Source organism: Prunus persica, chromosome G2, assembly GCF_000346465.2.
Source record: "Prunus persica cultivar Lovell chromosome G2, Prunus_persica_NCBIv2, whole genome shotgun sequence".
In the NCBI taxonomy this organism is placed as follows: domain Eukaryota; kingdom Viridiplantae; phylum Streptophyta; class Magnoliopsida; order Rosales; family Rosaceae; genus Prunus; species Prunus persica.
The window spans coordinates 15,293,373-15,365,461 of NC_034010.1; the positions used below are offsets into that span (position 1 = coordinate 15,293,373).

At 38.1% G+C, this 72,089-nt stretch overlaps 5 protein-coding genes across 12 annotated transcripts; 2 read left to right on the forward strand and 3 right to left on the reverse strand.

Annotated features, from left to right (window-relative positions):
* Window positions 30,646-31,977, forward strand: LOC109947365. Its single transcript, XM_020557313.1, has one exon. It carries the CDS (start codon window positions 30,646-30,648, stop codon window positions 31,975-31,977), a length of 1,332 nt encoding a protein of 443 aa, XP_020412902.1.
* Window positions 34,575-36,848, forward strand: LOC18785633 (BTB/POZ domain-containing protein At5g17580). Of its 3 annotated transcripts, none has more exons than XM_007220826.2 (3): window positions 34,575-34,791; window positions 34,896-34,965; window positions 35,061-36,848. In XM_007220826.2, exons 1-3 carry the CDS (start codon window positions 34,742-34,744, stop codon window positions 36,663-36,665), a joined length of 1,725 nt encoding a protein of 574 aa, XP_007220888.2. In that variant the 5' UTR covers window positions 34,575-34,741; the 3' UTR covers window positions 36,666-36,848. The 3 variants fall into 3 exon arrangements, with proteins under 3 accessions (XP_007220888.2, XP_020412133.1, XP_020412135.1); XM_020556544.1 differs by having other exon boundaries at window positions 34,922-34,965; XM_020556546.1 differs by lacking the exon at window positions 34,896-34,965.
* Window positions 37,461-37,982, reverse strand: LOC18787427. Its single transcript, XM_007220786.1, has one exon. It carries the CDS (start codon window positions 37,980-37,982, stop codon window positions 37,461-37,463), a length of 522 nt encoding a protein of 173 aa, XP_007220848.1.
* On the reverse strand, window positions 38,873-43,343 carry LOC18787387 (5-oxoprolinase). Its single transcript, XM_007218828.2, has 2 exons — window positions 43,254-43,343; window positions 38,873-43,041 (listed from the first exon to the last, which is right to left on the reverse strand). The coding sequence occupies exon 2, from the start codon at window positions 42,994-42,996 to the stop codon at window positions 39,196-39,198; it is 3,801 nt and encodes a 1,266-aa protein (XP_007218890.1). The 5' UTR covers window positions 42,997-43,041; window positions 43,254-43,343; the 3' UTR covers window positions 38,873-39,195.
* Window positions 43,665-54,679, reverse strand: LOC18785446 (putative acyl-activating enzyme 19). 6 transcript variants are annotated; one of them, XM_007220002.2, is made up of 15 exons: window positions 53,337-54,669; window positions 52,703-52,906; window positions 50,924-51,643; window positions 50,003-50,682; window positions 49,782-49,857; window positions 49,593-49,679; window positions 49,302-49,345; window positions 47,896-48,004; window positions 47,564-47,623; window positions 46,717-46,801; window positions 46,527-46,591; window positions 45,605-45,664; window positions 44,956-45,000; window positions 44,071-44,180; window positions 43,665-44,000 (listed from the first exon to the last, which is right to left on the reverse strand). In XM_007220002.2, exons 1-15 carry the CDS (start codon window positions 54,243-54,245, stop codon window positions 43,790-43,792), a joined length of 3,465 nt encoding a protein of 1,154 aa, XP_007220064.2. In that variant the 5' UTR covers window positions 54,246-54,669; the 3' UTR covers window positions 43,665-43,789. The 6 variants fall into 6 exon arrangements, 3 of the variants coding, with proteins under 3 accessions (XP_007220064.2, XP_020414293.1, XP_020414294.1); XM_020558704.1 differs by lacking the exon at window positions 47,564-47,623 and having other exon boundaries at window positions 53,337-54,670; XM_020558705.1 differs by lacking the exons at window positions 43,665-44,000; window positions 44,071-44,180; window positions 44,956-45,000; window positions 45,605-45,664 and having other exon boundaries at window positions 47,547-47,623; window positions 53,337-54,677.

Below are 72,089 nucleotides of genomic sequence, written 5' to 3' on the forward strand. Positions count from 1 at the left end.
GCGAGATTATCCATATTATCAATAATATCGCGATATATTGCCCAAATAATGCATGAAAAATGTTGAAATTATCGTCCACGATAATATCGACAAAAATATCGATATATTGATGATAATTAAGTGGATATGTACAAAATAATTTCATTTACGCCAAATAATTTAAGTCTAGATTATTTTTAACATCCCTCCTTAAGCTAGACTTCATTTACGCCAAATAATTTCCTCATCTTGATGAGCAAGTCCTTCTTCAATGGTTTGGTGAACCAATATGCCAGCTGGTCCCTCAACTTCTTTGTCTTTGATTAGCTCTCTAATAAAATGGAACTTGATCTTGATATGCTTACTCTTGCTGTGAAACATTGGATTTTTGGAAAGACATATAGCTGATTTGTTGTCGCAGAACAGTTTTGTAGGGCCTTCTTGAACTTGACCCATCTCTTCTAAAATACTTTTCAGCCACCTAGCTTGACAACCTGATGATGCAAGAGCAACATACTTAGACTCTGTTGTTGAAAGTGCCACTATAGGTTGCTTTGTGGAGGACCATGAAATTGCAATTGACCCGATGCTACAGACATAACAAGATGTGCTTTTGCAAGTATCAACATCTACACCCAAGTCACTATCACTGTAGCCAGTCAAATTTAGATTCTGGACAGTGTAATAATGCAAACCATAATTGACAGTTCCAACCACATATCTTAGGATTCTCTTTCCAAGCTCCCAATGAACATCTTTTGGTGATTCTATGAGGAAAAAGAAAACATACATTGCACTTACTGTAATGGGAATCGTCATATAGACACCACATGTTTTCCCAAGAATGGGTTTCCGGAGTGGTTCCTTGAACGCCAGAAGCAATGAAAAGTGACACCAAAAAAAAAAAATTGCCGATAGCAGTGTAGCTATTGTAGCTGTTGTAGCTGTTGACGACCAGTCTTCCGTCAGCCAGATGGCCGGCGATACCTCGGGTGTCTCAACCTCGCCCACATCAGTGTAGCTACTGTTTTCTCTCTGTTATCCATTCCAGAGCCTGTTGATTGCGAATGTAACCAAGGAAAAGCTTTGGTGCTTTTCGACTAAGGAGATACATGTTGGATTATCGATTCGAGTGTCACTCATCTTATGATGTATGATAAATCCTTTTTTCATTCTATGACTACTCCTACCAAAACAAGTGTGATTACTGCTAACAACGAATCTAACTCAGTCACTGGGGTTGGTTCCATCACTCTTATTCATACCCTCTCTTTACATAAAACTTCGCTTGTTCCTACTTTGTCCTATAATTTATTATCTGTTGGGCAAGTTACTGAATAGTTAGATTTCTGCGTGCTCATGTGCTCTTCCTTTTGTTTGCTTCAGGATGTTCAGACCAGGGAGATCATTGGACGTGGTATTAAGAGAGAGGGGGGGCCTTTACTATGACATTGCACTGGGTCGTGTTCATCAGGTTCGGGGCGTTGTCAGTGAGAAGCATAAGAAGATTTGGTTATGGCATCGGCTGTTGGGTCATGTTTCCTTTGGTTATTTGCAATATTTGATTCCATCTCTATTTAGTGGAGTAAAATTTTTCGATTTTCAGTGTGAGACTTATATTCTTTCAAAAAGTCACCGAACTTTTTATCCACCAAGTTGGAATAAAAGCACATCTCCTTTTGATTTAATCCATTCAAATGTTTGCGGTCAATCTCCGATTACTACTGTCTTTGGTGTTCGGTGGAATGTAATCTTCATTGATGATTGTACTCGATTAACTAGGCTTTATGTTATGAAGCATAAAAGTGAAGTTGGTTCTTTATTAAAAAAATTTTACCAGATGATTCAAACTTAATATTTTTGTTCGTTCAGATTTAACCACACACTCACAATCTTTTTCACTGAAAAAGGCCTTTTCCATGAAACTACGTGTTGCAGACTGCATAACAGAATGGTGTGGATAGCGCAAAAATCACCATATTCTTGAGACTACCCAAGCTTTCCTTATTGGGGGCGTGTTCCCCATATACCCTTTGACGACAACTATTCAGTATGCTATCTACCTTCTTAATCGCACGCCTTCATGGGTTTTGAGTTTTAAAACACCACTTCAGACATTAGCAGCTCATGTTCTTGTTTGTTCCCATCTTAATCTCACCCTGTGCAATTTTGTTGTGTGGTGTATATCCATCTCAATAAGTTTCACCGGACCAAGTTGGATCTGTCTGCCCCCCGTTGTGTCTTTGTGTGTTTTGCACCTCAATAAAAGGGTTACCGGTGTTATCATCCCTCCAGTCGCCGTTGTTATGTTACCATGAATGTTACATTTGTGGAGAATGAGATGTTTTTCTGTTCGACATACCTAATCATGTCAGAAGCACATAATTGGAATGAGATAGAAATACGGGGGAAAAAAGCACAAAATAGTGCGCTAGAACCTGAGCTGCTCAGCTCAACCGAGCTAAGCAGCTGTTGGAAGTAGGCTGTCGACCAGTCCACCCAAGCCGAACAGTCAAGCAGAGCTGAACAACCAAGCCAAACTAGATAGCAGGGACCCCCCACTCTTGAACATACCTGCTCATGCTTCACTAATCATCCCTAAGCTAAGTCTTTCAGATCCCAGTGCTTCTCAAAATATTGTTGAAATTGTGAAAAAAAATTACCTGCATAAACAAACAGGGGAATACCACCAGACATGTTCTCACTAGAGGCAAGGTGAAATATGCCATTGTTGATTATATCTCCACACATAGATTTTCTCCTCAAGCTAAAGCATTTATCAATTAGATGGAAGGAATTAAAATTCCTAATAGATTGGAAGAAGCTTTGTAAGACCCAAAATGGGTGGAAGCAATGAATGTGGAGATGGAGGCCTTACAGAATAATGGAACATGGAAGATAGTTTTACAACCTGAAGGAAAGAAACTTGTTGGATGTCGATGAGTGTACACAGTTAAGCACAAAGTTGATGGCACAATAGACAGATATAAAGCAATAGTTGTGGCCAAAGAGTATACGCAGACATATGGAGTTGATTATCAGGGTACATTTGCACTGGTGGCAAAAATGAATTTGGTGCAAGTTCTATTGTTCCTAACAGCTAATTTAGACCCTTGTCGTTCTGTTCTCGTGGTTTTGAACTGGTTCTTTAATATTTAGTCATGCCTCTGAACTCAACTTTGACACTAGATAAAGTTACTACATTCTATTTGTTGCTCCTCCATGTCACCAAATTACCTCCCACAAATGTGAAGTAACCCGATATGGATTTTCTATCTGTTACACTACCTACCTAATCTGCATCTAAATAATCGTAAATATTTAGATGACCATTCTTTGAGAACATAAGTCCTTTTCCAGGTGCAGACTTTAAATATCTAAGAATCCGAAGAACTGCATTCATGTGATATTCACTCGAAGAATGCATAAAGTGACTGATGATGCTCACTGCATAAGCAATGTTTGGCTGAGTATGAGACAAGTAGATCAATCTTCCCACTAACATTTGGTATGTTTCTTTGTTAGTTGGAACTTGATCCGTGTATTCTCCAAGCTGATGATTCTGAATAATAGGAGTGTCCACAGGTGAGCAATCTAGCATTCTTATGTGTGTCAACAAGTCAAAGACATATTTTCTTTGAGAGAGAAATATGCCTTGTTGTGATCGGGTCACCTCAATCCCCAAGAAATATTTGAGTCCACCTAGATTCTTCATCTCAAATTCAGTAGCCAAATAGTCTTGTAGCTGAGATATTTTATGTTTATCATTCCTAGTAATAATCATGTCGTCAACATAGATTATTAAAGCTGTTACCTTCCCTTTCTGATGTTTCAAGAACAGATTATGATATGAGTTACTCTGTCTAAAACCATTGTTCTTCATTGCCATGGTGAATTGCCCAAACCATGCAACCTATAAGATCCCACATCAACCAAACGGAGAGGGGGTGATGTGCCTTGTATGTGCACACCCGCATCCATCTAGCACGAGGCCTTTTGGGAGCTCACTGGCTTCGGAGTCGTAGGAACTCCGAAGTTAAGCGAGTTGGGGGCCAGAGCAATCCCAAGATGGGTGACCCACTGGGAAGTTGCTCGTGAGCTCCCAGAAACAAAACCGTGAGGGCCAGAGAGGAGGGGCCCAAAGCGGACAATATCGTGCTACGGCGGAGCCGATCCCGGGGTGTGACAATTTGGTATCAGAGCCACTCTGCCGTGTGGTGCGAGTGTGCCGACGAGGACGTCGGGCCCTTAAGGGGGGTGGATTGTAAGATCCCACATCAACCAAACGGAGAGGGGGTGATGTGCCTTGTATGTGCACACCCGCATCCATCTAGCACGAGGCCTTTTGGGAGCTCACTGGCTTCGGAGTCGTAGGAACTCCGAAGTTAAGCGAGTTGGGGGCCAGAGCAATCCCAAGATGGGTGACCCACTGGGAAGTTGCTCGTGAGCTCCCAGAAACAAAACCGTGAGGGCCAGAGAGGAGGGGCCCAAAGCGGACAATATCGTGCTACGGCGGAGCCGATCCCGGGGTGTGACACAACCGGTGACTATTTCAGTCAATACAACACCTTTCGTAATTTACATACTGTTCCAGTCTGAGTAGTATTATATCCAGGAGAAATGTCCATATACACATTTTCTGTGAGTTCTCTATGTTGGAAAGCATTCTTTACATCAATCTAATGTAGTGGCCAATCCAAATTAGCTACGAAGGACAGTAAGACTCTGACTGTGTTCAATTTTGCAACTGGTGTAAAGGTTGCTTCATAATCTACACCACAAGTCTGTGTATACCCTTTCGCCACAAGTCTTCCCTTGTATCGCTCTATAGGTCCATCAATGTTGTGTTTTATGGTAAACACCCATTTACATCCGACAGTCTTTTTTCCTTGTGGTAAAGTTTACAGTGTCCAAGTCTTATTCTTCTCAAGAGCTTTCATATCTTCTTTTATAGCTTAAACCCACTTAGGATCTTTAAATGTTTCAGCAAAATTGGTTGGGATATGAATAGCAGACATCTAAGGCACAAAGGCCTTGAGTGGTTGATACAGCTTCTCAGTGGACACATGAGTCGCAATTGGATACTTTGATGTCTTGCCAATATTAGGTGAATAATGGTTTGGTGTCTTTCCACGATTCTGCCTAAAAGGTATTTGGTATCCAATAGATCTATCCTCTAAATTCATAAGTGTAATATGAGTAGTTACCTCAAGGATATTCTAAGGAGATTGGTCTGGTGGTACCGTTGAGTTAGAAGAGGGGTCTTCATCTCGTTGTTCTGGATTATCTGTGGGTGTAGGACTCAGATCAAAAACATCTTCGCAAGGGTCGAGTGGGTCTAGCGATTGATCGCTTTTCGACAGAGAGCAATCTAGTGCTCTAGACTCGGGACGATCAATCGTTTCTATACATAGGCGAATTTCTTCGTTTTCCATGTTGCTCCAATTTTGCTCTTCACTTCGTATCTCCCCTTGAAGTGTAGAATTGGATGATAGGTTATGGAAGAACATCTCAAATTCTAGAAAGTCACATCCAAAGTGACATAGGTACGTCGAGTAGGAGGGTTATAACAACAATAGCCTTTCTGATGAGTAGCATAACCCACAAAAACACAACGAATCCCACATGGATCAAGTTTGCTACATTGATTTTTGTGGAAATGAACGAAGGCCACACATCAAAAGATTCGAGGTATGAGTACCAAAACATAGGGTAGGGGCCCTTGTTGCGCAAGCACTTGTAAGGGAGTTTTAAAGGTCAATATACTAGAAGGCATGCAGTTGATCAAGTGAACTGCGATGAATAGCATCATCCTAAACATGGCGAGAAATATGAGTGTCAATCAGAAGTGCTTGGGCGGTTTCAAGAAAATGTTGATTCTTTTGATCAACAACACCATTTTGTTGTGGTGTCTGAAGACAAGTCGTCTCAAGGATAATTCTATGTTGTTGGAAGTAACCCTGAAAGTCATGATTGGCAAATTCTCCACCATTATCTAAGCGAAGGATATGTATAAGAGCATTGAACTAGGTTTTCATCTGTTCACAGAAGAATTGAAAAAGGGAAAACACTTCGTTTTTATTCTTTAGCAAATAAAGCCATGTCATCCGTGTACAATTATCTATAAATGTAACAAACCACCGAACGCTAGAATGAGCAGTGATAGGTGAAGGCCCCCAGACATCAGAGTGAATTACTGTAAACAGAGTGGTACACTTGTTTGTACTCAACAAATAGGGCACATGGTGACTCTTGGCTAAAATACAAGTATCACATGTGAAGTCGGAGTCCTTGAAACCTAAGAATAAATCTGGTGTAAGATGTTTCATATGACTAAAAGACGGATATCCCAATCAACGGTGCCACAACCATATTTGCTTTTGACTCTTGCCACAACCATAAATCATTTAATTTATTTAATTATGAAATTACAATTTTACCCTCAGGTGGAGGGTTATATTTAGGGGTGGGCATGATTCGGTTTGGACCGGTTTTATTTATCCGGTACTATTTATCCAGTTCGGTTTTAACAACAAAATTTATAAAACCGTCCAGTTTCGGTTGAACCGGATTCGGTCCGGTTCAATTTTGAACCAGGTTATTATTATCATCTTTTCAAATTAATTTTTTTATATACAAATTTCAACTTAAAATTATTATTTTTTTGGCTTGAAAATTAACAAATTATTCAATTTCATACAAAAAGAAATATTAAGGCTAGAAAAGAGAGATGTTTTGAAATTGAACTTGGGTTGCCCACCAATAGTTATTTTGGTTAATTTTTAGCCCGGTAGAATTTTGGGGAACTAGAGGGCCCCATGACGTAGATTGCGTCAATACGAGCTTGTAAGACACGTAGTGGGCTTAAATCGGAGTTGTAATGAAAAAGTTACGATCAACGGAAGCCTAGTGAAATAATCGTAAATATTTCAAAGTTTGTTTTTAAAAATCAGATTTCTCTCCTTCTCTCTCCCTCTCTCCTGAAACAACCCTCTTCCTCTCTCTTGGTAGCGCCTATTTTTGGCCAATTTTCAGCCCCATCCGGCAGTGGTTGATGGCGCATTCTTCACGGAAGTTGTTCTCCTCCTCCTCCTCTACAAAACCCATTTGATAACCACCCCTGAAAACTCAGATTTCTCTAGATTTTGGATTCAAAAATCCATAAACAACTGTCAATTTCGTCGGATTTTACGTAAACTTTCCGTCGTCGATTCCAATGATTCTGGCTACCAAATTTATCGATTCAGGTATGCTTTCTCATCTTTCCAACGTGATCTACCTCATGGTTGGGTTGGTCAGGATTGATTTTGAAGTTTTGAAACTCGTTTTGCAACTCAAAGTTTTGGCCGGTTTTCAACTCGAGTGTCTGGCAAGTTTGGGTCACTTTTTGGCAATGGTCGAAGGACAAAGTTGCTCCACTCATTGTCCTGATCACATGGGTATAGGTATTGTTAGGTGATTTGAGAAATTTCCGATTGCCGAAATTTTCTCAAGCCACCCACACGATGTCGGCGTGTGTGCAGGGGCATGGGCCACATGTGGGTGACCCATTTGGTCCTAAAATGATCCACATGTCATCCCGCGCATGACGGTATGCTCGGATTTGAATTTGGTTATTATTTGGTGGTTGATCAGATTTACGCATATTAGGTGTTATCCAGGTTTGATATGACCGGACCATTGGATCGACTCCATTTTCAAATATGTTGATCTAGGTATCTCTAGGATTATGTGGAATTCACGGATCGTGAATCGGAGTCTCGGATACCCCGATTCAATGACTTAGAGTTTGCGTTAAACGGTAACCTCCGATTGTGCGATCGTGAGCTAACCGGCCGTTCGATTCGGACCAAACTTGCATGACATGTATAATAAACCTTTTTGAACCCATAGGAACTTTTGGATCGAAAATCAGAGGTTGTGAGCCTCGTGGGCCCAGTTGACTAAATTTGAAAAGTTTGACTACTCGATTGACCCAGTGTCTCCCGAGGCTATTCTACCATTTGAAACACTTAGTTGGACCTTAAGAACTTCTCGTTCGTCGTACACACACTTGAATCCCGGGAAAGTACTAAGATAGTTGGCTCAACTCAATCAAACTAATTTGCAACTTATCGTTGAAAAGCAAATTACTTTAATGTTGTTAAATGTGGTCATTGCATGCTTGCCCCAAGTACAATATATATATATATATATATATATATATATACAGAGAGCTTCCATTGAGGGATCCCTCAAATAAGCTTATTTGAGGGACACCACTTGTAGGCCCCACTCCGGATTGTATTTCACTAATCCAAACCGTCTATTTTGTAGATACTCATTCAAAGATCATCTCTACAAAAAATCACTTGAATCCGATATCATGTGACCACTCAATTGAGTTATTGAAATTTTAGTACTTTTCTTAAAGCACTATGTTCATTGATTTTGTAAGACACAATTGGACGTCGAAACGGTTTCCGATTTGTCTAATTTTTTGTAAGGATGATCTATGAATGAATACCTAAAAAATAGATGGTTTGGATTATTGGGAAAAGAATTGTAGGGTACCCTAAAGGGCGCCCCTCAAATAAAATTATTTGAGGGATCCCTCAATAGAAGGGGACTGTATATATATATATATATATATAGATCACATGCCTTCGACTAATGATAGGAGGCTTTGCGGAGCCTGCATCAATAAATTTATGATTATATTTTTTTATTTATGGAGTTTGGGCTAAGTTAAACATGTATTTTCTGTATCATTATTTTTGAGTGGGCCGGGACTAATTAATATGCATCATCTACAAGTTACTCATCTTTTGTTTTGCCATCATAGATCGATACAAAGATGATTGAATGAGATCTACATGTCGATGGTTAGTTTAGGCATGAACGGTTGTGGTTTAGAGTTTTTAATATACAATATAACAAGTTGTTTTACAGTCGGTTGTTGTTCATACATGTATGAGTGGTTTATGACAGTTGACGCATATGAAATCTAATTTCGCCAACAATAATCATGTGAGTAAGATGTGATAAGACGCAACATGATATTAGTGATAGTTTTAAATTAATATGAAACCCAAGATATGTTGATGTTGTCAAATGCATATGAGATTTCTAGGGATTTCTTTTGTTATTATTATTATCATTGTTGTTATCATTAATATTATTGTTATCGCTTTATTTTTATGATTGTTATTATAATTCATTCATGGCTTGATAGAGGGGTTTGGTGTCAGTAAGGATCTAATGAAATGTTGATTACATATTTACACCCAAATATATGTCTATGTGTTTAGGTTGTGGGTACGTTGGATATCGATGCAGGGGTTAATAAGAGTGTCTTGGAAAGTGAATAATAAGGGTTATGAATTCTAGTTTGCTAATTGGTATGTTATTTGTACGTGGAAATTGAGTTGAGAACGGATGTTGAAAGTTATGGGTGATCTAATTCAAACTAGTGAATTTTTAGGATGGAATACGTGGTTATGGAAATTTCGGGAATACTTATTACTATTACTATTATTAGTGGTGCTGTCAATATTATTTATAAGGGGTTATGGTGATTTTGGTTATGTTATGGATTTTGGTTTTGGTACATTAGTTTATGTGGTTATCGGACTTTGAATTGCAATATCTTTGAGAATGTCGGAGTTAGTATGTATGTATGGATGGGCTATGGTTTTGGGAAACTGAATATGGTGTTTTGGATTTTATTATCTTGTCTTGTGGGATTTTCAGAGGTTGTATATTTCCTAAGTATATGAAGAGTAATTTGAATACTAATTAAATCGAATGGGTATAGTTAGTCTTGATGTTTTTCTTAAATATGGTTTTCAAAAAGGAAGCGTGGATATTATTTTAATATATATATTTTTGTTATATGGAAACGATTTGTTTTGGAATTTGGATTTTTAGAGTATTATCTTTATTATATATATTAGTTTAAGAAAGTGGATTTTGGATCTTGACGATGGCACACCATCTCATGTACCCCTCCCCATTGGATACTGATTCTGGAATTGATGGATACTGGACACATGGAAACTGTGATTATGGGTTGGATACGTCGAAACCCGGACACCCTTGACGAGGTGTTATCGTAGATCCTTAGTGGGGTAGTCTGTGCGCGTAGGATTTGTCATAGGCGCACGAGTATTAAGGATTCTGTTGTGCGTGCTGGTGAGCTCAGTCCCCGGTTGGATGGCTTGTTCCAGGTCACATGGCTGTTGAAAATTCCTCCATGTGGTTCAGCCAAACGATCCCTGGTTGTTGAAAATTCCTCCATATTAAATATATATATATGTGTGTGTGTGTGGATTCGTTTTCAGGTCGAGCTTCTTGAACTTGTACTTCGTGAGTACTGTACACAGGTATGAACGTCTGAATTATAGTTTAGAAAATGTTGTTCAGCAACATACGCCTTGGATAGGGTATGGTTGTGGGGAAAGAATTGATCAAAGGAAAGGAACTTATGAAGTGTTTAGTGGTTGTTTTGTCCAACTTGATGTTGAAAATTGAATCATTGGCATTACTTTAAATAATCGTATATTATCTTAATCTTAGTTATTGATTTAAGAACTACATGTGGCTTGATCCCTCACAAAGTGGTACATAGGTAGTCTAGGGTTTAACCTAGGTGCAGCCACAAAATAAACAGTTTGAGCTGTGCTTGTATTGTACTAAGTGGGGAAGTGAATTTTGGAAGAAGAAAGGTCTTCTCTAATTCTGTTACGTTTAGTATTTTCAGATGTATGGATTTACAAATGAGTTCAAAAACTAGAACGTTTTAGAAAATGTTTGGTTATGAGGCTGGAGGCCTGTTTGTTTATTGTGTGTGTGTATAACATACTTTGTGCACGCCAAAGTTTGGAGATTATTAAACTACATTTTTGACAAGTTGAAAAATTTGGTAACGTTCGTATTTCAAGGGAGATTTCGTCGAAATTTCGGAAGAAAGTCTCATCCCTCTGTAGTAAGTGGGCCCGACATCGGTTTGATTCAGAAAAACCATAGGATCAGTCTCAGATTCCGAGGAATTCAGGGCGGGTCCTGTCAACAACGAAACCTGAATGGGCAAGTAAATAACCAATTCCTATTTCTATTTACAGTAGAATATCAAGAATTAAAGTAATTCTTAATGTGTGAGAAAATTAAGTCAATGATCCACAAGTCACACTAACACACATCTTCCTTTACGTAGCTCAAGTATTTGGTGTTGTACCTTGATTTCAACACCATATACCTTGGCAATGTGTCCACCATTTTCTCTTAATTAATTCTAGCTAGAAAGAAATTAATGTCAAATCTCACTCTATACACACTCTGTAGCTATGTAGTATGTATAGCTACTCTCGGTCAGTCCCCACTCTAAGTGAAATGAACATGCCAGCTATATTTATAGTGGATAAGGGTGGGAGATGATCATCTTCATGAAAGAATTTGAAAAGGAATGGAAAGGTTGTGTAGAGAATGGTTTTTGTTTTTTTTTTCACAAATTTTTTATAAGGAGAAATGAAATGATATGTTATTTAAAAACTTGAGAAACAAGCAAATCCTGAAGCATATCATGAGAGTCCACAACCCAAACAACATCATGAGAAGATCCCAGGCCTAAAGAATATATATAGTACAGGTTGAATGCTTTAAAGGAAAGGACCACTAGACAAAAGCCTAGAGACGTGGAACTGGATAAGGATTAAGGATTGGGAATAATCTTTGTCTTATGCTGATGTTTTACTTTGTACCGTTGAAATGTCCGTTTTTATAAAAAATTTCAAATATAGCAGAAAACTCAAGTAAATAGACACAAATGCCCTCAAATTTAAAACCCACATAAACCTAAAAAGGAAAACCCTATTAGATTGGGAATCTTTGTACGTAGAGTTTGTTAGTAGACGTATTGCTGCCATAGTCAAACGGTATGTGCAGTTCTTCCTTGGTTCTTCGTTCAATTTATTCTTCGTTTCTTCGTTTATTCTTCATACTATATTTATAAAATTTCAATTCTGGTTTTGCTGACTTAATGTCCATGGGTGCGACATTTCTGATGATGGAGATTGTAATTCTCCTGAGCCCCATCCAAAGTGCTATCATTTAATATCGTCAATTCACTTTGAGCCTAATGACACCTTCTTCCCCTCAAGAACTGTGTTGGAGGGTGAGTTCTAGGATTCAATTTTACATGAGTTCTTGTGTAATTTATCTATGCCAAAAGATAAGATTTATAGAAGGAAACAACACCGATGCCCTTTCTTGGGTAAGGTAGGAAGCTGCCAAAGAGGAAGCCAAATAGGGCCTACTTGTGGCCTTCCTAACACCAATCACCTTGTTCACGGTGTGTGATGTGAGACATGTCATTTGGCAACTTGGCTTAATAATTTTCTGACTAGATAGGCTATGTTGTGCATATCATTTGCGAGAAAAGTACTGGTATTTTCTTTGTTTGCTTATTAGTGGCACCTGCTGCTTGTTTAAGTAATGTCTTCTTTTCTTCCTTGTTGTTCTCTCTAACTTCCTCCTATAATCTGCCAGGTTAGGCCTGCATGTAGAGGTTGCAGCGCTGCTAGTCATAGGAAATAGATCTGCAGACTGTGATGTAGAGACAAACCCTTGTTGTCACTATAGGTTGCATCGCTGTCAGATTTGTTGTGAGAGAAATCAGCTGTGAGATAAAGCAGTTTGGCGTTTGGTAAACTTTTTGTTAAAAGTGTTGTTGGTACTGATTCCCGCACAATGAGAAAATGATTCCCGCATAATCATTAAACCCAACGCTCCTTCGAAACTGATTCTTGCATAATAAGAAAATGATAGCACCTCATTAGCTATTTTTCCTTATAGCTTTCTCTATCATAGCAATTTTAACAATAAGTGATGTTCTCATAGTTTAGCAAACGGGTAGGGCTTCCCAAAATTTTATAAAAATCACTTATCACCCCAAATAAGCAATGCCAAATAGGGCACTTAGATTTAAACTAAGCTTCACCAAAAGCCATTCCGACCACTCTTAGATACTCAAGCCGACTCATAAACTCAGTTGGGATACCTTTGTAAACACTAAAATCTTGCGATAAATGAGACAAGAGCACGTGTACAAAAATAATATTCGTATTGATTTATCAAGTTTGTAGGTTACAATCTCTGTGGGTATAATTTTACAAAAATAAAATAATTTCCTCTGATTTGAACTCCAAAAGTGTGTGTGGTTCAAGGGTGCCAAGCACTTGATCTTGAATCGGAATTTGAGACTTCGTTAAGGGCCGTTACAGCTTGATCTCGAACATGTCATGACCATGAGTAATGTCACATGGTGGATAGTCTTCGACTTTGGCAGTGAAGGAATTAGCACGTGTTTGTTAGGCTTGGTGATTCTCCACGAGCTTGATGAAGAAATTGAGAGTCTAGATGTTGCTTTGGGTAGAGAGCTTTTTGGTTTTCCAAAGAGTGTGTGCCTCCACTACTACAAAAAAGCAAAAAGACGACGGTAAATCACCGTCGTGTATTCGGTTTTTCAATGGTCGTGGAATCCACCGTCATCTTTTCCCTCATAAACCACGACGCTAAATCACCGTCGTTGTTAAAGTATACAACGTCATTAACAAATACAAAACGACGTCTTTGTACGCAAAAAGATCTAAAAAAGCAGTCGAGGATGAGAATAGACGACCAACTCTCTAAAAAAACCGTCGTTAAAAAGGAAAAATATGACACATATTAACAGAACAAGGCCGCAAGATAGACATACAACGACGAAAATTAAAATAAGACGCAGTTAAATATCATTTTCACGACAATAAAAAATATGACGTCTTTAAATACATTAGAAGACGACGTTATTGATACCTACTACGTCGCCTATATAAAAACAGCCGTCGTAAAATAAATTTTCCACTTCGATTTTTCTATAAAAGATGACGTGGAAATAGTTGTCAGTGTCATTATTTACGACGTATGTATTTATAGAGTAGACGTTGAACAACGAAACAACGTCGGTTACAAATATATGAGAGTCGTATTACAAAATTTATACGTCCTATTTTCAGAAACAAACAACGACGATAAATATTAGACGTTGTTAAATAAAACAACGTCGAAAACAAATAAAAACAGACGTGTTTAGTCTGCTAAAGTTCTAAAAAATAGTCGATGATGAGAATAGACGACCAACCCAAACAAATCACCGTCGTTAAAAAGGAAAAATATGACACATATTAAAAGAACAAGGCCGCAAGATAGATATACAACGACGACAACTAAAACACTACACCGTTAAATATAATTTTTACGACAAGAAAAAATATGACGTCTTTAAATACATGAGAAGACGACGTTATTGAAATCTACTACGTCTCTTATTTACAAACAACCGTCGTGAAATAAATTTTTCACTTCGATTTTTCTAAAAAAGATGACGTGGAAATAGTTGTCAGTTTCATTATTTACGACGTATGTATTTATATAGTTGACGTTGAAATGCGAAACAAAGTCGGTGGCATTTATATAGTCGACGTTGTATTTATATGTATTCATTACTCACGACGCACTTATTAATATAGACGACGTTGAACTTCTAAACAACGTCGGTTCCAAATAAATGAAGGCCGTATTACAGAACATATAGACGGCGTTGATTATGATGAGAGCCGTATTACAAATAACGCCGTTTAATTGATATTAGACAGCGGTTATAATGAATTACCGTCGGAATTCATTTCGTTCCTCTTCGTTTATAAAAGAACTTGCGACGTGGAAAATGTATGATGACGTCGTATTTTTTAACGTTCAGATTATATATCTCGTTTTTTAGACGTCGGTATTATGGGATTGAAGTCGTGTTATTTTGAATTACATGGCGATTCTTAATCCTTCCCCGACGTGATATCCTGAATAATTGCTTCACAATAGCGTCGTGGTTCTTCATTGTTACGTTGCTTTAAGACGTCGGTAAATATGCTGAATAACTGGTTCACAATAACGTCGTGTTTTATTTGAACGTAGAAAGTGAAGAAATCACATTACAATATATTACAAAATTAATGTCATACACTGCCAATTACATAAGCATCATTCAATCCGTATATCTTCACACCCATCTCGAATATTTTGACCACCTAACTCACCCACCAGTTCATCAAATGTGTCAACATTTGGCATCCCTCTAGTAAATGGCTCACACTCAATTATCACATCACCTAAGACTTCATCACCAATAACATCATTATATTCTCTATTAGGCATTGATAACACTACCGACCAACCACGATGCATCCGGTCGTCAATAAAAAATATTTGTTTGACTTGAGAAGCCAAAACAAATTGGTCATTCCTATGTCCAATTTTACTCAAATCTACAAGGGTAAATCCAAGTTCGTCGACTACAAGACCAGAACTATCTATCCAATCACACCTAAAGACTGGTATTGTAAACTTTTGGTAGTCAAGGTCCCAAATTTCTTGAATGACACCATAGAAACCCATATTTGAGAGAATTGGGTTTTTATCCTTGGCACTAGCAACTTGCATGGTATGTGCAAGTAAATAAACTCCACTATTTTGAGTTGTCCGCACATCATCTTGTGCCTTGATATTGAATTTAATACCTTTAATAAGATAGCTCCTATATAATGGCACTGCCATGTTTGGACCAGCTGCTAGCCACCTTAAATTTTCTGATACGCCATGATTGTCTTCCTCAAGTTCACTTTGAACCTGCAAATTAATCATATCTTAATTCAATCTAACATAGAAATAAGAAAAAAATTAAAAGAGAAATATGTTATTCAACAACATATACCTTGAAGCGTAGCCATTGAATGAAAATGCTATTGTGCTTATCCTGCAGCCACTTTGTTCTCTTTCTAAATTGTGGATAAGCAGTCTTGATGTGGATCATATGTTGCCTACATGACACGAAAAATTCAAGCATTACGGTCCCAAATATATAAGATAAACATAAGAAATAATTTAAAATGGAAACTTAAAGAATAAAACTCATACATACTCGATATAAGGTAGGACTTCCTCCGTATTCTCCAAGACATATAGATGTGCTTGATTCAACAGGTCCTGTTCAATCGTCGTCGTATGCCTAAAAAGGCGTTGTGTCTCAGTTTATTTTCAAGAACCCAAAACCCATAAAGAACACAACATATATATGAAACCAAGCAAGAAACCAACATATACATGAAACCAAGCATGAAAACAATAAATCCATTCCCAATTCAACATAACATAGGGTGATTAAAAGATCCGACAAAATTAAATCCATTCCCAATTCAACATAACAGATAATGTAATCCATGAACCCATTAAACAGAAAATCCATGAACCCATATCTATAAGCACATTATTAACAGATCGCAAAGCATATACCTAAAACCCTTTAACAAAACAACCTAATATCATTCAATGAATTTACAAGGGGAAGATAGGGTTTGTACTTACAGGTTGGACGAGCTCACAGATTCGACGGAGCCTGGAGAGTGCAACTTTTAATTAGAGCAGAAGTGAGAGAGCGAAATGTTATGTTGCGCGAAATCTGAAAATTTTAGGGTTCAGGGTTAGAAGTATAAGAATAAGAGCCAAATCTAAAAAATTTAGGTCGCGCGAAAATTTTTAGAGAGCGCGCTCTTTAAAACGTCGAAAGAAAAATCATGGCGAAAGTTCTACAAGAACCGACGTAAATGTAATATTCCACGACGGAAACACTGAACGTAACGCCGTTTATTTTGACGCTTCATTTTTCGGATTAATTTTAAATTTATTTTGAATATTTTGATATAAAGACGGCTGAAAAACCACGTCGGGGTTAAGAAATTGAAGACGTTGTAAATTATAATAGACGACTTACATATTAAAATGACGTCGTTTAAAGTATAAACCATGTCGGATATTTTACTGCACGACGTAACATATGTATTCCACGACTCAACCACCGTCGTTAAAAATTAATACCCTAAACCCTTAAAACTAAATTATATAATTTAAAAATTTAAGTTTATAAAAGGGTTTATGGTTTTACAGCCTAATATATACCCTAGACTACCCAAAAATTATACTTTAAAAATAAACCCCAATAAATAACAACCCTAATCTCTAAACCCTAGACTCTAAATCCTAAACCATAAAACTAGAAGTGATTTTATGACTCATCAAAACAATTTTGTTTTGGATGGTCATTTTAAATTTTTGAAATGAATTTTTTCAAGGTTTAGGGGGAAGAAAATATATCAATGACTTCATAGGAGTTGACTTTGCATTTTTCTGATTTATTTTAAATTTATTTTGAATATTTTGATATAAAAATAATAAAATATTCTTATCACAATAACAAACCACGTCGGGGTTAATAAATTGAAGACGTTGTAAATTATAATAGACGACTTACATATTAAAATGACGTCGTTTAAAGTAGAAACCATGTCGGATATTTTACTGCACGACGTAACATATGTATTCCACGACTCAACCACCGTCGTTAAAAATTAATACCCTAAACCCTTAAAACTAAATTATATAATTTAAAATTTTAAGTTTATAAAAGGGTTTATGGTTTTACAGCCTAATATATACCCTATACTACCCAAAAATTATACTTTAAAAATAAACCCCAATAAATAACAACCCTAATCTCTAAACCCTAGACTCTAAACCCTAAACCATAAAACTAGAAGTGATTTTATGACTCATCAAAACAATTTTATTTTGGATGGTCATTTTAAATTTTTGTTATTCAAAATGAATTTTTTCAAGGTTTAGGGGGAAGAAAATATATCAGTGACTTCATAGGAGTTGACTTTGCATTTTTCTGATTTATTTTGAATTTATTTTGAATATTTTGATATAAAAATAATAAAATATTCTTATCACAACAACAAACCACGTCGGTGTTAATAAATTGTAGACGTTGTAAATTGTAATAGACGACTAAGTTGTTAAAATGACGTCGTTTAAATGAGAAACCATAGCGGATATTTAACTATCCGACGTAAAATATATATTCCACGACTTAACCGCTGTCGTTACAAAGTACTACCCTGAACCCTTAAGAAATTGAAGACGTTGTAAACCATAAACGACTCAATTGTTCAAAGAACGTCGTCTAAATATCCTTTTACGTCGGATTTGTTTAAAACGAAACAACAAAAAACGACGGTTTTTGACTTTATTAGGTCGTTGGAAAAGTATTACACGTCGATTACGCAATTTGTATGTTTGTTTTTTTTTTAATTTAAGAAAACCTCAACAAATTTTTACATTATATATTATAGACAAAATTTGTACATTATACATAAATATCAAGTGTTCAATAATTCCCCTATTCCAGGTGAAGGCAAACAAACTCTGCCCATTCATTCCGGACTTCATCAATTGCTTCTTGGGGGTATGGCGCTTCCTGTTTTCCCTTGGCATACTGCATAAACAATGACTATTAGGGTTTATAAATAAAAAGAAATTCAATCACAGACGACGATATTTTTCATAACCGATGTAGTATATCTATTCAACGACGGTAATTTTACATGACCGTCGTTGATAATACAAAAAACGACGTAAAATGTATGAATGTAATTTCTTCTTACTTTCTTCTCAAACGCCAAGGAAGGATCCATGATGATGTCCCTCATGAAGCGCATCACATAATACCCGCATTCGACACTGCTGGGTTGCTTTGGTGTGCCTGACAGAGTTTTCCAGATTACTGCTTTACGGCCTGATCTGGCTATGTGAGAATTATATATTTTTATAGCACTGATCACGATGTTTTTGGCCTCTTCATCGACCACACGATTTCCGGACAGAGGATCCAGAAAATAGACGGTTTCCCTCTTTGCTCTCACAATCAGTAAGATCCAATGAAGGCTGCCCAAAATTAATATAAAAACGACGGTTATTTACAAAAACGACGTATTATAATATTTCACACGACGAAATAAAGTAGCAATCAACGACATTATATATTTATCACGACGATAAATGACTACCGACGTGGTTAGTAGTTTCAAACGACTCAATAAAATAAAACACCGACGTGGTTAGTTTATACGCTGTCATTTATTGAAAATCATAAAAACAAAATCCTGTTAAGGAGACTAACCCTGGATTGTAAGGCATCATGAAAATCTGTTCACCATCAGTCTTCTGAAGTCGAGCTGCTACCAATCGTGATCTGTCAGCTATTGTGCCAGAGTTGGCACTAACTGTAGCAGGGTCGATAAAGCCAACCATGCTGCACATATTTGCTTGTTTCAAAAGATCATGTAAGTACCTAAATATATAAAATAATATAAACAAGTCAGCACAAAAAAACACACGACGGTTATGTATAACAAAACGACGTGGTTAGTTAGTTAAGACGACGCAATAAATAAACCAACGACGTATTATTTTAGAATGACAAACCTCATATATACAGCAACCACAGTAGCTCCTATTTCTTCCATGCCTGCAAATTGTGTAATATCTTCAGGCAGGACGAAGGTATCGCGTTCTAGACCAAGCACCTCCTTATCAATTGTAAAGTGCAGGGTTTTATCCTGAGGCACGAGTGTCGTTTCCGCATAACGACAAAGGGATTTTAAAGAAGATGGCGCCTCCATATTTGAATAATCAACAACTTTAATAACCTGTTTAAAGAAATAAAAAAAATGACGTGATAATTCAATAAAAACGACGGTTTAAGGAATAAAACGTCGTCTGAAAAGAATTTAAACGACGGTGAAAAAACCGTCGTGGTGAACAATTTATTACGTCTTAAAAAAAAATTCCGCCGTCTAAGTTTTAAACAAACGACGGTTTAAAGAAAAATATCGACGTCTGGAATTTTAAAAAACAAATAAAAAAGGCAAAGTTATGTGAACATACCTGGTCGTCATGCTTTTCTTCATCTTCTTTCTTCTTTTCATCTTGTTTTTCTTCTTTCTTCTCTTCATCTTTTTTTTCTTCTTCCTTCTCTTCATCTTTTTTTTCTTCATTCTTCTCTTCATCTTGATTTCCTTCATTTTTCTGTTTTAAGTAATAAAGAATGTAGAGAAAGTAAAAAAATTAAATTCAAACGTCGTGGTAAGACAAAACACAAGATAGTATGTAAGAATTGTGGACGTCTTAAATTATTAAACGATGGTAAATAGTAAACGTCGTGGGATTTATATATTACGTCGGGAATGACTAACACCGTCGTCTAAAAACCACAAAGTTTTAAAAATAACGACGTTTAATGGCGTGTAAAACAAGTAAACTAAATACGACGTGGTATTGAAATACAAACGACGGTTTATTTTTAAAATCGTCGTGGTATGTATTTCAAATGACGGTTTTATTAATAATAACGACGTCTAATAGTTTTTAAAAAAAATAGAGAATTCAAAGTTCAGATATGTTACCTTTTCTTCCTGATGTTTCCCATTTTTGGCAGTATCATCCTCAAAATGTAGGGATCTCACATCACCTCCAGAGCAGCTTGCTTTGTCAGACATTGGATTTTTGGGACTTTGGCTAATTCTTGGTTTAAGCATGCTTGGATCAAAATTGGGAATTAATTGGGAAAGCTGACTCAGGAAATGCTCCCTCTCAGCCTCTACCAATTGTTTGGTTCTAGCCTCCATCCTTAAAGCCTCTTCCCTTGCCTTAGCTTCCATCTTTTTATTCTCTTCTTGAAGGAGAACTCTTAAACTGTCCTTTAAACGGTCGTCAAAGCTCATCCTCTGTGGTTTGGGTAAATTGAAATATTGCCTTGGGGAAATCCCAGCACCTACACCTCTCACTCTGCCTGGATGCTCGGGGCCCAAAGCCATGGTCAGCACATCATTGCTGCCAGATACACTGACTTTGCCTTCTGAGACTTGTTTTTGCAATTCATCCTAAAACAAAGATATATAAAAAAGTAAGAACAAAAAACACACGACGGTTATTTATACACAAACGACGTATTATATAATTTCAGACGACGCAATAACATATAAATCGACGTTATTATAATTTATCACGACGGTAGTTATACCGACGTGGTTAGTTTTTTAAAACGACGAAATGAATAAACCACCGACGTCTTATGCTTTATTTACAGATAACAGAGGGATGATTCAATATTCACACCTTTAACGACCTTGTTTAAAACATTTCGACGTAGTAATTTAATACAAACGACGCGAAAATGAACCACTGACATCTTATGCTATAATTACAGAAAACAGAGTAGTGATTCCTGATTTAGACCTTTAACGACGTTTTTTAAAAAATTTCGACGTGGTAATATCATTCACATGACGCAAAATATAACATAAGACGTAATAAGAATTATTCACAGTTTAATAAAAATTTAAAACAGAGTGAGTAGGCTTACAATTAATTTTGCTTTCTCTGCCACCTTTGGATCCGGGATGTTACCATGTTTGTCCTGTCTAGCTCTCTTCCATAAGGTAGATCGATCAATTTCTACCCCAGGCATGGTTTCCTCCAATTGATCCTCCAAACCAGCATATCCTTTTCGAGACAATCGATGATTGTACTCAAGTTTCTCCCTAATCTGTGCATGTTAAGAATGCACAGACTCAAAATCTTTGGATAACCTTGAAGCTACAAAGGCATCCCATTGTGCTTTCTCTATGAATTTATATGTTTCAGGGGGTTGGCTTAATCTCTCCCTGTCATTGGTGTATGGAAGGATATAATGCCTCGTTAGTGTAGACTTGAAATCCTTCCATTTCTTGGCAGCAGAAGCTAACACAGACTTCTTGCCCCCTTGACCTACCACAAAAGCAATGTCAACTGCTTCCCAAATCTGCTCCTTTATACCCTTGGGGATTTGAGCCCATTTCATGTTCACAAGTGGAACTCTGGAGCGTGCCAACACACCAATGTAGGACTGCATCTCACTATGTGCTTGGCCAATTCCTTTCCCCCTTTTATTGTACTCAACAATTGGACTGAGTTTCTGAAGTTCTCTTCACAACACGAGGCATTGTGCTCATACCTCGACCAGACTTTGAATCATCAGAGATTGTTGTCGTGCTGGTTGGTTCTGTCTCAGCAGATGATGAAGCAAACTTCATCTTCTTCGAAGACTTCATCTTCTTCGAAGACTTCTCTTGAGGAGTTACCATTCCAAGCTCCTTACCTACATTTTTCTTGGAGCCAGAGTCCTTACTTTGGTCTTGATAAACCATTTTTACAGACAAAACTGCAAGTGAAAATATTTCAGGGAAAGATTAAGAACACAAACGACGGTTATTAATAAAATACGACGTATGATATGATTTTAAACGACGCAATGAAATAATCTCAGACATAATAAATGTTTAAAACCAAGGTAATTAAACAACGACGAAATAATATAAAATAAGACGTAATAATAACTTATTACGTCGATATTTACCGGACGACGTGATAATTAACTATAAACGACGAAATATTTATATAACGTCGTGGTATTGATGTTCACACGACGTCAATAGTAATATACCGTCGTCTCTATAAGGATCCAAAACCCTTCTCTCTTTCTCTGTGAATGTTTGATTGCAGATTTGATTTTTCTGAACCACGGTTTTTGTTTTCTAATTTGATAAAATACAAGGCCAAGAAAGAAAGTTTTGGAATCTTATATAGACGACGGTATTTTAATATGACGTCGTGGTATTAACATTCACACGACGTAAAACAATAAGATACTGTCGTCTATATTAGATACCAACCCTACTTTCTTTTTCTTTATATTTTATCAAATTAGGGAAAAACAAAAACCATTGTTCAGAGAAATCAAACCTGCAATTAAACAAGCACATAAAAAAAAGACTATAATTTTAAAAATAACTTTGTCAATTTTCAGACGACGCTAGAACGACTGATGAACTGTCGTGGTCTACATATTTAACCACGTAAATAAGAAGCTACCGTCGTCTTATTTAGTTGAGGTAGTTGTCTTCAAAGTTGGAAACTTTCCCTCTTTGTCTGTATATTTTATCAAGGTAAAAAGATTTTTCAAACAAAAAACGTATGAGCATGCAAAACAGCAACCAAAATAGTGAAAATGAAAGCTTACCTTTTGCGTGCAATGAAAGCAAGAGGAAGACGATGTTTAAGTTCAGAGACGACGAAGAAGACGAGAGGAAGACGATGAGATACTCTGACAGTGCTCTGACAAGGAAAAAAGACAAAGTTTTCTCTGGGAGATTGAAATTTTTAATCGGGTTTGGAAACAGTGCATGTGTAAGTCAGGTAGACGAAAAGTTGCTTACATATAAAACCATTTCAAAAAAATAATACGGCGATTACATATAACTACGACGTATAAATTACAAAATACGACGGTACATTTAACTTCGGACGTGGTAAATAAATACGACAGTAGAGTTGTAGGTACCGTCGTAGTAAACTCAAAAATTAAAGTACATAAGTAATAACTCGCGTCATGGTAGATTATTTAACACGTCGTTTTTATTAATGTACCGACGTGGATTTCTGTAATATACGTCGGTCATACCGACGTTGATTTTACAATTTAAACGAAAGTTTTTTTTCTAAGGACCGCCGTTGGTTTTAAAAATTTATTCTATAAATTTGTCGCTTTCATTCATTTTCGGTTTACATTTAGGATTCCAAGTTCTTCCTCTCTCAGAGACACTGTCTCTCACATCTCAAAGACAATAATTTGGATGTCTTTCTCAAAGAGAAATTGAGCTTACTCGTATCAAATCTATGTCCACAAGAAGAAGCTTGTCAACTAGCCTTCTCACTTCCTTGATCAAGCCTGATAGGACACTTAGTGCTTCTGAATACTCCTTGCTTTCCATCAAAAGAGATGCAAGCCTGGCCTCCACTCGCTGTCGAAGGAAAGTTCGCTTCTCAGGGAAATTTGAAGATCAGATGTGCTTGATCCTCTGCTTGATTTTCTTGGCTAAGAAGATCCGTCAGATTTGTCATAGCCTCTTCCTTTATCCGTAGAGCTTCATAAGAAGAAGATGGGTTTCAAGAATGCGATAAAGAATAGAAATGGCTTCAGATGGCCTCTAAAGCATGAGCAATGGAATCAGTAGTTGCTGGGAGATATGATGAAGACATTGTCAATGCTTTGAACTATACAAGTCCTGCAGAAAGATAAATTTAAAGGACCAAACTATTAAAGAAACTGAAACAATGGCGGTTTTCTATTCTACCGTCGTCTTTTCTCGTCATCTATATTAAGGTAAGATGGCGGTAGATTTATAATTACCGACGTAGATTATTTTGTTAAACGTCGTTAAGTGTAATACAACCGACGTGGATTTTATTTTTAAATTATAAATAGAGTTTATTTTTCCGAATTTTTTCAGTTTTAGTTTTCAATTACAAAGCGTGATAAAAGATTTTTCTTTCCCGAGAAAATTTAAAATGAGGGAAATTAATGTTCTAGAATTTGTAAACTAACACGACGCAATATTACTAACCCGAGGAAATTATAAATAGATTTTGCTTTCCCGAAGAAATTTTAAATTAATTCAGTTTGAAACAACGACGGTTTTTTGTTATGCCGTCGTTTTTAACTAACACGACGCAATATTTATTTTGCGACGTGGAATCTTTTCATTTAACGTCGTTAGGTTTAATATAACCGACGTGGATTTGAATTTTTAAATTATGAATAGAATTTTTTTTCCCGTGACCTTTCAGTTTATTTTTCAATTACACTGCGTTATAAATAGAGTTTTTTTTCCGGAGGAAATTTAAAATGAAGGAAATTAATGTTCTGAAATATGTAAAGTTTCTTTTTTGGATGACAGATTTAAATAAAATAAGAATATAAAAACAACGACTGTTTTTGTATTACTGTCGTCGTTTTTCGTCGTCTTAAGTAAGACTAAGACGACGTAATATATTTGTTGAGCGACGTTGATTTATTTTTTAAACGTCGTTAGGTATAATATAACCGTCGTTGAAAATTGTCTCTCTGATTGCAAATTTGCAACGACGTTAGGTATAATATTTGTAGATACACAAACGCACACACATCATCAACTTCCAAAAAATTGTCTCTCTGATTGCAAATCTGTGTCATCTGTTAATATTATGTCCTTGGGATCTCAGAAAAATCTGATTATGTCGGCGGTTTTCTATATAAACCGTCGTGGTTATTTCAATTCTTGTCATGAAGTAGATCTACCGACGTAGGATAAGAAAATCAAAGAAAAAAATTGTTAACAAAAATTCTTATTAAGACGACGGTTTAAATTAAAGGTACGACGTATAAAATGAATAAATACGACGTTAAATTTTATAGTACGATTTAAAGATAACGTCGTAGAACTATACGAGAATGACGTCGATATATTTATATTTTTCGTCGTTCTACATTAATTTAATACGGCGATATTTTGTATTTTAAAGCCGTGGATTTGTTTGTAATTATACGGCGTCTTATACGAAAACCTCGTCGTGTTATTTTATGAGTAAAAACGGCGGCTTTTATTGAAATCGTCGTCTTTACTTTCTACGTCGGTCGATTCATAACTTCTGCCGTTCTTTGTTGGCTTTGATTTTACACTGCGGAAATCTGTTTCAAATAGACGTCGGTTGTTTAATTAGGTACGTCGTTGTTTTTGAACAGCCATTTGAATCTCCATTTTTTAGTTGTCTAAGGTGGTATTACACGACGGTGTTTTTAGAACCGTCGTCTTTTTAAAAACCACGACGATTTTCACTTAGACCGTCGTTGTTTTCTGGTCGTCTTTTTCACTTTTTGTAGTAGTGCTCTTTTTCTTCAGGTCATTTCTCATGAATTTGAGCCTAGTATTTATAGGCCAAGAATTGGGTCTTGGTTTGGAATCCCCAATCTGAATCCCTTGATTTGTGAGATTGATTTCTAATTTGATTCAATTTCAGCTAATTGATTTAATTTATCTCTTAACTAAGTCAAAAATCTTCATTTAGGGAAATTAACTCATAATTTAGGAAGATGACCAAATAAGGATAATTTATTCCTTTTTGGCACATGATTTCATTTGATTGATGAAGCTCTTAGATGTTGACATGTGTCAGCTCCAGTAAACACCTTTGTCTGCGTGAGTCATGTGCCACCACAAGAGAAGCCATGATGACCACCGTGGCACTTGCCACGAGAACCACCGCGCGGATGGGAGGATCCTTGGTGAGAGGTGGATGAGCCTGGCTGAGATGAAGGGTGAGTGGTGATGAGGGCTGTGGTATTGTCTGCGGAGGCCGAGGAGCGAGAAGTTTGGTTCTCAAAGAATAGCAGACGAGAGCGGAGGTCTATGAAGCTTGGCAGAGTGGGTTGATTCAGGATGGTGGTAAAATGATCCCCGCCTTGAGTAGTAGCTAGGTTAGGAAGGGTGAATGGCGGTGTGGAGTTTTTCCGTCGCCGGAAATGACTCTACATTCCCACGCGGGAATTGAATATTATGGTTTATTGTGAGAAGTTATATGATTACACTATGTTAAGTACCATCCCCCGGTTACTAGGCTTCCCACATGTGGCGTTGGAAATTTTTCGGCATGTAGGAAGAATATATGATTATCTGGTCTCACACGTGGCGTTGGAAATTTTCCGGCATGTGATGATGTAGTCTGCGCGTGTAGGACTTAGTATTTGAGCCATAGGTGTCGTTGGATATTTTCCGGCTTGTGCGCTATAGAGTTTCGTCCCCCGGTTGGACCGCTCATCTCTAGACGCAGGATAGAAACTGGAAATCCTGCGGGCTAGCCAAACAATCCCCTGGTTGGATTGTTTCTCCGGTACCTAAGTAGTGTGATAAATGCTTCGTATATATGTGTGTGTATATATATATAGGCATAAATCAGTTTTAAAGTATATATAGTGGTTTGGAAGAATCAGTATAAATTATTGTGAATAAAGTTTAGAGATAGAGTGGTTGGTTTAAAAGGGTTTCGGCAGATAAATATTTTGTATATATGTATATATATGTGTCGGTATAAATCATTTTTAAAGTATATATAGTGGTTTGGAAGAATCAGTATAAATTATTGTGAATAAAGTTTACTGATAGAGTGGTTGGTTTAAAAGGGTTTCGGCGGATAATGTTTTTGATCATTAAGTAAAAGTTAGTGAATCTGCATGTTTTGAGCATTTTTTTTACACGGTGGGGTTATTATGTTGTTTCGAAATTTTAATGCAAACTTTGTTTTTGTTCACTCACATGTTTTCTATTTTGCGCCCCCCAGACAGTAGTCGCTCAAGGGAGAGTTGCAAGCCGAGTCCGAGGCCCTGAATCGTGAACATCAGTAGAATAGGTTTCGAGTATTTTCTTTCTATTCAACTGGCTGTTCTTGTAAACTAAATTCGTTAGATGCTAAATTCAACTGGCTGTTCTTGTAAACTAAATTCGTTAGATGCTTTGTTATCGCCCATGTTAGGTTATACTTGTGAGGCTAGAGGCCATTCAGTTTATATTGTTGAATGTTGAATGCATGCTGCTAGTTGGGACTATATTGTGTTTGTTATACAGGTTGAAATTTTTGGAATTGTCCAAGTACAGAGGAGACTCTGCAGAAATTTCGGCAGAAGTCTCAATATTAGAATGTGGGCCCGGCATCGGTATGATGTCAGAAATAAGACGGGATTCATCCCTGTTTTCGAGGAATTCGGGGCCCGTCCTGTCATCCAGTGCCCACCTTTGTCTGCGTGAGTCATGTGCCACCACGAGAGAAGCCATGATGACCACTGTGGCACCCGCCACGAGAACCACCGTGCGAATGGGAGGATCCTTGGCGAGAGGTGGATGAGCCTGGCTGAGATGGAGGGTGAGTGGTGATGAGGGATGTGGTATGGTCCGCGGAGGCCGAGGAGCGAGAGGTCTGGTTCTCAAAGACCAGCAGACGAGAGCGGAGGTCTGTGAAGCTTGAGAGAGTGGGTTGATTTAGGATGGTGGTGATAAGCGTGGAGAAGTCAGAACTAAGGCTTTTGGATGGAGAAGAGGGCATCGACAATATGATTGAGATACTCATCTATGGTTTGAGATCCTTTTGTCATGTCATGAAGTTGGAATCGAAGGCTGGATGCACTTGCAAGATTGCGTTGGGCATAATGGTTCTGTAAGCACTCCCAAATTGATTGGGCAGATTCATGACCCACGGTTAAGGAGAGAACAGCAGGAGATAGAGTTGTGGTGATGTAGCTGACGACAAGTTGGTCATGTTGGCACCAAGAGAGAAAATCAGGGTTAGATTTGGTAACAGTAGTGGTTGAGGAGGGAGTGTCGGGGCAGCAGAGGGAGTAGTGGTAGTTAAGGTGATAAATTCATATGGTGAAGGATTTTATCCATCGACAAGCTTCCAGAGGTCATGACCCATAAGGAACGACTTGATTTGGCGGAGCCAGAAAAGATAATTGGAGGCGTCAAGTTTGAGGAAGTGTGAGGTGTTAGGGCCGGGAAGAGAGGAGGCCATGAGGATCAGAAAGAAAGATAGGGTGAGACTTCAAGGAAAGAATTGAAAGGCTGATACCACGTAAAGGAGAATTTCCCGATGAATATTTCATTAGCATTGATATAGATTATATACACACTTTAGTAGAGATACAAAAGGTAAGAAATATGAAATACAATCAATTATAATTAATCAGTAATTAGAATCAGTGACAGCTATTATCTAATCAAGGCAATGAAGGAGAAGATCTTGTAGGGGAGGAGAGCTGACCGGGCTTGATTGCTGCACTAACACATATATATGGTAATTCTGCAGAAATATGCTGTTTTGAAATCCTATGATAACAAGGCTCTGAGTTATAAATCGGATGTGAGACAGGACAACAGGAAGGAGAGGTACTTTTAGTGTTCTCTCAGGCCCACGTTATATCCAGAAAATCGAACTCATTTCTTCGTGAAATTTTTTATGGATTCTTCTATTATTATAAATGGAATCTACGAAAGGATTTATGGACTGTTACAAATTAGTACAATGTGCAAAACAGAGGACTCTAAGAAGTGTCATTATAGAACAGAGTGGAAGATGGGGTTTAAATTCTTGGGTCAAATTTTAAAATTGAAGAATTAGATATTGAAGATGAACGCTTGGTTGTTGATCTTTCGGACGATTGTGATAGCTTTGATGTGGGCCTCTACAGAGTTCAGCTGATTGGAATATGGTTGATAAGGGTTTACAATAGTTTCCTGCAATAGAGGACCGAACCAAATGCGAACAACCATCTGCGATTTGGTTGCAATTTCCAGACACTTGAATGTCATTCTTCTTGTTCCATAGCTAAAATTTCTTCCTGGGTGACAAGGGTGGAGGTGGTGGGATGAGGTCTCCTAGGCAGACACACCATTTATCAAGGCAAATGCAGTTGCATCTCTCTTTTTTTTGGGTCAAGAATGCAGTTGCCTTGCTCCGGCTCCCTTGTGAGGATCTGCATTGAAGCAATTTGTTTTCCTCAATAAAATTTATAAAATTTCATTCTACTAGTAAAATTAATAGGCCATTCCAATTGTTCTTATTAGATGACAAATTTGTTTCATATTACATACGTCGTGTTTGTGTTATGTTGTGCCCTTTTTTATCTTCTTTGGGTCACCAAACTGATGCTAGCTAACTCATTTACAGTTCATTGGAATGATGAAAAAAACAAAAAAGAAATAGAGAAATATAGAAATATAGAATTGCAAGATGCAAACACCAGAACGGCAAGAACTGTACATGAGGGTACCATGCTAACTAAAAAAAAAAAAAAAAAAAATCATTCCCAAGAGCTGTACATGAGGTAGCTTGCCAGCTAGCAAACATGGGACGAGAATGATTGCAATTCAATATTGTCCTGGTGAACGTTTACTCTTTGTTTTCACACACATTAATACTTCCTCGTCTATTTTATCCAATCTTGTTTCGACCCAAAAAAAAAAAATTTATCCAATCTTGTACTGGTTCCGTTTTCTTTTGTTTTACAGAAAGAGTTCAATTACAAACAGAAATCACACGGGCACACAAGTTCGAAAATATTAAAAATAAAATGGAAGGGGAACAATTCAAAGGCAACTCATGCAAGGGCGGAAGGAGGAATTTTGCAATAGGTGGGTTAGCTAAAGTTATTAGCTTAAAATTTAATAATCATATTTTTTTGTACTTACAGTTTCTATATTATTTCTAGAAATAAACAATATACATTAAATTATATAAACCATGCTAATTCATAGCTCTATTATTAAAATGAAAGTCTGTTCAACAATATAATTGAAATTGTACAAATTAATGTGTATTTTAATTGATGCCCAACAATTAAATTCATAAAGAATTAGACTTTTTTGAAAGCCACGTCCTCAAAGAGGGAGCGTACCAAGATAATATCATGCACAAGCAGTTTAATACTCTGAGGGATGGAAGCTGCCGGATTGACACCGTGGATAATAAGCATAGAATCACCTTCAATCATCTTTTTACTCCACCCATTGTGAACATGATAAGCCAAACCATCTCGCAAAGCAAGGCATTCAGCCACAACGATAGCAAAGCAAGGCATCTATAATTCTTTTCTTTAACCTTAAAAATATGAGATGCCGTGATGTCGGTGTGAGCTTACTTTATTCTATCAACTTAAAAATGAGATGCCTTGATGTCATGAGATCATGACGTCACGAGGCCATGGTCATTTTTCTGATAAATAACATATCAAAGACACAGAATGTATCTTGCTGCACACAGAATTGAGGAATTAAAGTGAGAGAAAGAAGAGAGAAAATGCCAACTCTACCAAGGTTTGTGGTGGTGACATCAAACACAAACGGGAAATACTTGCGGTACATAGATGAAGACATCAAGAACGATGTGCCAGCAGGGTATCTCAAGTTCTCTGGACAAGAGGCAGGTAGCCAATACGCGAAGTTTGAAGTGGAGATGGCAAAGAGTAGGTGCAATGAGGGGCTTGTCCACATCAAGTGTTGTTACAACAACAAATACTGGGTAAGGCGTCGGCCTGATAGCTACTTGATCGCTGCTGTGGCTGATGAACCAGTGGAAGACAAATCTAAGTACTCGTGTACCTTGTTCGAGCCGGTGTACATAAACGATGATTTCCTAGTCGGCGATGATAAAAGCACAAACCATATACTGGTGCTCCGATTCCGCCATACCGGACGTGGAGAGTACCTAACCATTTATAAGGCCAATGACAGGCCAGCGCTAAGTGGAGGCTTGCTCTCAGGAGATAGAGTCCCTAACCCCAAGTTGTTCGATGTGTTCACTGTCACCGATTGGGAATCGCTGTTCATGATGCTTCCCAAATATGTGGCGTTCAAGGGCCATGATGGTAACTTGCTCGGCACCTGCTTGAACGAGGTCTTTGCCAGCGCCGATGGAGGCCTCTCCTATTCCTCGGGCATATTGTGGAGGCTGACCAAGGGCGATTGGATCTGCCTTGACGCAGATAACTCAACCAGCCTCAAGAGATTTCCCGTCACTGAAAAAATTACAAGCGACGACTCAGAAGCCAACAACGAGGAGGTGAAAGAGCTTGGAGTTTCAAAGGAGATCTATAACGTCACTTTCCGCCTCGGGGACGCCATGATCTACAACAAGAAGGTTGTCGAAATTGTCATGGGAGAGGCGGTTAACCGTACCCAAGAAACTCAAACTGTCGAGCTGAAGCTCTCGTATAAAAAAACTAGGAGCGGAAGCTTGAAGTCCAGCGTGTTCAAGTTGGGCGTCCAAAGCAGCATCGACGGTGAGGTTCCAATCATCGCAGACAACGGAAAGATCGAGGTTGATGAGTTTGCAGAATCAGTGGAGAGGCGAAAAACCGGGACAGCCACAACATTCACATGTAATGTAAACGAGGCTGCTGTTTATAAGGTTGTGCTGCCGGCAATGGCTATGGTGAAGGTGAGGCTTCTAGCGACCAAGGCTTCTTACGATGTTCCCTTCTCCTATACGGAGCGCGAAACTCTTGCTGACGGGAAAATAATTACCAACGACATGGATGATGGGGTTTACTGTGGCACCAATACCTTCAACTTCAAGTTCGAGACCACAGAAAAAGATTTAACATTTCACCAGTCAGCCAATACATTGTAATTCCCGCAGACTACCCTCACATACAGCTATAGAATATGGATTGTCGAATGTCTTCAAAAACCTGTTGTGAGCTTAATAAAACTTTTTTCTTCTTCTTCTTCTTCCTCGAATTTGACTGTTCTCGAATTAAATTAACAAGAAAAAAAAATCATAAATTAAAAGAAGTTTTCAATGGGATTACTTGTACATTGCTTGGATTTATTTCAAGCTCAATAAATCAAAGGGCAACTGGTCAAAAAATGTTTTCTATTTGGACTGTCTTAATTAAAGGCAACTTTCCATCGGCCAACAATCATTGTTCTTTTAGACTAGGTGCAAACGACACCATTTCCATGCTCAGGCCCAACACCTTTGGACTCCATCAAGGACAAATAAGGAAAGACATGGCTGGGAGAAGCCTTTTGCCGTCATCCCCATCCGTCAGTATCAATGTAGGCTTCTTGCCTTTCATGGAGGATATGAATGTCTCCAATAACTACTTTTATGTTCTAAAGGTCTCATCAAGCAATAGACACAACCAACACTCGTCCGGTGGTTGTTTGAACCTACAAATAGCTCTAGAGGCTTGTCATATATATTGGTTTTGTATGTGTTGTCGAATATGAGGACGTCTCTGGTGGCAAAATAATCCAAAAATGAAGTAGAGTCTCTCCAAAACAAGTTAACAAGCCTATTCTCCTCATCTAGACCGAACTTACAAATAAAAATTCAAAATCTACTGACGCTTTCGCTTTCATGTAGACAAGTGTAGCTTTAGTGTCGCCGTCTAACAATATTTTACTACGTGATGCATCCAACTACTTCATTGCGGATCCAAGTCCTCAGCTCATGCATTAATGAAGGCTTAAATCCTACACCATATGCAGCAATCCCTTCCACCATAGGTAGCCAAAATGGATCATTTACAATATTAAATGGGAGTGCTCTAGAGAAGAAAAAACGACCAATCTTTCGACAAGCTTCCTTTCTTTCTTCTTGTTTGTATGTTGAATTTAATGTACTTTGCCGAGCTTCTGAAGTGACAAATCTATCCATTGGTCCTTTTGATTTAGATTGTGCTCTAAGAGCCTCATCAACTGCAACACTCCTAGTACCGGGGATTCCATATTCTTTATCAAATGAAGTTTCCATACTCTAAGCCCCTCCTCGTGGACCATCCCCAATTTTTCTAAGCATTTCATTTTTCTTTCTTTTTTAAAGCTGAAATTTTTTCAAAGTTGCGGCACATTCTTTTTTCACATGCTCATGAACTTTCTTACATGGTTGCATACCATGATGAGTTTGACCCAAACGATGCTTAAGTCTAAAAATTTCTCCACTGCATCTTTGATCACAAAATGTGCATCTCAGGTTTTTTTTCCCCCCTCTATTTCTTTTGCATACTTCCATGCAGGATCTTTTCGATTCATAACTATAAAACAACATCATTCATATTTCTAAGATACAAGTATGATGTATGTACGTCAAATTTCTACTATATCACATAAACGAATAAGATAACTAATATATTCATAAAAAAATTGAAAAAAAAATACAGAACTTCAAATTACAGTTGCGAAGAATTGGAGAGAAAAATAAAATGGCTTACTTGCAATCGAAGGATGAAGAGAATTATTGAAATTGATGGAGATTATCTGGTAATGGTAGAAATTAGGGTTGTACTATACAATATGTGTATATATATATATACTAGCTCCGTGAGCACACGCATGTGCCAATTGAGTTTTTTTTTTAATTTTTTTAATTTTTAAAATTTTTTTAATATATAAAAATATGAATTTATCATATTATCCTTATTTAATTAATATTTTTAATTTTTAATTTTTGAATTAACCAAGGGCATTTTCTGGTATTTTGAATGTTTCATCATTATCTATCTTTTGCTTTATATATATAGATAAGTCCATATGTTAATATATTAATTTAGAAAAGAAAAAAAAAAGGTAAGTAGAATAAAGCTTCTTGCCTTAAGTTTATTACAATAAAAGTAAGGAAAAAAAACACAGAAACTTGCCCTTTTAAAAAAAATATATATATATATATATATTAAAACACTGCAATCAAAACGACGTCGTTTCATAAAAATAAACCTAAAAACCAAGCATGCGAGTTGTCTTCTTGGCATAGTCGCAGCCAATTTGCAGACTCGCAAAATTTCTTCTGGTTCAGAAGTGTCCAAATTTGGGTCGCCTTGCTCCACCTCGCTCTCCTGGGTCGTGGACACTGATTTGAATGATGAATTTATTTCATCCCCTCAATTACAAAATATATTAGTATATTACATTTTGAAATTGCAATATGCATATTAAATACTCCTATAAATTGGTTTTTGAAAATGCTCGATATATAGTGTTATTCTCTATGGCAGGTACAAAAAGAGAAATCAAAATTCAGGCATGCCTACGGTACAGCTTTTGTTTTTTAAAAAAGTCAAGCAAAACGCCAGGTCCCACTTGCTCCATTCCTTGACAATAAAACATTATTATATTAATTAGTCCCTCCCCGTGGGCCGACCCAAAAATCAGATTTCCCTTTGTTTCAATTTTGACTAGCTCTCTGTCAGCCATATCCACCCACATATTTCTAACGGAAGCCTCTCTCTCTCTCTCTCTCTTTTTCAATCTATTCAAACAAGATGTGAATCCTATCCTATCTTATAAATTTGAATTCATATCCAATCTATAACTGTCTAATAAATCAATTTAGGGTTTAAAGAGAGGCTTGAGATGTTTCAATTTATGAATCAATGAACTGATAGAGTCAAATGAGTTACAGAAAGATGGCAAGGAGACAAAGCAAACATGTATCATTATGGTAAAGAAACCTCCCCCGTTCCTGAATTAATTATGTCAAATTAATCTTCTCTTGGATATTACTTTTCACTCTCTTTGCTTCCTCTTGGCATTACTCCATTTTAGCTTCTCTAAGTCTACATGCCCACCAGATTTGCAGCCCAATGTACTTGGTACGCCTTTCATGGCGGAGAAAGTAAGAAAGATATCTTCTTTAAAAGGAATCCTCTACTTTGTTTTTTTTCTCTTCTCTGGTAATAATAATTCAATTTGCAATTATCTTTTGTGCAGGAGCTTCTGGCTGCAAAATCAGCCAAATTTGCTGCCTTACTCGAAGATAATTCCAAGGAAGATCTTTCTCATTTCCTCAGAAATATGCCTGCTGACCCCGAAACTCTTGAGCTTGTTGCCAGATTCTACCATGGCTTTCAACTTCAAATTTCTACTGAGAAAGTTGTCCCCCTCATTTGTGTTGCTCACTACTTGGAGATGACAGAAAATCACAGCAAAAACAATCTTTTGGGCCAGGCTCTTTCTTTTTTTCAAGAAACAATACTCCCCAGCTGGAATGAAACTGTCAAGGCTTTCCGAACCACAGAAAAGTTCCTTCGACACTCCTTGAAGCTTGGATTGGTTGAGGCCTGCATGAAATCTATCATTACAAAGGCACTAGCTAATCCCAGCCTTCTTGGAGAACCAATCAAGAATTCCACCAAGTATGTGGATGATAGTGAGGAGGAGGACGAAGGCTATAAGCCGAGTGCAAGGAGAAGACTCTTTGACCTTGATTTTAAATCGGAGGATCTGACAACACTGTCCCTCGAACTCTATGAGCCAGTCATCCATGAAATGAATAAGCATGGAGTTCCATCACCGTACGTGGCTGCATCCCTTTGTAACTATACAAAGAAATGGGTTTTATCTGGCAGTGGAGAGGCAGTCAAGAGTAACTACAAAAAGGAAATCCTTGAAGCTGTGGAGAGGCATTTGCCTCCTGAGAAAGGACTTGTTCCATGCACCTTATTGTTCGAAATCCTCCGGTTTGCTAATGTTTTGGAAGTTAGCTCTGAATGTAGAAATGGGATTGAGATTAGAATCGGAAAACAACTGGACCAGGCAGCAGTCAAAGACCTCTTAATCCCTTCTCAAGGCTATTCCAAGGAAATGCAATATGATATTGTATGCGTGAGGAGGATATTGAAAGTTTTCTATGGCAGTTACACTTCGTCGGACATATCTGGGCTAATTGCAGTGGCAGAACTCATTGAGGATTTCTTGGCCGAAGTTGCAAGTGACATAGATTTGAACATAGATACATTTGTTGACTTAGCAGAGATGTCACTTGCAGCATCATTGGGAACACAAAGAACCTTGGATGGAATATACAGGGCAGTTGATATCTACTTAGATAAGCATAGGCACTTGACAGAGTCAGAGCGAGAGGAAGTGTGTCGAGTTTTGGATTTTCAGAAAGTGTCCCCTGAAGCTTATGAGCATGCTGCTAAAAATGAAAAGTTGCCTTTAAGGGTGGTGGTGCAAGTGTTGTTTGCAGGGCAGTTGCAGCTGCGAGACAGGATCCTGAAGGAGGTGCAGGATTCTGATGACAAATCAACAAAGGAGGAAGCGGAGGAGAATGAAGAAAAGTTGGACTTTGGTGAAGAAGAAATGAGATCAGAGATGGAGAAAATGAGCATGAAGGTGATGGAGCTTGAGAGAGAGTGCAATATGATGAGAAAAGAGATTGACAATGGCGGCAGCCCTAAGGTGAGGAAAGAGAAAACTAGCTTGTGGAGAGAAATGAAGAGGAAGTTTGGGTGCGTCAACAGTGTGCACGATTCTAACTGCCAATTGAAGAAGAAGAAGAAGAAGAAGATGCATCCAAAACAAGGAGTCTGACATGTAGATTCTTCTTCCATCAAAGATTTCTTTTGCAAATATCTAGTTATTCATTGATTTATTTTTTTTTCAGCTTCAATCATTGACTTTCTGAATAATCATTTTTCAGCTTGGTTGCCAAGTAGATTGCTCTTCATAACTAGTACTTTGTACCAAATTTTAACTCAAGAAGGACTCATGAAATGACCAACCAATTCTCTTATTGTTAAATTATGCTAGAAAAAGTAGAAGTAATTATCGTTCTCTAATAGCAGTTTAATTTATCAGTCTGGATTTCATGGCCATAGATGCATAATGAGAATCAAGAAGCTTAGTTTGAACTTCATTATGGAAAGAAGTTTACGTTCTCAAAAGAAATTGGACAATATGCAAAGAAGCTTAAGAAAACCAAATTACAACAAAGAAAATTTTTCCTCTAAGTTAGTTCCCTTTCTAGCATCATACTACATGCATATATAACTCTTGCAAAATACTTTACATGGGTCCAAATTACCTCTACAATCAATTCTGCCCCCTTTTCTTCTTCAGATATCATTAGCCTGATCACACCAAGAACACACTCCAAACTCTCCTCCCCATATATATAACGTCCTCGAGCTTTCGTTCCCCGTGGCAAGAGAAGGAAGTTATACATGGTTGCATATGATTCTTGCCTCCTTTGAAGCCAATTAATTCTCTCCATTCCATTTCATTCAATTCCATGGTAATTGCAATGAGACTAGTCCATCGTGAAGATACATATATCAATTACCAGATGAGCACTACTTGGCAACATTCATATTACGATAAAGAAAATCAAACCATCAATCTCAATGGCATTTCACTATCTGCAGAGCCAACCGAATCATTAATCCCATTATGATTTTCCATATCTATGGTTTGATGATGGTTTTCGTTTCCTTTCTGCCCTCCACGACCACCTTGATCTTCATCCCCCATCACAACCACCCCTGCAAACTGCACCTTGCGTTCACCATCAGGGGAATGCACAGGGGACTCTGCAGCTGATGCATTGCCAGCTGTGAATACGCCACTCGTGTTCGGGATGGTGGCTGCCCGGCTGCTTCCTGCCTTGGCATAATGGTCGCTGTCTGCAGTCTGCGTGCCTTCGGGCTTACAGCATCTGTAGACACATGTGAAGAGCCAAAAGGCCCATGGAATTGCCACAAGTACCATGCCAACAAGGGGATACCACGGGTGGGATTTTTCTTCAGGTAGAAGCATGTAAAGGAAAAGAAACACTCCACCGGCGATAATGCAGAAGAAGAAGACTGCGGAGATGAGAGAGATTCTAGCATCTCCTTTTCTTTGCTCCATCGGAGGTAAAGAAAGACAGAATAGGATCCTTTCTCTGGGTCGAGATCGATGATGTTTTCTGAGTTTGTGTAATTATGTTCGTGTTTTGTTTTTGATGTTGTTGTTGTTGTTGTTGGTTAGACCGAGTTGAGTTGTTGCCGGAATCTAACAAAGTGGTGGATGGAAATTATGGAGGATATATCCGGTGGTGGAAGGTTTCAAAACAGAGCGGTGAAAGCGGGGCTGGTTTCTAACTGCAATGCATTGTGAATAACTGAATAACAAGTTTTATTTATGTCCAACAACCAAAAAAAAAAAAGAAGAAGTTATATTTATATAGACAACACCAAACTTCCGTGTATTTTTTCTTTTTGAGAATAGAGAATACCTTAACTCAAAAGAAATATCGACAATGTATCTATACAATTAATTATAGATCGACAATGTATCAAGTACTATATATAGTTAATTATAGATCGACAATGTACTAAGTATTATGTACGGTTAATTATACGAGTATACGAGGCCTATTCGTTCTCTCTCCTTGTTTTTATGCTTTCAGTCTTGTTTTGTTAATTGAATTACTAAAACTACCCTTATTTAGTTTTTGACTTTCTAGGACGTTCTAGGACTCTTGCTAACTCATTGTTGAGTTGAGAGTGTACACTACTAAAATCAAGACCATCTTAATTTAGGGACCCTTTTATTAATAAGGACATCAAGCCAATTCGATTATGTGACGCCCAACATTGACAAAAATGAACCTACAAAACTATAGATTTCTTATGGTTACACATCAAACAATATTTGTTATATATATATAGATGTATTTTTTCTTCCTCTGAAGCCAAGACTTTTGGTGTTGCCAATCATTTCTTGCTGTGTTTGCGTATTGAGCGTATGACTCCCACTGCAAGTCATGTTATTTCATTGAGTCAAAGTCCAATTTTGTTATAACATTTCAAACCTAAATTTACCCCTAAAAACTGAAAATAAATAATGTCAAGGAAAAAACGGAAATTGTCCCTTCCCCAGGCTGTCAAGAGAACCCAAGTTACAGAGGTCCATAGCATATAAAAAACACAACGGATTTCTTTTGAAATCATAATAACATGTCCAGAACAAGGTGGTGACCACAAATACTTCTAAAATTTTACCAGAAAAATATGAAAAGAGAAACATGCTAGACAAACCGGACAAGACTCAGCATCAAACAGTTTGGCACCGTGAAGAATCAAAGAGGAGAGCCCCATCCACCACCACCAGGAGTTAAAATCTGAAGAATTTCCCCTGGCTGCACTTCAACTGTGTTTTTACCCCCGAGGTAAACCCTTCTTTTATCTTGTGTGATTAGGAAATTAGCCCCACGAGCCCCGTCTTTCCCTCCTTTCAATCCCCTTGGTGTGTGAACACGCCTCTCTGAAAGAATGCTCACAACAATTGGACGCTTGAACTCTATCTCCCTCACAAGTCCATCACCCCCTTTGTGATATCCAACTCCCCCGCTGTTCTCTCTCAGGCCAAATTTATGCAAAAGAACTGGATATCTCTGCTCAAAAATTTCTGGATCAGTCATTCGGGTATTGGTCATATGACACTGGACTCCGCTTGTCCCATCCCAGGTCGGACCAGCTCCACTTCCACCTCCAATTGTTTCATAATAACCAAATGTCTCATCCCCAAAAGTGAGATTATTCATACAACCCTGTGAACAAGCACAAGCCTGAAATGCAGTAAGTACAACATCAGTTATTCTCTGAGAAGTGAGAACGTTACCACCCACCACAGCAGCTTTATCACTTGGAGAGAGAAATGAGCCTGGTGGAATATAGATTTTCACAGGAGCCAAACAACCTTGATTGAGAGGAATATCCACATCCACCAAGCAGCGAAGACAGTATATAACTGCTGCTGCTGTTACGGCTTCTGGAGCATTCCAATTCCCATATACTTCAGGACTGGTTCCACTAAAATCAAAATTTGCTTCACCATTATCAGAATCAATGGTAAGTTTCAAATGAATAATGGACCCATCGTCCATGTAATCCTCTTCTTCAATAGTAACAGAACTCCTATCTCCAGAACTAGATGGCTGAGATAAAACTCTAGCAGCAACAGACTTCAGCATTTCTCTCACTGCTTCTTCTGCATTCAGCTGTACATAGGTCATGTAAGCCTGAACAGTGTCCAAACCATACTGCTCAATTAGCTCTTTGATAAGGGTAATTCCTCTCTTGTTTGCAGCTACTTGAGCTCGAAGATCTGATAGATTATCTTGAAGCCTGCGAGTTCCAGGGATCTTTTGAGCCAATTCATCAGAACAGGGGAATCGAAGAAGTTTAGTGATTCCTTCTTCTTGAAAAATCCCTTTTTCAACAAGCTTAAAAGCTTTTAAGGCGGCCCCTTCTTCCCATATAGACTTTGAAAAAGGTGGCATGCTTCCAGGAGTGATACCCCCAATCTCTGCATGATGCCCTCTACTTGCCACAAAAAACACCAGCTTTCCATTATCAAAGACAGGTGTAATAACAGTTATATCAGGAAGATGACTACCTCCGGCACAAGGGTGATTTGTGACCAAAACATCTCCTTCACTCAAATTGTCACCCCAGTAGTTGATCTGCCACCGAACAGTACTTGACATTGCTCCTAAGTGCACAGGGACATGAGGGGCATTGGCAACTAGTCCCCCATCAGGTCCAAAGAGGGCACAAGAGAAATCTAGTCGTTCCTTGATGTTAGTTGATATAGAAGTTCTCTGCAGGGTCCTTCCCATCTGTTCTGCTATACCCATAAATCTATGATTGAAGATTGAGAGCTGCACAACATTAGCAACCTTTTCCACTACTTTCATGGTGCTTGAAGTAGAGTCAATTTCAATTTTAATGTTACCATATTTAGTTATTATAGCTTTACAGTTAGGTTCTACTATCACAGTACTATTCCCGTTCATGATTATTGCCGGACCCGCCATGATATGCCCATACCCCAGTTTCTCAAGCTTGTATAGAGGTGTTTCCTGCCACCCATTTCCAAAATAAACCTTGTAATTACCTTCAACTTTAGGAGAACACGAAGTACGTTCTAGAGCCAGGGGCTTCAATATATTGGTGACTCCTACACCGCGAACCCGAACATCACATATTAGGATATTCCTATTCAGTAATTTAAATCCATACTCCTGCTGGAATAGTTCCACAAAGTCCAGATTGTAGTTACATCCTCTCCCATCTTCAGTAATTCGTTTCTTAACCATGATTGAGGTGTCTGTACCTTCATATCTCAAATTCAGATATGTCTCTGTTGTCATATTTTCATCTCTAAAACCTTGCTCTTGCAGCTTCTGCCTTACTTGACTCAGTAAAATAGCTTCTCTGTGAGAGGCCTCCTGAACCGATTCAAGACTGTAAACTGCGGAGTATGGCTCCTGTGCCTCTTCTACAACATCTGCCAATCCCATCCCATAAGCACTTAAGATTCCACAGAACCTGTGTATAAGTACTTCTTTCATACCCAATGACCTAGCAATTGCGCAGGCATGCTGAGGCCCAGCACCTCCAAAGCAAGCAAGGGCATGGTTCCTTGTTTCATGGCCCTTCATCTCAGTTAATTGCCTTATTGGACGGCACATAGTCTCATTGGCAACATTTACAAATCCCAGTGCTATCTCCTCCACTGTCATGTCCTTTGCAGAGGGATCCTGGCTCTTTCTGTAGGAATTTATTTGGCTTGCAAGCTTGTCAAACTCGTCTCTTGTTGCCCTGATATCTAGAGGCTCATCTTCATTGGGGCCAAATATTGATGGGAAATAATCAGGAATTACATATCCTAGAACTAAGTTTGCATCTGTAACTGCCAACTCCCCACCTTTTCGGTAACACACTGGACCAGGATGTGCACCCACTGATTCTGGTCCCACCCGGAAAGCTCCAAACTGGAACTTTAACTTTGAACCGCCACCAGCAGCTACAGTACTTATGTCAAGCTGAGGTGCTTGTATTATGGCACCAGCAATCTGGGTTTCCAGGACTTGTTCATAAGTCCCTGCATAACGGCTCACATCTGTAGATGTGCCACCCATGTCAAACCCAATGAGAGGTTTCTCAGTTTCAAGCCCAAAAAGTGTCTGTGAGTAACCCACAACTCCACCAGCAGGACCAGACAAAACAGCTTTGTGACCTGAAAATCGACTTTCTGGTGCAAGTCCACCGTCAGATTGCATAAATAAAACATTCACCTTCTCTACACCTTCATCAAATTTAGACATGAACCCTGATAGGTACTCTTTGATCACTGGCGTCAAATATGCATCAACACTAGCTGTTAGACCCCGAGGAACAGCTCGAACCATGGGTGTCAAAGCTGAAGATAAGGAAACATGTCTGAAGCCCAAACTCTCAGCTAGCCTTTCAACAGCTACTTCATGCTGTGGGTAAGTATAAGAATGCATTAACACAACAGCCAAACAGCTAATCCCCTTCTCCAACAATCCTTGGAGTAAAGGCTTCAAAGTTTCTACATCAATAGGCTTTACAACTTTAACCATCTCACCAGAAACTCCTTTAACTAACGACGCAGAAGAAGAATCTTGATTATCATTTGCCAGCTCAACTCTCTCGTCAACCTCAATAACCTCCTCATAAAGGTTTGACGGTTTTGATACAGTGAGATCAAATATTTTGGGACGAGCCTGGTTACCAATCTGGAGCAAATCTCGGAAACCCCGAGTCACACAGAGAGCAATCCTTTCCCCTTTTCTCTCCAAAAGTGCATTTGTTGCCACAGTTGTACCCATCCTTATCCATTCTATCTTATCAGTCGGTATTTTTGAAGCACGGGAAATTTTCTTCCCAGTAAACTCTTCAAGAATCCTCCGAATTCCTTCAACTGGAGCATCGTCATAGTTCGATGGATCAACAGACAAAAGTTTTAAAACTTGTCCATCAGGCTGACCTGGGATCTCAGCGTAAACATCAGTGAAGGTTCCCCCTCTGTCAATGCAAAATCTGAGTTTGTTGTCATTGGCACTCCCCATTTTTATGCTAAGAGATTAGACTTGAGACGACGCCGATATGGAAACCTAAAGATGAAAAACAAAAAATACAGATGATCAATTATACTAGTAATTTCACATGCACTGAGCCAAAATTGTGGATCAGATTGGACAGAGCATGCAATAATTCGCTCAACCCCCTACGAATTTCGATCTGGATCGAGCGTACCCCAATCGCGGTACGGTATCGATCTGGAACGAAAGATTTAACGACTCAGTTCCAGAAGAGAGAACAGTACCTGATAGACGACAGAACACTACCTGACCGCCAACAGCAGACGAGCAATGCTATAGCTGATGAGCCCACGTTTGACTCTTGCTCTCTTCTCATAAAGGAGAAGGAAGATATTGGGTTCGGAGAGGATTTTACTTTTACTGCAGTAAAATACTATTTTTGTTATTATTATTTTTTCTTCTTTTTTTTAAAAGAAGAGTTTATTTTTACTTTTACCGCATAAGTTAACCATTATTAGCGTTGGAGTCATACGGGAGGATTGGTGTACATGCAAGACCTCTACATTTTTAATTTGTGCCGCAAATTTTTTTGGGTCAGGTTTTATGCGGGGGATTCTAATGTATGATGCAGTGCATGTTTGTTATCCTGGTGGTCACCCCGCTCTCTTAAGCCTCATTCGTTAGTTTCATAATGGTGATGACTAAAATGTGTAAGATAAATTGATATATGATTTTTCTTTTAAAATTAATTCGGCCTAAAATGACTTCACAGCCATATTTAACACAATCCATATATACAGAACCTATTGGTCCTACAGACCTAGGCCTTCACAGTAATGCAGTGTATATAATCATCCCTACAACCAACAAAAATTCTGCCACCAATCATTACAGGTGAAGAAAATACATCTCCTGCGAGGTCCAGTCTGGAAAATTCCTCAACATCTATCGGTTCATTTGCCACTTTGGCGACGCCCGAGTTAACCCGAAGCAAATATACACTTCCTGAGCTGGAACAGATACAAACCAACCTGGAAAAAAAAGTTGTGGATCAATATGAAAATGATCAGGTAAATGTTCGAGCTTTCTGTAGTTCTTTACCTGTCTGGCAAGTTAGATCGATCAGATACCAAGCTTAAGTGCTCATCCACATAAGCGGATGAAGTAATTGGATCCTTAACATTGTATTGCCAGAGTAAATCTCCCGTTTCCTAGAGCAGTGATCAAATGTGCAGTTAGTTATAACTTATAATAAACTGAATATGAATAAATTAAGTTCTTTTTTTAAAAAAACAAGATCTTGGGAATATGATGGCAATCCATAATCTATTTTCCAAAATGTCAAATAGAACAAATTAGAAAATTTAATCATATTACAGAATGGTTAAATCATATTCCTACTCCTAATGTTCCTGATTGAAGAATGTTGAGGGCACATCTTGATGGATACTGGAAGTTGGATGGGCCAAACCTGACTTGCAAAGACTAACTGATCTACTTAGAATGTAAACCATTCATGTGTGATGGATAATTCTACGATAAATTCTAATGAGGAAGTTTCTTTCATAGGAATTTCGAGGGAGTATGAATGATCACGGAGCCATTGAATAAGACCAAGTAAAAGTCATGCCATTAGCTATGTTGATTCTGACATTATACTTAGATCTCAAACTTATAGTTCATGTGATCCGTTAAATTTTGGAAATGTGATTAAAATTAGTGTATTAGGAATATCCAGAAAAAGGTAAATTGTAAGAAGAGATAAAATTCTTCCATTGTCTTTTAGCAAAAAATAGAGGGGGGAAAAAAGCATCACTTTCATGGTTAAAGCACGAGGTAAGATTCAAAATAGGGAATTCAATCATTACAGAACAGAAAAACTATCAGTAGTTATCTCACAATTACTAGTTGAAAATCACATGCCAAACAAAAACATATATAATAAAATTGTGCAGATTTTCATCCATAACAGATGCTGGGCCTTACCAGTTCAAGTGAGTAGATGCTTCCATCTCGAGAGCATATGAGTGCCTGCAGAATCATAATCAAGACATAAAAAAAAACATCTTTAATATCTTAACAACTGCTCCTTCAACATGGTCTAAGCAAATTCTACATGTGCTTGAGGGAAGTGGTGCTGTGAATTGACATGTAAAACTTAAAAAATACAGAAATTATTTAATCAGATCTCGAATTAGTATATGAAAAGATATTAGACCACATATCCAAATATTTTCACAACATAAAACTAGAGTACATGGCCAATATTTACTCTCATTTCTATGTTACGAACATTCACTTAAAAAACATTCTGACAATATCAAGACAGGTCCAATTATAATGATTATCAACCAATTTTAACAGGACCTCGGCTTTTCATCTCTTCATTGCTTTTCTCTATTTGGTTGTTGCAGCAGTTACAATTACAAGGTTTGTCATAATCCTGCCTCATGCTAATCCAACTATAACTTGGAAGTTCCTGAAAACACCTACTACTTAAGCTTGCAGACGATTCTTATTTTTCTCAGTAAGTCCATTGTATGCTTTACATACCATCAAGGAGAATGTTTAGCAGACTCAAGAAAGATAAATAAATTATGAATTAGCTACAGAACATTCAGTCCATACTACATACCTGAAAAGGAAGAGCAGAAGACATGCAGGCTCCAGCAAATATAGGTCCAGCAGTTCTATACTGTTCAATAATATCATCAAAAAGAAAAAGAATTATGAATTGCAAATGACCATGACATACACGTTAGAGGATTACACCAAATATAGGCAAAGAGCTGCATCACTATATATCCTTGATCTAATCTAACAGAGAACTTCAGTATGGACATGGTGCATTTTCTGGAGAGGAACAAAAACTTTGGAGGTAGTAGAAAACTCTGTTCACTAGATTCAAGAATTGTTTTTGAGTTTGATCTTTCTCATGACTCATGGTTCGTAATACACTGAGTTTCTCTTTCACATGACTCATAGTTAATAATAAATAGGATGTATAAAATACATACACGTATCATTTGGTAGATTCATTCAAAAATACGTTGTGGATTCAGCCATAAAATATGCAAACAGAATGTTCAAAATATAAAAAAAATTGTGTGCAATACATAATGAAATATATGGAAATTGGAAACATATATTTTGTGTCAAGTCAAATTCATATTAAAATTAAATTCTTATTTGAAGTAAAATAACACACTAATGTCAGCGATTTAGATGGGTTAAAGTCAGAAGGTCATACATCTTGGAAGAGAAAGGTGAGGATTTTAATTTTAATTTCATTGTTTTAATTTATTTTATAGGGAAATGTATTCAATCATTGTGCTTGGAAATACAAAAAATGGACAACTGAATGCACTTTATCAAATGTCCTTTACTCTGTTAAGGTTAACGGGTCTAAAAGTCACATTGCAAAATTCTATGCAGAAGGCAAGAAACTTATGGGTCAGTCATTTCCACTTTCAACTAAGGTTGCACCCAGAGAATGAAGTTATGGAAGGATTAAGCAAAAACATGTAAATAAAGTATTAAATAAAATTGTATTGTACCCTCCAAATAACAGATCCACTTGTATCCAATGCGAGAACATGACCGTCCACTAAGCAACATATAACTGGTAGTCAAGAAACACACAAGATAATGTAAATCATGATAACAAATGATTAAGATAAATGAGAGAGCTTTCATATATCACAAAGGATGGATACATAGCCAAACAGTCAAATGAACTGCACATACTATTTCCATTCAGAGAATTGATGGCAAGAGAACCAAACACTGGCGCTTCTAGCCCATGCAGCCACAGAATAGAAAATGGGAATGCCTGAATTTGTAAATAGATTGGCCAAATCAATAACAAGCTTGCAAGCCACAAATAAATATTCAACTTGAATAAATCAAAACAATGCATTTTTTCTTTTCTTTTGAGCAACGAAGGATAGTTGGGACATAATAAGCTCAACAGCCTTAATATGGGAATCAGTACTAATATTTGAACACTAAATCTGGCCTAGAATGGAATGAACTTGAGGGAAAAGATTGTGACTCCTTCAGAAACTGAGATATGGAAAGCACGCGAGCACATGATTAGATAAATTCTAGATCTGGGTATTAATTAGGTCAATGAATTAGCGGAGCTGGCATGGCAGACCACTAGGTTAACAGTTGTTGCCACAGGGGAGACTTTGAGGTCCACCTTTTCTGCCATTTTACTTTCTTTCCTACTCTTTTTATTCCCCTTTTGTCAAATAAGTTGTAATGTTCATTGATTTTGAGAAACAAAATGATATATAAACAATCATGAAGGGAAAGGGAGTGGCACCAATTACTATTGATGCAGGCCATTGTCATAGCGCTATTTAATATGATAAGTCAAGGTAGCTTCAGAGGTTAAGTGCATTTGTAGCTGTATTCTACTTTCTAAAACTTTGTTTATAGGTATGCAAATAAATTTTCTTACAATTTCCTATGAATAAATTTCAATTCTCTGATTTAGCACGTTTTCCAAATCCACTCACAAAGACAAGGTTCACCGTTTAAAAATTACAGGCAATAACTACACGATAAACCTTGAGATTTGTAATACCGCGATTGATATGGCTGTCATTTGGCCACTCGTAGAAGCCACATAAAGTATATTATTCATCTGCAAGCAAAATTACTAAGAAGATCACATTTACTGACAAGCAGATGTCGACAGATTATCACAGTTTACTGACTGACAAGAATACAGTACTCTACCGGGAATGGCCAGTTATATTTATCATTACTTATCTACAGATGAAAAAAGCTCATATATTATTTTCGCAAAAGAAAAAGCTCATATACTATAACTGGAAAAAAAATTAAATTAAATGTCTGAAAATATACCAAGTATGCTGCAGTAGATTTTCCCTGGAGAAAAAATTAGCAACGCACCTCATCAATTGCAGGTGACCCATAGATACTCCCACCACATGGAAGCTGATATACACAGCAATGGTTTTTGTAATCTAGAGCATACAAGTTATGGTCATATGATCCACACCTGCAGAAAATTAGTTATAGATCATTCTCCTTTTTTCCCCTCTTCCAACAGAAGAGAAACAAAAATAAAACAGAGTTAGAGTAGGTTCTGTAAATAAAATAGTAAAGAGAAACTTTTCACCATTCAAAACAGGTTGTGAAACTACAAAGGAGTACAACAATCACCCATTTTCTCTTGATTGCTTCACAAATCCACATCCTGCCATATAATTTTCTACGAGTTCCTAAACTTCATTGTTGCAACAATTCTACGCCTTTGTAAGTATATGATCATTGTTACAAATCCAATCACAGGAACGTCAAAAACAAAAATTACGAACATCATTGCCAAGAAGGAGATATAGCAGTATACACTACCCAACAATATTTCGCTTTCTTTTCCTCTTTTGCTGATACGATTTCATAAACTATCCCAAACTCAACTTCCCTTTGCACATCAGCCAAGCCTTAGGTACTAAAGAAATCTTTCTACTGCAAAACACAAAACCAGAACTTTTGGAAGCGAACTGCTTACTTGGACACGCTAGCAGTTCACTAATAAAGTTGCACAGAGAACTTTCCATGCAAACAAATATTCATTCGACCAAAAAGGTTGCAGACAGGAATTAAGATTCTCAGTGCTAACATGAACAGTTCCTTCTTCAATTCTTTTTATCAGATAATGTTTACATGAACAATTGATGTAGCATATCAGCAATCCACCGTCCAACCTGGCTAGGGTTTTAATTGTTTTCTTATTTTCTTATGATTTGCTTGGATAGGAATTTAGTTCCTGATGTTTTATTTAACTTGGCCAACTAGTTATGCTCCTTGTTTCTTTTAAAGAGCCATGTGACAGACATGTCAGTTTTGAAGTATTTTGGAGGGTAGGATTAAATATCTATCTAAGCAATCAAGGGTTAGGATGCTATGGTCTCCTTTACACCAATACCATCAGTACACTTTCAAAAGACTGTATAAGCAAATTTTTAAAACATTTATCAGAATTTGGAGATTTGCATCAATGTTTTATATTCTTAGCTTCCCTTGAGAACTCAAGGTCCTTCTAGAGAGGATTTCTCTACGCTCCTTAGATTTCTGACGAGTTTGTTCACTTTCCCAGTCCAACATACATAGTTAGTAAGGCATTTATAAAAAGGATTGCCAAGCATAGAATAAAAGACAGAACCAAGAAACAAATTATCTTTTGATTCAATTAGCATTATAAATGGAATAGTTAGTTTGTGGACACAATTGATGTAGGCAAAACACTGTTCAAATTAATTGAATAAAAAGGCAAGGAGGTCTCAGAAATATACCAGATCAATTGTCTCTGACTGTCTATGACGGGCTGTGACTTTACCTTCAAATTATAAATGCATCAACCATAAGAGCAGATTAAAAAAAATTAATATATGGGTTATCTATATATTAACATATATAATATACAGAATTTAAATCAAGATTCAAATTATAAGAAAAGTAAAATAACTAATATGCCTGCAGTAAGAAATTATGTGAAATCAATCATAATACAAATGACATGGAAAATAAAAGTGAAAACGAAAACATATAAAAGAAACAACAATAGTAGGTTAGAACAATCCTACCTCACCAGATGTTTGGAAAGTCCAACAGATGTTACCGTTCAAAAAATCAAGGAAGTATATTTTCCCTCTGTAGCATCCAACTACAACCTAAAGCAATACCCCACATGAGAAAGATCAAAATGCCCCCCATGGAGCTAATTCAAAGATGACTTATGAAGTTAAAAGCACAAAATTTGTTTCAAATACAACCTGTGTGAAGTCACTAAGAATTGCTGCTGAGCATTCCACACGTCCTTCTAGTTTTATCTCCCACTGGACAGAACCACTAGGGCAAATTATGTAACAATAAAACACTAGAAAGATAAATATTTCATGCTGAGTGGTTAAGAAATACTTTAAATGCATCCGAAATTATCTAAGAATTATGGCAATAATATGATTGTATTCAGAAACTACAAAATATACCTTACCTTCTGGCATTAACACACATAAATTTATGTGAGTGCGATCCAATAAATAAGTAGATATCCTGGCCTTTATGAACAATAATTGGCGATGCATCAACACATAATCCCATGTAAACTTTCCATGATTCTTGCATAGGAACATTTCTACTTTTCGGGACCATCACAGAACAGGTTGCTTGATAAATATCTTTCACCACGGACCCACCTTCATACACAACTTTGTTGCACCGGCTAAAAGAACAAGACGCATATATTGCCACAGAATTCCATGGATACCCATTTGCTGGACTACTATCACCGGCAACATTTATGTTTGAATCCAGTTTCAAGCGTTTAGAGATAATTGCATTATCTTCACTTCTTCCAGAAAGAGTTCTTAGTAATCTCCTCTGCTCATCAAAATTTACTGTAGCAGGAGTGTCAGAGTGAACATGAAAAAAACTTGGTTTACCCCCTTCCAGATTCATCTTTGATTTAGCATCTCTACTGACGTTTATATTCAATGATTCTTTTCTCTCTAAAAGAGCAGTACAAAGCATGGATGGACTTGGAAAGCAATATATCAATCGCATATCAACTCCTATATTATTAGAAAGATGTGCAGCAGCAATAGAATTTCCACCCATAGTAAAGAAATCATCATCATCAGAAATCTCTTCAACACTTAAAACATCTCTAAAGGCCTGTTGAAAATTTAAAAAGGAATTAATCTTAGTTGAAGAAACAAATAGTTAGTATGAATTTAAAGATAATCAAAATTTAGATATGATAGAGTATTTGTCATCCTACAAGTGATGTACACAAACACAAAAAACCTTCCCATAATAGACGCAGAAATGAATGGTGAAATCAACAAAACAAATCCGAGCAAACATAAGAAAGAATAAAAGGTCGATTATATTATTATGAGGGTAAAGAGCAAACCGTTTTTACTAGTTGCAGTAGGTTGCTACTCCCAACGTCACCAAGCCCATCTTCGACATGCTTTGCAAGAAATACTGAGTCTGCCAACAACTCATAGTTAATTTTGCCACTAGAAGATACTGGAAATGATTCAGTAACAACAATGTGGCCAGGAATCATTGCTAATGGAAGTTTGTCAGCCATCCAACTTTTGATGGTAGCTCCGAATATTTCCTTGGGTATTCCCTCTCTTAATATTATAAATGCCACGAGTAGCATGAGTTCCCCTTGAACTTTATGAAAAATTACAGCAGCATCAATTACCTCTGAGTGTCCCCTCACTGTATCTTCAATTTCCTCTAAAGCAATACGCTGCCCATTGAGCTTAATTGTACGGTCTTTTCTACCTAAGAAAACCAAGTCACCGCTACGAAGCTGTTTAGCAAAATCACCCGTCCGAAAATAATATTGACTTTTATGTCCATTTACAGAACTGCAACAAACAGAATCTTGAGACAACCTTACAGTGTCCAAAGGAGTAACCATAGAATCAGAATAGTATCCAGAAGAATTGCATACACCAGCGACATAAATTTCTCCCTCATTGGATACATCATCACCACCAATAAGTACGACATCACAATTAAAAATAGGCATACCAATTGGAACAGTTGTTAGTCGGTCTGCCGCCAAAATCAATGGCAATCTCTTGCAATCAAAATATGTACAATCACCAGACACCTAGAATTTAACAATTTCCCTGTTAGCAATTATTGAAGGAATTTATGTATTAGCCATTAATATTGAAATGCAATAGAAGTAGCTTATATGTCATGAGGAAGTGTATCAGTATAAGTGATAATACATAATTAAATGACTAATAACAGTTTTGTCGATCCAAATATAAGCTTCACAGAATTTAAAAGGTGACCAACATGGAATATGCCACAGCATTTATCAAATAGAAGATATACAGTTCCTGCAAAAGATGTACAAAGAGATATAGGATTTTCTCGTGACAAACTGAACCCACTTCAGAGTACTTGAAAACAGACAATCATCAGTAACATAAAAATATTTTAAAAAATTGTGTCAGGAAATGACAACTATAGAAGTCAAAACAATCAAAGACATGGCAAAGCATTTCAGAATGCTATAACAAGCCCTTCCACCCCCAGTAGTAGGAAAAACTACAATCCACAATATGTAGCAGGAATACATCTAAAAATTGTATGACAGGTGTAATCACAGGCCTTCCTTCTTATTTCCTCACCACTTTCCACTCAGAGTTCTGACCAAATGAAAACTCGATCTAATCACTGGTGCTTCTTGACCTTAAATTATTTCCTGATACAAGCACCACATATCCCACAAAGGAACTGCACTCCAGATAGCACAGATTCGTGTTCATGAAGGCATCCTTAGAAACAACAAGCAAGCATCTCAGGCACTGATTTAGGCATTGCCAGTTTTATACAGCCACATCGAAAACAGAAGGTGCCACTCCAATAACATGTATAGATTAGCGTTACAATCCAACACAAGAAAATGAGGCAGAGGGAAAAACACACATGCCATGTAAACTAGCATTTTTCTATAATAAACACGACAATATCTAAATAGTAAGATTGTCAAATCTTGCATAGTAGATAATATAAATTATTTAAAAAACTGAATGAGTTAACAAGGAAATGCAAATCATTTCATATTCGTCCAACCAGACAATATGATTCAACCTAATCTGTTGGAGATCTAATCAAATGGATAGTGTTAAATTCGAAGTAAGTTCTAAACTCTAACCTCAGTACTCCCATACAAATTCAAAATAGCGGTCCTCGGTAACATCTTGGAGAGCTTATCCCATAAGGATAAAGGCAAAACTTCGCCGCTTAACACTAACAAATCCAATGACCTTGGAAGCTGCTCATCATCTCGACCTTGTAAGGAAGGAAGGATTGCTCTCATAAGTGATGGAACAGCAGTAAGTCTATTGACAAAGTAAGCCTACAAGAAAACTCCAAATTATATAAAATAAAATAAAAGGAATCAACTTATAAGTAACTTAAATCGTATAATATAACTATCGTTTGAAAATAATGAACTGTGATCAGCTTTGAGCATATGAAAGTACTTCAAAAGAACTAAAGGTTTGCATAACAAATAAATGCGATATCTTGTGAAGTTGCACCAATAATTTTTTTTTATTTGTTTATCCTGAAAAACTTTCTTAGTTAAAAATTAAAACTCGTTAGCCAAACCAACTGAATGCAAGACGATTAAGGAATTGGAAGTCACCTAACATAATTGATTGTTTAGTTATATGACTCATCATATTATCAATGATCTGAGCTCAACAACAAGGTTGCAAATCCTAGCTCACCATTGTAATCTGAGCTCAAAAATCTAAACAAAGCATGAAGTAAAGGCCGTGTACCTGTAGAAAATCGACAAGCGAAAACACATTGCGCTTAAGGTGATTGAAAGGAGGTATAACCAAAGTACAACCAGTGAGAATAGCGCTAAGAAACTCTTGCAGGTGATCAACAAAGCTTATCCCTGTCTTGAACAACAAAACCTCGTCTCCAAACAGTGGATACAACTCTTGCATCCATAGAAACCGATTCAAAAGACCTTGCTCAGTTCCACACACACCTTTCGGCTTCCCAGTCGAACCCGAAGTGTACATCAAATAACACCAGCACGGCCTCTCCTTCACACTCTCACATTTGCACGCCCAATCCCAATCGATCCCTCCATTTTTACGCTCTTCCATTGAGAACCACAAAACGCGACCACCGCAGGCCTCGGGTAGCCAATTCGAGTCTGATTCGAACCCGAACGGCGTCCTGGAGGCGATGATGAGGTCGACATTGGCCGAGGAAATTACTGAAAGTAGCCTCTGTTTGGGCCACGAAGGGTCCAGAGGCAGAAAGGCCTCTCCGCACCTCAAAACTGAAAGCACGGACACTATGTACTCCGCCGAGGGCGGCATGTATAAGCCGAAGATTCTCCGGCTGGGCTTGTTGTAATCACAGGGAAGTCGAGGGGTGGAGAGGAGCTGGGAGGTGAGTGAACCGACGGCTGAGATGAGATGGGAGTAGGTGAAGGAGTGGTCGCCGTCATAGAGGAGCTGCCGGACGAGAGCAGGAGCAGCATCCTCTGTGATGGAGGTGCGGGAACGGAGTTGTGGGGAAAGGAGGGCCCTACCGGAGGCATGCACAACGGCGATTTTGTTGGCGTTGTTGGCCGCTGCTGCGGAGAACTCGCGGGAAATGCAGCAATGGGTGTTTTTATGTGCGCTTATCATTTGGGGTTTCAGATTTAGTGCATCATTTCTCGTCATCCCTCACTGTGTGTTTTTCGGGGCTGGGTATTTAGACCGAAAAACCGGAAGAATTTGACTTATTCCAAGGTGCTGTGTTGTTGAAGTTCTGCTGTTGAAAGGTCTCATAAATGAGAACTTGAGTCTGGGTTCTCTGCTGAAACCTGCGGAGAAGCAGTTCTTGGAGATATTTGTGAACAGATATCTTGGCGAAGTACCTCAATTGTCAAGTGTGTATCAAGGGAAGGTAGATATCAAGGCTCTGTGATCAGGTATGTTGAAACGGGATGAGGATGTAATTATTTTTAGCCACCTGATGCTGCCTTACTCAGATATATTAGCTTGCTTTTGGCAATCCTCTACCCTAGAAATTTTGTCTTTAAAGTAAGGTTTGATTTGTATCCAGCATCTTAACAAAATTTTGCACGAAGTAAATTCAATTTTTCATTCTTCTACTCTGCAGCCTACTTAAATATATCTGTGCCCAGAACCAACACAATCGAAACCCATATTACCCAGCCCCCAATTTGGATTTTCCGGTGATTGATTTTAACCTCTTCTCTCTTCGATTGATTTCTCTCATTCGAGCTCTTTGGCGACGCAGGGAAGAAAAAAAAAAATTGCTGGTCTCCAGTAGCTTGTTGGAATTGTGTTCAAAGCCAAAAACCCATCTGGGTTATTTAGACTTGGCTAAACACATATCGATGGGTCTGACTTAATACTTTAACATTACTTTGCGGAATATTAACGCCCAATCAATATTCTTATGACCAGGAATATATTCAGGATTTAGGGATGATGAGAAGTCTCCATGTATGCAATTTCATTATATAGCTCTCATATCCACTTGTGTATTTCTTAGACTATAGTTGTTCTACATATTGAAAGATAATATAGAATGATTTAATGTATAAAACAACATTTCTTGCCCATTGATAACATAATAGGTCTTTTATCAAAGATGTCCATAGCTCTAACTATTACATAATTAGTTGACTTTAAGGTCATATTTCTAACAAAAATCTACGATTTTGACTTGACTGTACGCCTTACTTGCTGGAAGTCGACCTTTGGTTCCATAAGTCAAATCCCCATCTGACCTTCAAGACTTTGTCCCACCTTCACGACTTCGGCTGTAAATTTAGACTTGGCTAATTTGGAGTCAAAACCCGACTTAGAATTGCTTGACCCTAACTTGGCCTGAAAACCCAGCTTGGAGTTGGTCGACCCCTGATTGCTTCAAAGTCTGAAGGTCTTTTGAGATCGTATGATCTTGTTTGAGTTTGTTAGTATGACTTGAGAATTTTTGTTTTGATTGAATTTTTGGTTGTCAGTATCATGTTCACCTCCTCTCATATATATATATATATATATATATACATATATAGAGAATCTGAATGAGGGTTTATTTTTTAATATTCGGAGGACGAAAGTTTGAAAGGATTCCTTGTTCCAGCGCAAAAAAGGGGTAGTGATTTAGTATGACAAAAGAAAACCCCCATAAAAAGTCAGCCTTCATAATGATCAGTTTTGATCTCCTGTCAACCAACTCTCTTATCTCTTGATCTCTTGCAAACCCCACTTGCCCTAATGCAAAGCCCTCACAAGCATAGGAAAGAAACTTGGCCTTCTTTTTTGGCATTGAATGGTTATAGGGAGTGGTTTTCCGATTAAACCTTCTACCAACTCCCCATCATGTCCTCTGCCCTGTTGAAATCTTGACTTTAGAGTCGCATGGGCTTTTGTAAAGAGAGAGGTCTTCCCAAAAATTTGCTGCCTTGATTTCTGGATTTGTGATCAACAGTGATGATTAGACTTTGAGCCTTTGGAGAGTTTAGAAGCTGGGCTTAGTTTTTAAACCAATTAAAAACTGATTTTTCTAGATTAAATCACCATTAATGGCAATTAATTTTTAACCTGTAAGTTTATTTCTTGCAATTTGTTCACAAAGATCTGGCCCTATAAAATGATTTGGGGTGACTTCTGGTTTTGGTAACACAAAGCTCAAGCCATTGTTTTTGATATGGGCTAATAGTTAGTTGGTCTGGCGCGTGAAATTTAGGCCCAAACAAAAATAAGGTATGAAAATATAAAATAAAAAAAACAGAAAATAAGAAGGCCAATTGACACATGCATGAAGAGGCTAGTATTAATATAACTTCAGAAACAATATTGTGTTGATAACAATATAATGCATGAAGAGGGCAATTGGCAAATGCGTTCAGTGTGTTTGCAGGCATGAATATTTGTAGATATAATATAAGAGAATAAGAGAAAGAGAAGGAAGCGATGAGCCATTGGGTTATAAGGCTGCACTTGCATGTCGTTTTGTGTATGTGCCGTTGCTCACAAGTTTATATTATATAAGAGCACCGATACTTGCAAAGGATGCAAACTGTTGAGAATGGGAACAAGAAAGCAAATAACTCAAACGCAAGAACTGGATTGAATGACTTATTATTGAACAGCAACCTTTGGCTATTATATAGCCTTACATAAACTAACAAACAGCTGAAATACAGCCCACGATTCACACTAACAGAAACGTGGTAACGTGCATAAGGAAAACAGTAAACAAGTCTCCCTACATAATAGGGACTTATTTGAAACAGAAAACAAACCTAAATATCTGAGAATCCTATACTAATAAGGAATCCCAAACCCGTCATTCCCTCCCTTAAACTAACTGCCATCAAGCATTTAGTTTACATCAACAATTTCACAAACTCCCAACATACTCCGAAGCTTCTGAAATGCATCAACCTTCAGTGGTTTGGTCATTACATCTGCCACTTGATCATCACTCCCACAATGAACCAAAGCAATCGAACCCTCCTTTGTAAGATTCCTCAAGAAGTGGTACCTTACATCGATATGTTTGCTGCGACCATGCATCACAGGATTCTTTGAAAGCTTAATGGTTGAGCTATTATCACACTTGATATGAGTACAGACCTCATCACCATGCCCGAGCTCCTTCAATACCCTTTTCATCCAAATTGCTTGACACGCACACACTGCAGCTGCTACAAACTCTGCTTCCGTAGTAGATAGCGTAACAATTGGCTGTTTTTTCGAACTCCATGACACAGCACCAGAACTTAGCAAGAACACATAGCCACTTGTACTCTTCCTATCTTCCATATCTCCTGCATAATCACTATCCGTGAAAGCAAGCAATTTACCATCTCCACTTCTCTTGTAATGGATGCCATAATTCACAGTCCCCTTTAGATATCGAAGAGTTCTCTTCGCAGCTTGTAGATGAAGCTCAGTTGGTTTTGCCATATACCTGCTTATGAGACTGGTGACAAACATCATGTCTGGTCTTGTGGCAGTAAGGTACATCAAGCTTCCCACCATTTGCTTGAAGTACGTCTCATCCACAGTGATTCCATCTTCATCCTTACTAATCTTAAAGCCTGGAATAATCGGACTATTCACCTCATTGCTTTCCAACATCCCAAATCTTTTCAGAATTTCCAGTGCATACCTTTTTTGACATATAAAGATACCATCTGCTCTTTGAAGTACTTCGATGCCAAGGAAAAATCTCATGCTTCCCAAATCAGACATATCAAATTCTCTTAACATAGAACTCTTGAACTCAGACATCATATCCTCATCATCACCAGTAAAAATTAAATCATCAACATAGATACTTACAATGATAATCTTTCCTTCTCTGTTCCTCTTTGTAAACAAAGTTTGCTCACTGTCACACCTCTGGAAGCCTTCATTGATGAAATGTGCTTCGATCCGACTAAACCAAGCTCGTGGAGCTTGTTTTAATCCATACAAAGCCTTGTGTAGCTTGTAGACCAAATGCTCCTTGCCTTTCTTCTCGTAACCTCTTGGTTGCTCAACGTAAACATTTTCACTTAGCTCTCCATGAAGGAATGCTGACTTGACATCCAACTGAAAAATCTTCCAACCATTTTGTGCTGCCAAAGCAATGATCGTTCTCACCGTGTCCATCCTTGCCACTGGTGCAAAGACCTCTGTGTAGTCTATGCCATGCTTCTGTGAGTAGCCTTTGGCTACTAAGCGTGCCTTATGCTTGTCAATCTCCCCATGCTCACTGTACTTGGTCTTGTAAACCCACTTGACACCGATCTTTTTAGCTCCAGCAGGCAACTCAGTTAATGTCCATGTCTTGTTCTTTTCAATGGAGTTGATCTCACTGTCCATAGCTTGTCTCCACTTTACATTCCTCACTGCTTCTTCAAAATGAAAAGGATCTTCAGTTGCCACAACTTGTGCCACGTATGCCTCATCTTCACTCAAACCTTCTCCACTAACATAATCATTCAAATAAGGAGGAGCACGTCTCACTCTCCCTTCATTCTCATCAGGCCCATTTGAATTTCCTACTTCTCTACCCTATGCTTCTTCACTGCCCTCACTCTCACTTCTTTCCCCTCTATCACCATTGCCATCTTCATCTCCATTTTCACTCACCCTCTCTTCACCCTCATTGTTTTCTTCATTCTCTCCCCACTCCAAGTCTAACAAGATTTGCGCCTCATAATTCACTCCCCAATCCCACTCTTTTTCTTCCTCAAAAATAACATCTCTACTCACAACAATTTTTCTAGCTATAGGATCAAACAATCTATACCCCTTGGACTCCTCACTAACTCCCAGTAAGACACAAGAAAAACTTTTATTATCTAATTTACCTCTTCTTGCATCTGGAATGTGAACATGAGCTAGGCATCCAAAGACCCGAAAATGCTCAACTGAGGGTTTTACTCCACTCCATGCCTCTTGTGGTGTGACATTCTTCACTACCAATGTCGGGCACCTATTCAGAACATAGAAAGTCCAATTCACAGCCTCCGGCCAAAATGTTTTCGGAATCCTCTTATTAGACAACACGGAACGGACCATATTCATCACGGTTCGATTTTTCCTCTCAGCTACGCCGTTTTGTTGTGGTGTATATGCAGTGGTTAATTGTCTTTTGATTCCACTTTGTTTGCAAAAATCATTGAAGTCATTTGAAGTGAATTCACCCCCTCTATCTGTCCGCAAACACTTGACAAACAATCCTTTCTCTTTCTCCACCATCTTTTTGAAAAGCTTGAAGCAATTCAGTGCCTCACACTTTGCTGCCAACAGATATACCCATGATTTACGACTATAATCATCAATAAAACATAGTGTGTACCTCTTGCCACTGTTGGATATAGGGGAAATAGGCCCGCAAATGTCTGCATGAATGAGCTCCAATGGCTGACTTGCTCTCCACGTACTTATCTTTGGTATGTCATCTCGGTGCTGTTTGCCATTAATGCAATCCATGCATGTTGTGTTTGAAGCTTGAAACTGAGGAAGTCCATGAACCATCTTCTTGTTTTGCAAGGTTCTCAAACCTTTGTGACTCAAGTGGCCATATCGTCGATGCCAAAGGGAAGAGAGATCTTGAGAGCTTGTATGAAGACATCTTTCTGGCTGAGCATTTGTAGGGACTGGAGTCTGAGCTAGCAGTATAAACATTCTATTTACACTCATCTCAGTCTGAATAATCAAGCCCTTCATCGGATGATAGATTTTACAGACTCCCCCTTTAATCAATATTGCCAAGCCTCTTTCTTGAAGTTGTCCTATGCTCAAGAGATTATTTTTGAGCTCTGGAACATAGTACACTTCATGGACAACATGGTTAACTCCATTCAACAGCAGCTTCACATTTCCCTTTCCAACCACATTCATTCTACTATTGTTTCCCAATTTAACTGAGTGTAGAAAGCTCTCATCTAGATTGGTGAACATACCTCGATTTCCACACATATGATTGGAACACCCCGAGTCAAGGAACCATGCATCATTCCGTTTCACCTCATGTGATTCAACATATGACATCAAAAGCATCTCATCCTCTTCATTCACTTCTGTGTAATTGGCTTCCTTATCCCACTTTGGACACTCATACTGGAAATGTCCAAGATTGTGACACTTGAAACATTCCACCTCAGCTCTGTTGAATGCCTGACCTCCTCTTCCACGACCTCTTCCTCTGTAATTGCTTCTTCCACGACCTCTGCCTCCAACTCTTTCATCAGTTGTCACCTTCAGAGCTTGCTCAACGCCACTGCTCCTGTGAAACTTTTGCTCATGCACAATGAGCGAGCTTTGAAGCTCATCAATAGTGAGTGCATCCATATCCCTAGACTCCTCAATCGAACAGACTATATAATTAAATTTTTCGGTGAGGGATCTAAGAATCTTCTCACAAATTGTAACATCAGTTATAGCCTCCCCATACACTCTCATCTTGTTTGCTACTGACATGACTCTAGCAAAATAATCAGCAATTGTTTCACCAACCTTCATTTCGAGAGTTTCAAAGTCTCTTCTCAAGGCTTGAAGAGTCGAGCGCTTCACTCTAGCATTGCCTTCATATTTCTTTTTCATGGACTCCCAGATCTTCTTTGATGTATCCTTCTCCAAGATCGTCTCTAGAATAGTTCTATCTATCGCTTGGAAAAGATAGTTCTTGGCCTTGAGGTCCTTGAGCTTCAATGCTTCTAACTCTTTCTGCTGCCCTTCTGATAGAGGTCGTGCTCCTGTCATCGGCTCTTCATAACCGGTTTCAATCAGACTCCAATACTCTTTGCTTCGAAGAAAATTTTCCATAAGCATGCTCCAATGGTCAAAATGACCATCAAAACGTGGAATGGATGGTTGCACAAAATTTCCTTCGGAGGTCATCTTCTTCTCTCTCTCTGTGTGTTTGGAAATCACTCAAAAGCTGCGGCTTCTTTTCTCAGGCCCAGTGGGGGCTCTGATACCAGTTTGTTGAGAATGGGAACAAGAAAGCAAATAACTCAAACGCAAGAACTGGATTGAATGACTTATTATTGAACAGCAACCTTTGGCTATTATATAGCCTTACATAAACTAACAAACAGCTGAAATACAGCCCACGATTCACACTAACAGAAACGTGGTAACGTGCATAAGGAAAACAGTAAACAAGTCTCCCTACATAATAGGGACTTATTTGAAACAGAAAACAAACCTAAATATCTGAGAATCCTATACTAATAAGGAATCCCAAACCCGTCACATCACTGCAAATTGAGAAGTCGGCAAACAAACAATCACACAATGCAAATTATTGATATTGAAATCCCTCTATACGTGGAAGAGATATTCCCACTAATGAAACCAAAGAGAAGACCTCATTGAGTCTTAAGAGGGGTACACGAGGAGTGGACTTGACCTATTTTAAAGTCCACAATGCCTTCAAAGTACGAGTTATTTACACTAATATTCCTTAAGGTTTTCGATGTTTACACAAAATTCCTTGAGGTTTTAAAAATTACCCCTCAAGGTTTCAATTTGTTTTCACAAACCCCCTTTCATTGATTCTTCATCCAAAATTTGATAATTTCATACATTAAAACTTTTGCAAATAACAAAATTAACCTCAAGGAATATATGTGCAATCTAATATCAAAGGCTAACTTTGGCATTTGAAGAATTTTTTAATATAAAATCATCAATCTTTAGACACAAAATCAATGAAAATGAGTTTTGTGAAAACAATTTAGGACTTAAGGGGGTGTTTGTGTAATTTTTTAAACCTCAATGGGTTTTGTGAAAAAACTGAAAACCTTAGGGGGTGTTAGTGTAAATGCCGCGACATGTGAAATTTAGGTTGAAAACATATGATCTACCTACAATATAGGATTAAAAAGTTACATGAACAATACATATACCATGGAAACACTTATGTACATACAATATACCTACACCATGGGAACACTCGTATACACACAACTTACCTATATTTACAACATATACTTACACCATAAGAACACTCGTGTACATAAAACTTACCAATATTTACAGCATGTACCAACACCGAATGAGAACACTCGTACATACAATATACCTACATCATGGAAATACTCGAGTATATTTGAACACATAATGTGAAGCAAAAAGATGAAGAGAAAGAAAAGGAGAAAAAAAAAAAGGACAAATAAATAAAATGAAAAGCTACCAAAGTGACAATTATATATATAGTTGACATTATACCGAACATTAAATGCAATAATTATTAAAAAGGACAAATCTAATAATTATTCACCTAAAATAAACATTCAATCAGATAATAATTAAGGGGACGAAAATATAAAGTTATTAGGGGTAAAAAAGGCATTAAAAGTTTTTGACTCATGTACTCAGGCTGTGTGCGTTTTTTTTTTTGTTTTTAAGTTCGGCTAAAATAACGTTGTTTTGCACCAAGACAAACAAAAATTTAAAAAGAAACCTGCCTATAGCAGAGAGAAGCTATGTCCATGGAAGAGAGTCGTCTATGGCTACTCTCCGATGCGCTCTCCTCTTACATACTCTTGTCTTTTTCACTGTGTATTCTATTTGAAGGAACCACTCGATTGAATCCATTTGGTTTGCTTTTAGAATTATTAATGATTATTTAATGGGATATTTTACAGAAAGATAAGCTTTTGATGAGACTCTTCAACAACTTGATCAACCATTAAAAAAAACAGAAATATTTATTCAAAATCTCATTTTAATATGACATATTATATAAAAAAACTATATAAAGCCTATTTGGAGAGAAAATTTCAAAACTAATCACTTGTCATTTTCTAATTGGTTCTTAATGTGTTAAAAGTTTGTAAGAACCAATTCGAAAATAACAAGAGGCTATTTTGATAATATGTCATGTTAAAATAGACTTAATTATGAAAAGCCCTACAAAAAAGGCTCTTTGGATTTTTTTTCTTTTATTTTTACAAATACTTTTCATCTTGAAAATAACATCTTCCATTGATCTTAATTTTAGTTATGGATAATTTGGGCAATGACACATAAGAAATTAAGCCAACACACGTTGGATTTCTTCACTCAAATTAAAAGTTAGACAAATAGCGGACTCTCAAAACCCAAGCAATCCGAGAACTTTGCATATGAATATATAATTGTATATTTTGTTTATGTATAATCATTTGATATTTGAAACTTTTTAAAAGTTGAATTGTTTAAATTTTAAAGGTATTTGGTTGTCTTTTTTTTTCTTTTTTTAACTTTAAGTTTTTAAAAAATTGTCTTTCCTTGAAGAATTCATGGATCACTAGTGCCCACAATGAGAAGACTAGACCTCCTTATTTCAAAGCCTGCGACAAATTGAAGCACTTAGCCCCAGCCGCCAGCGGAAGGAAGCCATGTTGAAAATGTTGGAAGATTGTTACGTAACGTCCTTTTCTTCTCCCAACTGTTGCATATGGTATATGCCTTAGAATCACAATAGCCATGCATGCTTGATCTCTGTTTGTGCAAATTTCTACACGGAGAATATTCACGGGTTGATTCTTTCGCCCTTCGTGTTTCCTTCTCTCTCATCCTCGATTCCTGTAAAAAAATCGAGTAAATAGACCACACCAGGGGGGGTGTTTGCCAAAGGCCCTCCGATGCCTAAGTCAGTTCAATTGATCTTGAGAAAGATACGACAAAGTAACTGAAAGGATGGAGGCCTTCTCTCACGAGGAGAGCCAGGTGGCTGAAGCTGTGTGTGTTTTGGTGTGTGGCCGTGAAGGAGAAAGAGAGAGTAGCATGAGAGAGAGAGAGAGAGGTTTTGCTAGGGTTTCAGAATCTTACCATGAGTGTGTTGCGTAGCCATGTATTTATAGGCTCCTTACTTGGCTAGGGTTTGGAAAATAATCCCTCTTTAATTAGAATTATTCTTGCCCAAAAAGATGATATGAATTAATCAAAAGAGATTTGCTAGAAATTGGCTCCTTAATTTAGGGAGATATTCCTATATTGGGCAAATTACTCAAATGACCCTCAAACTTGTACTTGATTTATATTTTGGTCCCTAAATTAAATTATTCGTTCAAATGGTCCATTAACTATACATTAATCGCTCCATTGGTCCTACCGTCTAATTTTCTGTCAAATCTAACCAAATTTTAAGGTAAATACGACTTTTCATAATTAACAAATAAAATAGGATTACAAAACAAAACAAAAATATTTTCCCCAGGCCCAACAACCCCACTCTCTTCGTCAACCCCCTCCTCCCCCTCCTATCTCTTCACTCAAGCCCACCACCCCACTACCACCCACACCATCCACCACTGTACTGCCCCCTAGCCCCAACAACATCAATGGCTCGTTCTCCCTCGACTCCTTTTCTCTATCCCTCTCTGCAAATTCAAAAACCAAAATTTTATTTTTCATCTCCAAAGCCAACTTTCTCTTTTTCATCTCCAAAAGAAACATCAGTCAAAATCATGTTTTATTCCCACCAAATCCTCAAAAGTCTCTGACTTGTTGTCCTTCCTTGTAACATTTCTGCTAAGTGATAACAAAGAGAAATTTCTAATGCTCGGGTCTAAAGCTTTTCGCTTCAAGTAAGGAGCTTTACACTTTGTGATTCAGCTCAACCAATTAAAGCTTTCTCAACCCACCCCCATGCCGCACCCCACACAGCCACCCACCCACCAATAGCCATCGATGCCCCAACGTAGTCAACTACAAACGGCCTTATTGCCCCACCAATAGCCATACTCAAACCCCAAAACTTTAAAAAAAAAAAAAAAAAAAAACCTGGATGGTGATTGTTGGATGGGTTTGGGTGGAGAGTGGTTGCGAGATGGGTTTGGGGTTGGAGCTTGAGGGTGGTGGCCATGGGGGAGTGGAGAGAGAGAGAGAGAGAGAGAGAGAGAGAGAGAGAGAGAGAGAGAGAGAGAGAGAGAGAGAGAGAGAGAGAGAGAGAGAGAGAGAGAGAGAGAGAGAGAGAGAGAGTGTGTGTGTGTGTGTTTTTTTTTTTTTCATTTTTCAGTATTTATTTATTTTTAACGTACGAAATGACAAATTTTCCCTCATATTTAACAACAACATTGACAGAATGTAACGATAGGGCTAATGGCACTACTACATTTTACGATTTGCGTGACGAAGACAATTTCGTCGCGCAGAGTTGAATTTCGTCGCACAAAATCAAGCGCGACAGAAACTTCGTCGCGCGTAATCTGTCGCGCAAAGATCGTGAAGAAAGACTTTGCGCGACCAATTGTATCACTCGTCGTGCAAATTTGTGCGACGATTACCCTTCGTTACACAAAAGGTTCAGAGACGGCGCAATAGTTCGTCGCACAAACTTATGCGCGACGAAAGAGAGTTCGTCGCCACAACGATGCGCGGCGAATAATATTCGTCGCGCAATACGTCTCGTATATATTTGCGGCACAAAGAGATCTTCGTCGCGCAATTCGTGTCTACAAGTATTGCGCGACGAAAGATCATTGTCGCGCATACGAATTTTGCGCGACGAAAGTTTTCGTCGCGCGGAACGTGTCATAGATATTTGCGGCACAAACAGATCTTCGTCGCGCATTTCGGGTCAACAAATTTTGCGCGACGAAACACTTTTGTCGGGCAAATTCTTTTTGAGCGACGAAAATTTTCGTCGCGCAAGAATAAATTATATGTATTTAAAAAATAAAATAATTTTATTTCGTAATATATAAATTTGCGCGACGAGAAAAATTTCGTCACGCAAAATTAATATATATAATTATTATTTAATTTCAATATTACTTTTTATTTTATTTTATAAAAAAAATAAATTTGGTTTTTTTTTTTTGGATAATAAAATGAAATTTCAATAAATAAACAAAAAAGAATTGTAAAGAACATATTTATTATATAAAATAAATGTATACTGCAATAGAAATATGTAAAAAATAATTATGAGAATAAAAAAACTAATCAAATAATGTTCCAAAATCTACATTATCGTCTGGCACATGCGGTTCAGAGGTCTGGGGGTCTACAGGGGCCGTCGTCTGGTGGGGATGCTCGGGATGGACGGGCTCGGAGGTCGGCACATCAAAATGCGGGACTGGAATGCCGGACTGTGCGAGGGACTGCAGAATGACCAACATCTGACTCTGAAGAGTGGCCACTTGTGCTGTCAAAGCAGTGACCTGACTGTTTGACTGTGCTGATGAACGGGGTCTGGGTTCCCTCCGCCTGGCATTCCCCATCCCTCGACAATATGTCCCCGATCTCCTCCCGAGAGTCTGATCCAATGTCTCCGTCAAGATCTGAAACCCAGCATCCTGTGGAGGATCCACAGACTCGATCGGAGTATCGGGAGGAAGTTGGGTGGCCGACTCCTGAAGAACCAACTGGCTTTTCTCCACCATCGTCATCTGTTTAGCATAACATAAAATACAAATTAAAACATTCATATAATAACCTTTAAACTTGAATGCGTAACATAATAATTAAAATGAAATAATACTCACATGAAGGGACTCGGCCAACTCATTCCCAGGTCGAACATAAACGTCGCCAAAGACGTTGATCTCTGGGAATTTGGACCCCCCCTAAATTGAACAAGAGAAGAAAAATATTAGTACGAAAATCATTCTTTATGAATGATTAAAAATTAAAAATTAAATAAAAATTATTTTATTATTACCTGCCGACGTGCATCCATCCTATAGGAGAAGGGCCTGGAACCGGAATGATGGAGAAGAGTCTTCTTCTTCCTATTACCCTTATTGACTTTGGCTTTATTCTGTTATACAAAAAATAAAACGTATTAGTTGAAATTGAAATTAATATAAAACATTAAAAAAGAACATTAATAAGAAAAATATAATAAATTTGAAATTATAAATTACCACAAAAGCGGGCGCCTGAAAATGAGCGCAGAGCCACGCCCAACTATCCTCCCGCCCCTCAAGCTCCTTCGGGCAACCCTCCTGAAGAGCGACTTCTGGATCATCAAACGCCTCAAAATAGTGGTGCAAGTATCTCTTCCACTGTTTGTACCTCTCAGAGAAGAGTCTGTTGACATATGCCAACGACTCGTCGTCTAGGTCCTCCAAGTTGTAGTTCGTCTGTAATAAATTAATTACATACATTTAAATAATATAAATATAAAATTTGAAAGAAAAAGAATTAAAAGGCCTACATACCGACAACTGGCCGCGAACCTCCGTCTTGGTCTCGTCAGGCATCACCTTCCAAGACTTCTATTTCATCGGGCAATGGCTCCGAATGACATGACCAATGTCGTGCAGCTCGATGTCGCTCGTTGTATCTGATGTTGATACGACTGTTGGTCACCCGGGTGACCTTCGCCGTCTTCAACTGCCGACACGGCCCTCGGGTGTTCTTCTTGGCTGCAAAGAAAGATGACATTAATGTTAAATAAATAACAAATTTAACTATAAAATACACACACACAAATAAAAACCAAAACCAAAACCAAAACAAAAATATAAATAACTGGAGTTTAAGGATATCTATACCTGGCTGTGGCCCCGACGCATCAGTGGATGTGGTGTCGGTAGTGCTGGCGGGCCGATGACGCCGTCTGGCGCTAACAGGCTGTGCCACTGATGAAGCTGATGAAGCAGGCGCCTGGGACCCCGCGGGACCAACTGCCAAGTGGTCCATCAGTGCTAGCGTAGTGGCAGCAGATGTCGGGTGAGCCGAGGGCTCCGAACTCTGCGTAGTCGTCACCGCCCTACGACGTCTAATCAGGTCTGACATCTGCACAATTTCATTAATACACGTACAAATTAATAAAATATACGAATATTTGAAAGCACATACAATTTTATTAAAATTCTTGACCTAGGGTTTGCGAGTTCGGAGTATCCAGGACTTCGATCCACGATCCGTCGAATCCTAGATGATCCTAGAAATACAAGGTACACCATACGTGAGTTTGAGTTCGATCCAACGGTCCGAACATAACAAACCCGGAAATCGCACAATAGGTAAAATCCGTTCGAGACTCAAACGGTAACCAAATTCCAATCCGAAAACACCTACGCGCTCGTGACAAATAGGGGATTGCACTGGGACCCAATGCAGTGGTGCTACAGTACCCCACGAGCCACCACACGCGCCGGCAGCGTGTGGGTGTCCAAAGCGATACCAATCGCCGAAAATTTCTAAAAACTAAGGGCCAAGGTTCCTACCCTAGGTTCAAAACATCAATTGGAGCCACTTTTGTTCTCAGACCTACCCCGAAAAATGGCCAGAAGTGGCCGAAATTTCAATTCAAAAACCGGCTGAAACTTAGGGTTTTGAAATCGACTGACCTATTGCAACAATTACATAAATCCTACCCAACCATCAGCTAAAGTATGTAAAATAAGATAGAAACCATACCTCAATTGTCGGATTTGGTCGCCGGAGGAGAGAGAACGACGACAGTGGAGATTCAGTGAAAACAGAGGAAATAACGGCGGCTGGCTCGACGGTGACGACGGGGAACCTCCGGGGTACCAGCGTTGTGGCGGCGCCGTCCAAAATGCACTGGGGTAGGGGCTGAGCTGACGGCAGAGAGAGAGAGAGAGAGTTAGGCAGAAAACTGAAGCTGGGGAAGAAGGAGGCTATCGCGTCGTTTCTGCAATTTTATTCGAGTTTGCGCGACGAAGAACTAAAAACGTCGCGCAAAATATTTTAATTGACACTTGCGCGACGACATAATTATACCCTCCGTCGTGCAATATTGTAAATCCCAAATTTCGGTATCACGGTGGTTTTTGCGCGACGCACAGTATAATATATTCGTCGCGCAATTTTGTCAATCCGCCAAAATTTTGGGACTTAGGGTTTAGCGGGCGAGTTTGAAAACTTTGCGCGACGCTGCCCTTGTTTCGTTGCGCAATGTTGTCAATCCGCCAAAATTTTGGGACTTAGGGTTTAGCGGGCGAGTTTGAAAACTTTGCGCGACGCTGCCCTTGTTTCGTTGCGCAATGTTGTCAATCCGCCTCCTGTTTTTGTAAACTCTCAAAATTTTTTGGCTAAGTGTCCGAGGAGAAAGGGGGTGGCTGAGATTGCGCGATGAAGAACACTAGTTTCGTCGCGCAAATCCTGTTTCTGTAAACTCTCAAAAATTTTTGGCTAACTGTCCGAAGAGAAAGGGGGTGGCTGCGATTGCGCGACGAAGAACACTAGTTTCGTCGCGCAAATCCTGTTTCTGTAAACTTTCAAAAAATTTTGGCTAACTGTCCGAGGGGAAAGGGGGTGGCTGAGATTGCGCGACGAAGAACACTGGTTTCGTCGCGCAAATCCTGTTTCTATAAACTCTCAAAATTTTTTGGCTAAGTGTCCGAGGAGAAAGGGGGTGGCTGAGATTGCGAGACGAAGAACAAAACCTGTTCGTCGCGTAAACTCTAAACCCTAAACCTTAAACCACGGAAACCATAAACCCGAAACTAGTTTTAATGATCCAACCGGCAAACTTGTTTTTTTATATTTCGAGATCGTATACGCCGAAAATCTGACAAAACAAACGTTAGGAAATCAAGTAACGTTACAAAACTTTTAGACGGTTCTAAATGAAAAGTCATGATTTAACGGTTATTTTAACTCCAATTTTGATGATTTTTTACAGCTACTTTTCTTGACCCTATATGAATACAATTACTGAATTTGATCTTCAATTTAAGATGTTTACACTAGGGTGATACCACCTAATCTTATGTTATACTTAACGAAAGTATAAGTAAACTATTCATTGTTAGTGAATATATGGTTTTGATGGCATACGCATTCTACGAAAATAGTTTCAATAATCCAGCCGTCAAACGTGTTTGTTTATACTTCGAGATCTTAGGCCCCAAAAATCAGAAGAAAAAAAATATTCAGAGATCAAGTATCGGGACAAAACTTTTGAACGGTTATAAATAAAAAGTCATGATTTAACGGTTATTTTAACTCCGATTTTGATGATTTTTTACAGCTACACTCCATGACCCTATATGAATACAATGAACCAACTCGATCGTCAATTTCGAATATATATATGTGTATATAACATATATTATAAAAGAATATATATTTGCGCGATGAGTTACATTGTTCGTCGCGCAAAAAAATTCCATCGCGCGACGGATAAGAATTTGTCACGCAATGTTTTACCTTTACGCGACGACTATTCTCGGTCGCGCAAACTTTGCGCAACGAGGATTTCTTGGTCGCGCAAAATTGCATCGCGTGACGGATAATAATTTGTCGCGCAATTTTTTCACTTTGCGCGACGACTGTTGACTTGGTCGCGCAAACTTTGCGCGACGAGGTCTTCTTCGTCGCGCAAGAGTTTTCATTTTTGAAAAATGTTTGGTGTCAATAAATTTCAAACTTTGTATGAAAATGGTTTGGATATATTTATCTATCAATGTTTTATAACAAATGTTTTATCATTTTCATTCTGTAAACGTGTTTTGTCAAAAAAAAATTTAAAAATTAATATTAAAAGGGCTCGGATATATTGATTTATCAATGTTTTATAACTAAATTTATTTTAATAATGTTTCAGGTGTCCACATATATAAGGTTTGGATATAACAACTACATATATTCAAACTTTTGTATTACACAAAGTCTGTACACTAGCATAATAAAATTACAAAAAATTTAATTATTCATCATCTAAACTATAGTAACTTTCGTTATTGTCGCTATCATCAGTTTCGGTCTCCCAATCCTCCTCCTCCTCCTCTATAACTACATCATCTGTGTTGCTCGGGCCCACTGCAACATCGAATCTTGGAAGATCCCCGAGGTCAATTGTAATTGACTGAATTGGTATTTCGATTAATGTTAATGTTCACAGACAGTAAGCCATGGTTGATTTTAACACTTCCCGGCCTATTTGGGTTGCTATCAAACCATCGACACTTAAACATGATCACTTGGTATCGATCTTTGTAAAGCAATTGAACGACAGTTGTGAGTTTGCCATAAAAATCAATGTTCGTACTTTCGCCTCCACCTGGGACATGGACACCACTGTTTTGCGTACACAACTTGTCATCTCGTGCAGCCCCCAAAAATTTGACGCCGTTAATATAACAACCCGAAAATAATTCAGCGCGAATTGGGCCGAACGCCAAGTTATATAACTCATCACTGTTAGTGGGGGAATTCGATGATTTCAACTTATTCACCTAATATAATACAAAACCATTCACATGTTAGTCTGACAAAATTAAATACTACAATTTATATTTGTCAAATACAAAACACTTATAACTTACATAATCCAAAAACCATTGTGGAAATAATTCACGGTGTTTCTGGGCAACTAAATGTGATGGATGTTCTCGCGCCATCATCTCTTCATGCTCATCTAAGTATGCCATTATCTCATCACAATTGTTCAGTACGAACCAATGCGCTACCTCCATGTCGTTTCTAGAAAACGACTCTCCTCGTCCAGGATCTCCAAAGGGTCGTGCACTTTGGGCAAAAACAGAAAGTTTTTCCTTTCTCATATTTTAAATACATTCCACAGAAAGTAAGCGACTCATATTGAACCCACGCCTCTATAATTGATCCTTCGGGCTTCGCCCTGTTGCGTACACTTTTTTTCAGCTCTCCGAGAAGCCTGTCAAAATAAAACGATATGATATAAATTAGCAAGTCTGTGATAATAATGCATACACAAACAATAAGGATTATATACCTTTCTATTGGATACATCCAGCGATAGTTGACAGGACCAGCAAGCAATGCCTCTTCTGGCAAGTGAACCATCACGTGCATCATACTTGTGAAGAAAGCTGGAGGAAATATCATCTCAAACTTGCATAGGACTTGGACAATGTCATGGCGCAACTGAAACATGTCTGTCTTTCGCAATGTTTTTGCCGTCAGTTGGGAAAAAAATCTGGACAACAACATGATTGGCTTCACAACATCTTCCGGCAATAGATGTCGAATACCCACAGGAAGTAGGCGTTGCATAAACACATGGCAGTCATGGCTCTTCAGTCCAGTAAATTTACCCTTGTCAACATTCACGCAACGTACGATATTAGAAGCATACCCATCAGGAAACTT

Bases quoted from the DNA above. Each gene is read 5' to 3' on its own strand.
- LOC109947365 (XM_020557313.1), top strand. From the start codon at position 30,646: ATGCCAACTCTACCAAGGTTTGTGGTGGTGACATCAAACACAAACGGG.
- LOC18785633 (XM_007220826.2), top strand. From the start codon at position 34,742: ATGAGTTACAGAAAGATGGCAAGGAGACAAAGCAAACATGTATCATTA. The intron at 34,792-34,895 runs GTAAAGAAACCT...ACTCCATTTTAG, and splicing joins AGCAAACATGTATCATTATG to CTTCTCTAAGTCTACATGCC. The intron at 34,966-35,060 runs GTAAGAAAGATA...TCTTTTGTGCAG, and splicing joins CGCCTTTCATGGCGGAGAAA to GAGCTTCTGGCTGCAAAATC.
- LOC18787427 (XM_007220786.1), bottom strand. From the start codon at position 37,982: ATGGAGCAAAGAAAAGGAGATGCTAGAATCTCTCTCATCTCCGCAGTC.
- LOC18787387 (XM_007218828.2), bottom strand. From the start codon at position 42,996: ATGGGGAGTGCCAATGACAACAAACTCAGATTTTGCATTGACAGAGGG.
- LOC18785446 (XM_007220002.2), bottom strand. From the start codon at position 54,245: ATGACGAGAAATGATGCACTAAATCTGAAACCCCAAATGATAAGCGCA. The intron at 51,644-52,702 runs GTTAGAGTTTAG...GTTAAATTCTAG, and splicing joins ATTTGTATGGGAGTACTGAG to GTGTCTGGTGATTGTACATA. The intron at 46,802-47,563 runs GTATTACAAATC...TTACAAATTCAG, and splicing joins TGACAGCCATATCAATCGCG to GCATTCCCATTTTCTATTCT.